This window comes from Cupressus sempervirens, chromosome 5 (assembly GCF_028749045.1).
Source record: "Cupressus sempervirens isolate cs-2001-9-10 chromosome 5, ASM2874904v1, whole genome shotgun sequence".
In the NCBI taxonomy this organism is placed as follows: domain Eukaryota; kingdom Viridiplantae; phylum Streptophyta; class Pinopsida; order Cupressales; family Cupressaceae; genus Cupressus; species Cupressus sempervirens.
Genome location: NC_143122.1, coordinates 219,211,024 through 219,283,112, shown reverse-complemented (window position 1 = coordinate 219,283,112; position 72,089 = coordinate 219,211,024). Strand labels below are relative to the sequence as shown.

Below are 72,089 nucleotides of genomic sequence, written 5' to 3'. Positions count from 1 at the left end.
TCTTTCTTCTCACCCTCCTCAACACCTTGTTCGGATCCACGTACCCCGTTACCGTCACTCTGTATTGCTTTCTATCCACCTCTGACGATGTTATGCCTACCATTTGCACTCATATCACGTCAATACTACTAATATTCTCACTCACACCCTTTGCAAGGAATTACATGTTTAATAAATGAAAAGTGTTTACGACCTACCTTTCATATTTTCAAGAGACTTCCTCACTTTCCTTTCGCACCCCTTGCAGTCCATACGAACTCTCAAGTCAACCGTCTGCAAGTGCATAACACCAATCCTTAATTAACATGCTACTTTATTGGCTTCATCACATCTAATGTTTAAGGAGAAAACAAGAGAGAACTGGTTACCTGAAATTGCTTAAGTTTCTTGGGCCGGCGAATAGATTCTATTGCCTCCATCAAGCTTTCTAAAATAGCTCTAAAACCCATGTTCGACCACGCCTCTCGAATAAAGAGCAATTCAGATGTTTCAGAAAAATAATGTAAAGAATCTTCTCTTGCAGACTCAGATACAAAGGAATAAGGAATATTGCGATCGGATTGACGACCGAAACTAAGGCGCGGTATGCAATTTTATAAGGAATGTTATGTGATCTGATGCAGTGATATTTAAGAAGACACGTGTCTTCCTAGGAAAGTACAGATCTAACAGTAGAAAAGCTACGTGGCATTGGCGGAGATGTATAAAGATATTCTCTGCTGCTTCGGAGAACTAACGAGATATTTTGCTGACGGGAGTGAATGATAGCATAGTTATAAATAAAATATGCTGCTGGGTGATTAGTTGAGAATGGCGGGATGATGTAACCGCTTAAGCAGGTCAAGTAAATATTGAATGGCTGTCGTGAGTTAATTCATGGCAATTTCTTCTCCGACATGAATAAGTGTCGCAGTGCGATTAGTCTACTTTTCTCTCAACTGACATTCATCGAAAACGGACGTGTTGTTCAAGTGAGTTTATCAATACAAAATGCCAAAAAGTTCCTGCTTGAAGCGAAGCTGGCTTACTGAAGAGAAGGACACTCCGTTGTCATTATGATTACGATTAAACGGACTGAAAAGGAAATATATTGTTTTCTCAAATGTTGCGTGTGAAAAATGATAATCTCAGATCCGTGTAATCGTGTGATGTATGAGGGAAATGAAACCCATCTTATCAAATTGTGGCACCTCCATCTCTTCTGCTCACAGTTTCGTAGCAGGAGAGAAAATGAGTGGAAGTGTGTAATGGCAGATGATTATATGGCTCTAATCGAGAATCCAATTCAGATGCGCCACAGCTTACAGACTTCGCTTTGCAATTAGCAGCTAAGAATGGACACGTGTCCTTCACTGGTTTCCCTTCATTATTATTATGAGTTGACCCATCGCTCAAAGATGCTGCTGCTGGAAAGTAATATTCGCATTACGAGCTTTGTCTGTCTCTATGTTGAAATCGTAACGGATTTGAATTGGGAGTCGTACGCTGTGGTCATCCAACGTCTAGATGTAGCACTCAAAACTCTCGCATTAGTTTTAACTAGCAATTGTATCGAATAAGGTGTAATATATCGATAGGTAGCTATGTCCGGTGTTAGATAGGTGTTAGATATGTCCTGTGCTGGTTAATCTCTAGACAAAATGTGCTAAAGATCAAAAAAGTCAAACATGATTCTTGTTCAGATTTATAAAAATACAGCGAATTTTTTTCAAAAATTTTGTTATTTCCTATCACAAAATATAGAGATCATAAAGATCAAATACTTAATTTCAAAAAAAATCATTGTGTTTTTGTTTTTTTAAATTTAGTCAGTGGTGCATTTTGTAGTATATGTCAAGTATGTATAGTAAAGGGAAGTTTTTTTTTTTTCCACCAATTCTATTTGAGTGCAAGAATATAATTAAATATATCAATAAACAGTAGGAAAACTTTGTTAAGTACAGTACACTTGTGTGCTTGGGGCATGCCTGTAACTGTATTTCTTCCTTAAGCCTTGATATTGTCTTGTAGACTCACTCTTCATTCACTCGAGACAGTTATGTGATATAGTTTGTTTTGCAATATTGCAAGGAGCATATAACCAATCTTTACTTATTTGTTCAAGTGTTTTATTTTCTTCGTCATCTGGGATGCTCCATTCCCCTCTTTAAATTTATTATCGAGCCTCATTTTACTAGTATCTTGTATTTGCAAACTTGTTATAGACATAGGGAAGAGTAAATAGAAAAATTGAAAGTCTTTTAAGAAAATATTTGGAATATAGTAGCAATGATTTTGAAGAATAGAAAGGAAGAAAAATTTGTTCGAAATTAAATTTGATGTATTGTTTTGTATAAAAAAATTTTGGAGAAAAGTCTTTGGAGATTGCACCTAATGTTTTGTGCAAAATGTTTCGAGAGGAAGATTTATGTTTATGAAATATTTAAGGGAAAGAGGTGACGATCAACACAACCACAATTCTTGCAAAAAAGTGTTAGAGGACCAACACATTTGTTGGAAAATGTGTACATCACTTCTTGGGATCTACCACATTTTATTTTCTTTCTATAAAAGATGTACTCATGGGAATTGATATCTACTGAACAAGATTTGTTAAAGATCAATGTTATGCATCAAGTAGCAGAAATACTAATGATGAAATGAATTCTATAAGGCAAAGTGAATGTGAAATGGAAATGTTGAAGATGTATAGTATAGAATCTATCACCCATTTTTTGGTAAAGAGATAGAGTTGTTGTAGGTGAATTGTGTATGAATTCCCTTGCATTTTGGCTTATCTTTTCTAGGGGAACTTTTTTTGATGTGGAGATCATATAAAGATTTGACTTTGGACACTGCAGTGAATGTTAGCCCATGTATTTCCATGCTACCAATATGAATAGTTGATTTATCCAATGTTAGGCCTTGGGACTATGTATGGTAATAACCCATGCCATTGTGAGCAATATTTGCCTCTGAGTCCTAGGATCTTCTTTATTCCAAGATGAGCCACTATAATTATTGAAATGTAGAACAATGTACATTGGAATAGTAGGTGGTTTTGAAGTAGAAGTGTATGTGATTCCAATAACCTCACCAAGAGCTCCATCGAAAAGTCTTTCTTATGTGCACATGCTTATTGTGAGCATGACACATTTTCCTTAACATAGTAGCACATGTTTTTCGAGTTGATCCTCAATGCCTGCTTTTTCTACTATATTTCTAGTGCTTTTTGTAGAGCTCAATGCAATTGTGTGGTTCAACATTTTTAGCATTTTTTAGTAGTGTAGTTTAACTAAATCATTTGTGAAAACAAATGCATTAACTTGTCAAATTTTTCATCTCCATCAATGTGAGGAGGTTATCTATGTGTGTCATTAGGACCAACCAATCGTCCAATTTTGGTTCAGCATTTCATATAATTTGCAACACATTGTGAAATAGTGCTTTCCTTGTAGACTCTCCTTCCTAACAAAAAAATGTCTGTAATGTGACCATTATTGTGAATTAATCTCGCAATATTGTAGTAGTTGAACATTATGCATAAATAGGCTTGTCAATAATTTAGGAGGAAATTGTGCAAGATCTTCCAACCAAAATATTAGTGGCACAACCATTCAAAGCATTGGTGTTTCTTGTGGTGGTATACTTCACGAAGTCTTCTATTTATTTTGAGAACCAACTTTGGGTCTATGAAACTCATTTTATCAATGAGAATATATTTGATCATCTTTAAAGTCTTCTTGGAATGTTGGCAATGTCTAGCTTTGCAAAGGTTACATCTCTTTAATAGGAAGCACTAAATGTATTGTTGATGCATTGATATTTAATGCTACAACTCTTGTAAGGGCTAGTGTTAGCAGTGGGTTATTTTGATGGTCTGATTTTTTTTTGAGTGCATGTTTTATGCAATCTATCAAGTTGGATTTTCCTTTACCTCTCAATTCTTGTATAATCATATACAATGGTTTAGAAGAGGGGCATACATTATAGTCTATAATAATCTTGAGATCCCATTTTTTCTCCTCAAATAATTTTTAGTTAGGATGTGGACAATTTGATGATATGCATTCAACTGTTTTTTCATGCTTATATATTGTGTTGCAATTTCATGCAACTATTGTGGCACTTGAATAGGATCCCATTTGTAAAAGGTATCAAACTCTTTCCTTCCAAGAAATTAAAGATCATCTATGGCTTTATTGTTTGTGGGGCCCATTTGAGAAAGTAAATGTTATTCCTTCATATCTATTGACTTTGTCATATCCATTTTATTATCACTTTGACAGTTCTTTAAACATATCTCAACATGGGTGTTGTGAATAACATGCAAAACATCATAATTGGTTGCTTTCATCTTCTTATAATTGCAAATGATTGATTCCTTGTTAAGCCTACTATTAGAACTTTCCATATGAGAAAAATGGTTGTATAGTAGTAGCTCACTCCAACAATAATGTTTCAAATTGTTCTAAATCCTCCTTTAAAATGGAATAGAACTTTGGGTACAAATTGAAAATGGCTTTTACATCTCTTTCTTTTCATTGACATTTTCTATGGCTTGGTGAGTAGGAGTAAGATGTTGCAGATTTCAATAGTGTTAGTGTTTCAATTTCAGGAGGTCACTTCATGTAGGCTTTCAAGTAGCTTTAATGCACCTGGATCCCATGAGATATTCTATTTATTCAATGGAAAACCTTTTATCCAACATTTAGAGATGTAAGTGGTCAATTGCAAACGACAAGTGATAATTTTTGAAGCATATGACATGTTCCTTATGCTCCTATGTCACATTTGGCAACAATTTAAGCCATGAATTTTCAAAATGAGAGGAGAGCTAGTTGTTTTTTATTAAAGTTACAACATTTTTTTCATCTAGGGGAACTGAAAACCCAATTGTTTTACAGAAATAAAAAGAGTGTTAAATCCCTTAAACAAAATAATGTATTGACCAATAAATACAGCCACTACAATTGCCAGCTACACCTAGATAAAGCCAGCACCAAAACCCAAAAACAAAAAGGAATGAAATAAGAGCCAACCAAAAGAAACCAAGACCTAAAGAGACCACAACAAGAAAAAACAACCTAAGACAACTCTTGGATTTTTTCCTTCAACTCCTATTGGATATCTTTAATCTACTCTATGAACTTCTTCATGTCACATTGTTAAATTTGAGCCTACCTCTTTTTTTTCTTTGTTGTATTAGAGCAAGCTCATATACCAAGTCTATTTTATTCCTCATCATTTTCTAGTTCCTCCAGGTCCAATACCAAATTGAACTCCTTGCCTCATTTCGTGACATTCAAAACCCTATTCAAATAGTCCACCGAAGAGTCCACCAATCTCTTGCATTTAGAAAACACCTCCTTAGTGCTTCTTTCTTTTTTGTCTATTTTCTTTCTCAACTCTTCAATAACCTCTTGATTCCCCTGCTATTTTGTAAGCCTATCCTTCTACCTACTCTTGGCCTCCATCTCATTGATTCTGCCCTCAAGAGTCCTACATTTCATATTAAGCAATTTGATAAGTGGAAGGTCCATTTTTTCAGCCTAAGGGAATACAATGATATTGCTTTCGTAGTTCCCAACACTCCATGAAGAGGATCTAGAGCCAGGTCTCTGATATCATCTTCAATTAATTAAGCTCTCATATAGCGATATGAGAGAAATTTGTTTTGATTAAGGAAAAATCAAGTTTTGAAAAGTACACAAAACCCTAAATAGTCTCATGACATAAAGATATACAATAAATCCCAATTAACAAAACAATTGCTCAACACGGGACATCAACATTGAGAAAAAATAGAGCAAACTAACTAAAATATAAAACCTTAAAACCTATTTCAAGAAAAAACACCATTGGGCAAAAAATACATGCCAACAAACGAAAAGACTAGTAAACTATCATGAACATAAATCCATTTTCTTGAGAAGATCATCTAAATCCCTTTCAATGCTCTCAATCTTATGAGGGCGACTTGTTCTACATGTCACATTGTTGTTATTATGTTCAACATTTCAAAGCAAGTCATGTATGTTCTTTCTTATTTTGATGCATACTTTGAAATTTATTTTAAAACAAGTTCTTGTGAAACAACATGTTGGCAATTTATGTTGGCTCTCAATATCAAAATCATTTTAGGGTTTTGTATGTTTAACTTTTCATCATTTCTAGAAAGTTCATATTTGTTCTACCCAACATCATCAAGTATAAGTGTAGAAATACTTTTTTTTCTATCCATGGAGCTCTATAGTGACATTCCATTTTCTTCCCTTTCTTGCAAAGACATGTTCTATGCATTTTGTGCATCATTGGAGACAATTCACTATCTCTTCATAATCATGTGAAGGATTTGTAAAGAAGATCTCATCTATGCTCAATGAGCATGAGTCATCAAGTGGAGAAAGGAAAAATGTATTAAATTTTTGTGGATATAGAACTAGGGTTCCAAGTAGTAACATATATGTCAAGATATTTCCTTAAGTTCTTAAATTGTTGAGCCCCTCTTCTATACAAACAAAGCACATATCATGGAAAACTAATAGGCAGTCATTCATTGTGATATGTTTGTAATATTCCACCAAATTAAATCCAAAGATAAATAGAAGCCATGTTTCATTAAAGAATCATTCATTTTAAAAATCTCCATAACTTTTGCCAAGGCTATCATATAGATTACAAAGGAAAATAAGGTTTTATGTCAAGAAAATAAGATGTAACTTATCTAATTACTTCACATCTTTTGAATTCTCTTTTAATTGAAGCCAAAAAATTTCATGCATCATCTCAACTTAGAGCTCTAATATTTCATATAACAATGAAAATATTTTCCTTGATTTTTGTGCTCTATGAAGCCAATTTTACATGTAGAAATTAATGGAATATATCCCTTTTCAACCACAACTATTTTAAATTACTCTGTTTAATTCTTCAGAGTCAAGTGTTGATGACATCCACTAGGAAGAGGAGTACATAAATCAAGTTTGCATGTAATTAAGAGAGATCCCACTTTAAAGGAAATGTCGACATCTAGTAATCTCCCCATTTTGGATTTGTCTCCGATCCTTTCACATTCATTGTTGAATAGAATCATGCCAATGTTCACCAAAAGTTTAGTTTATTATGAGCTAATTTAGAGCAAAATGTGTAACAATACAAATTTAAGATTTCTATCATATTGTTTATTCTTGTTCAAAATTTACAATCTACAACATGTTATAATGAACAAAGTAAGTCCTATTGCTATCCTTAGTTATGACTTTGTTGCAAGGTCTTGACCGAGAAATTAGACTAGGTCGCTTCTTGCCTTTAAGGTACTGTCTTTTACATCTACATTTGCTTAAGTCTTTTCTATCTCATCTATCCTATGTCCAAAATGGACTGTGCTTCAACAACTGCTTGTGTGATTTGATACTAGTGATGGGTGTTGCTAGACACACTATTAGGTACTCTAGAATAGAATACGATGTTAGAATTTGAAGGATACAAAATTCTTAATTTTTAACTTATTTATATTTAACCAAAAGATATCATAAATATATAAACATTACATTTATTAAAATACCATTTATAAAGTAAGCAAGAGCCTACAATACAATAGTAAATTGTGAACCTCTTATTTCTAAGTATTCCTTAGTTCTACTTCACTCAAACTTACATAATAATATTTAATCTTAACAAAATAATAATGATGAAATAATAAATTACCTTATTTAAAAGGAAAAACACCATTTCAAATTAAACAATAACATTCTATTATGAAAGAGTCAAATAGATTAAAATTTACCACGTAAATTCTTTTTCTAAGCCTTCCATAATCGAGTTACTATTTAGTAAATAATAAATAATAATAAAACATTATTATCTGACATGTAGATGCCCCAGTCGTCAATAAGTATTTTCTATTGTCTTATGAAGGAAAAGATCGTGCCTTTGCAGAATCTTTCCAAAGCTGAGAGTCTCTTATACAATTGAAAAACCATTCCTCGACTACAAAGTCGAGCAGAATCTTTTGCTAACCAATAATAAAAATTATTACATACGAGAGAAAATTTCTCGATAAAATTGTCTGAAATCTACAAAATTTCACAACTGTACATGTTGCGAAAGACATCACTTGCCACTTCCGTCTCTCTTTTCTCAGGGCTTAGCTTCTCCGCAAGGAGGAAACCCATCTCACTAATTCCCAATGAACTATTTACTTCATCATAACCAAATAGCGCATGTACACCAACTGCAGAACTATACTTTATAGCTTTCCCTTAAACAGAACGATCCCACTTTTTTTTTTAAAAATTATGTATAAGTGTGTACATCATCCCTACACTAACTGCTCTCTCCCCTGTTACCGTAAGTAGAGCAGAAACAGTGTGGCGAATTGAAAAGAATGAAATGAATCCGAGATATTTACAACAGTAATTATATACACAAAAGTTGACAAAACAAGAGAGCAGAGAAGAGCGTGAAAGTCTACATAATTGAACAGGCTTCTGGATTGTCGTCGCTGAAGAGAGATGTGTATCTTTCGTCAGTCTGCTGAGGATTTGGGAAGGTGGGGTCCACGTTCCTCACATAACCGGCGGGGGCCTTTTTATCATAGACCTGAGCAGCATATGGGTAGTACACCAGACTGTACGGCTTGTATGGCCAAAACTCCGCATTTTTCCCAGTCCTCCTTTTCACCCTCCTCAACACCTTGCTCGCCTCCACGTAACCAGTCACCGTCACTTTAAATTGCTTTCTATCCACCTCCAACGATCTCACGCCTGCAATATTTGCACTCGTATCATGTTAATTGATACTCATGACTCCCACTACCAATTTCCGAAACAGATTTGAATGGAAAATGTTCACAAGATCTCACCTTTCATATTTTCAAGCGATTTCCTCACTTTTCTCTCGCACCCCTCGCAATCCATACGAACTCTCAACTCGACCGTCTGCAATTGCATAACATGAATGATTAATTAACAAACCGCGCCCTTTGCTTCATGAGATCTGATGTATATCATGATGAGAAAAGAAGAGAAAATGGGGATACCTGAAACTGCTTAATCTTCTTTGGCCGGCGAATAGTTGCTGCCTCCATCATGCTTTCTATCAGAGCCATGGCACCCATCTTCTTCGGCGTTAAATAAAGAGCGAGCTCAAATGTTTCAAAACAAAATGTAAAGAATAGATCGTCTTGGAGACACAAGTAGAAAGGATTGTTAAAAAGATCGATTCGATTGATGAAGAAAAACGGATGCTTCGCTCTCAATTTATAAGGAAGACGATGGGTGGAGAGATCTAAATAAACAAATTATTCATGTTGAAGCTACGAGGACACGTGTCTGCATTCGGAAGTCTTAAAATCAGGTGAAAGCCTTCAAAAAGCAACGTGGCAGCAGAAGAGAAAATGCGTGGAGAAGGGTGAAGGTAATCTTGGTTTGCTTCTTCGGTGAAGTAACAGTGGGGCCCAAGGGGAGGGATGGGCCATAGTTTAGGGTTGTCAAAACATATATTATTTTAGATGAAGACCTTGATTGGTTTGTTGGGAATGGCAGAGAATAACCGTTTCAAAATTCAGGATAAATGAATAGCGGTCGTTCTACATGAAATTGCTTCTCCGAAATGCAGAATGCAAATGTAGGCGTTCAACCGAAAAGGTGAAAGAGAATTGCTTTTTCTCAACGGACATTCATCAGAAGTGCACGTGCTCCTCTCGTAAGCTTTGCCTCTTTATGGAAACGCGTACGCTTGGAAACCTCAAAGGAGAAGAAAATTTGACAGGAGTTGCAGTCTGTCACTTGTATCTCCATTTTGTCCGTTTGTAAGCGTGGCAGGCAGAGAAGAAATGGGCGAAGTTAAATGTTGGATAAACCGGATGATATGGGTCGAATCGAGGATCCAACCAACAGACGCCACCTCTTATAAAGCGTTTAAATTTGCAATCAACGGTCTAATCGTGATTGCGAATTGTTCCAATGGAAAAAGATAATGTCGGTGCATTTAGTCCAAACTTTCGGCATTTGTGGAAAGCTTATAGAAAGCACGCGTGTTCTTTGAAGTTGAGCCGGTTCATCTTTATCGTTTCAAGTTCCGGTACTTACCGGTCCTTTTTAAGTGAGTTTGTCGGTAGACGGTAGAATTAAAAGAACATTATGTGAGGAAACAAAGTTTTTTGCGAATAGTGGGATGCGTTTGAAGTGTAGATGACATTAGCAGACTGATGCATTATCAATCGAATGGGCTCTAACAGTGATTCATCGTGAAAAACATAATGTAATATATGGAAAAGTCACCATAAGTATAGCACATATATGACGTATATCAAGAGGGACTACTAAATCATACATGTATTGCATAGATGATACGTAAGATGTAATGAAGTGGTGAAGTAATTATATAGAAGAATGAGTGAGAAACAATGTAGACAAGGGCGCAAGTATCAAATTTCCTGTCTTTTAGTATGGTGGGTTTTGAAGTAAGAGTTGAGTGCAGTATAAAGACATGGAACTTGCATTGGTCTATGTTGTTCCTGTAGATTTTGCTCATTTAAGATTGATAACATTATTATTTAGAATTTTTAATAAATGGTTGTTTTTGTGAAAAATGAATGCTATCGTATTATAATATATTTGTTTAAAATATTTAATAAACATGTGGAAAGTTTTAAAAAATTCTTATGAAAGAATTCTTCAAAGAATGCATTGTCACATAATGTTTAAATTTAAACGTATCTAATATTAAGTAGAAACAATCTACCAATAATGAGTTTTTAAAATATTGAAAAATTCAAAGTTCAAACACTTTGAAGAGATTTTTCTTACTACTTAATTTGAAACAAAAATATTTTTTTCATATTTACTTTGAAATAAATATTTATTTTCTACTATTCACTTTGAAATAAATATATTAAAATTTAAACTTTAAAAAATAAAGTATCTTAAATAAATTATTATAAATATTAAAATATATTAAAAACATAATTATTAATTATCATTTTAATTAATAATAATAATAATTAAAATATAGTATAATAGATTCTACAATTCAAATTCAAAACCATTTTATCCTAAATGCATAGGTGAGATAATCAAGTGTCTTCATAACTTAAGTCTAATTAATGAAAATGTGTGTTTATCGTGCTAGACAAAAGTCTTCAAAAGCTATGTGACATGTTGACTATTCTTAAAACATGCAACAATTATAACTCTTAAAATATGCAAATAGGAAAATAATATGGCTATAGCATGCAACAATAATATTGACGGCAATGAGGCTAATAAATTCAAAGTTTTTAGTCTATACCATTTGTGATTCTGGAAAATCAATGTTTTAATGATCTCTGAAATGTCATAAATTTAAAAATAAACTTGCTTTGGTTTTGGGTTGAATTTTTTAATTGTAGAAATGAGTTCTAGGCTTAGTCCTATTTGAAAGTGGGGCATTGGGGCTTTTGAATATAGACCCTTGATTTCTACCTTGAATGTTTTGTTTGATGCATTGAATGTGTTATTTCTTATGCTTATGTACTGTAGTTTTCATTCCAATCAACTGCCATGCAAAAATTATGGCAAATGCTTCTCAATTGAAGTCCTTGTGATTCTAATCTACATATGATTCAAACCAGGTAGCTATGATTTTTTTTGATAAATAAATCTTATTTCTTGTTCAAAGACTACAATATTTGCTCCATTGTGCTATGAGTAGCTGATGTCACCATGCTTGCGAACAACATTCTTCCTAAATATAAAATCCGTTCAAGCTCTTAAGAACCTCTAAACCATAAAAATGCCTTGCCCAAAAACTTTACAAGCTTTGGGTAATAAATACTCTTAGCTTCTCTGCATACAAAACTAGTTTCGTAAACATATATTTATTTAGAAAATTAATTTGATTAGCTTAAAGAATATTTTTTAAATGATTTTGAAACCAAAGTAACAAGGAGCATTTGTTGTAACGTAGGCAACATCAAACAATTTCCCCAATTTCCCCATGAATAAAGTATGATGAAACATTTTTCCCCCAAATTACAACAAGAAGAAAACAACCCTAAATTACCTTGCTAAAATTTAAGCCAATCCATTTTCTACAAGAAATTGATGATGATTTTAGCTCACTGCAAATGCCAACATAGGTTGAGATTTCTAACTCTTGTCTGCAATAGTTTATCCATTCTCTCTGCAGAAATCTCTATATTTAATGTAAAAATGTAGCATTGTACAAAGAAATAAACTTTATCATGGTAGGAAGACCATTGCATTGATTTAATAATAATTAATGATATTAATTATAGTATTAAATGATGCAACAATGAGTGGAGGGAAAGGTTGATGGTAAATTTGATTTATTTTTTAATATCAATGCATTTTTTCATTTCCATTTTCCTCACTGACCAATAGAAGATGAAGAAAATTGTATTTTTTCATTTTGAAAATAAAATTAAATGAATAGAACTTTTGGAAACATGGGTAAATCTCTAAAATTTAAAATTTATATGAGCTCTCAAACTAATATGTGGCATCTAATGATTCCACTAATATGTGATATGTAATTAAGAGGGTAACTAAGCAATATATTGTATAAGGCATAGAGATGCTTTATGAGACTAACTATTGTGGATTATATAATGATATAATGAATATATCATGATTTTTTACATATGATATAGACATGAGATCAAATTTATGTACTCTATCAAATGAGTGTGTAATTTGTTACATTATTTTTTCTCATTTAATTGACCTTCATGCCAATGTATAAATAAAATGTAAATAAATATAGAGGAAGATCATTTCCTTATGCCACTATTTACTAATATTTTGGATTATTTAGTATAGCCTTGGTGAGTTAAAACAAAGGGATATGGTAATAAAGGATAAAAAATCAATAATTAGATATAGCAGGGGGGAACAAATGAAGTTTTCGGGTTACATTCACTAGGTCTTCAAAGATGAAATAGGTTTTATAGATACAAACAAAATTAGTGCTTGATGGACTTTGCTAGCTCAATGATTGTATGTATGAAGGATAAGTGTTCAATAGAATAATATTTTTGAGATACTCAAATTTAAATGTGTTGTCATCTTGCAGAAGAAGTAATCAAATATTAGTGCTTTAGATCACATGAACAAGCACATATGAGAATATGAGATTTAAGAAATTAAAAATTGTTCAAAAGAAAAATCATACATGGAATTTTGGATTTAGGAACAACTCAATCTATCAAATACTTTATAATAATATACATTTGAATAGTTTTAACAAGAAAATATCACTTCATTATTAAATCACAAAGAAACATTATCTATATTGCGAGACCCAAGTACATAGGGAAAAAATGTTTGTCAAATGTCCAAAGAGCAATCAAGCAATCAATTTCACATAACATTGAGCAGTCCAAAGAGATATCAACAATTAATTATCAAGGTTCATACATTCCATTGCGACTACCCTTCACCTTCTACAAGCTGGCAAGGAGGGAACTACTGATGAAAATGACACAAAGACTACTAAGTCTCTATATGGATTTCTGGCAGGAAACTAGTTGGGGCTGCTCTTAGAGAACCCCCTAACCAAAGCAAGGAGAGTTAGCTCCTTTTCAGTGTGCCTCTTTTTGGGTTTTTTTTTTGGTTAGTTAGCAGTCATTTAGCCCTGAAGGTTGTTTATGTTGATACTTTATGGATTGGTTTTATGCCCAGTAACTATTTTTGGGCTAGTTATATGTATAATGAAGACATTATTGTTGTTAGTAGTAGTAGTAGTAAAATTAGAAGAAGGTTGTTTACGTTGATACTTTATGGATTGGTTTTATGCCCAGTAACTATTTTTGGGCTAGTTATATGTATAATGAAGACATTATTGTTGTTAGTAGTAGTAGTAGTAAAATTAGAAACATCTTAATTTAGGGGATTTTGATATTAAGGAATGGGGATGGTTAATTTAATGGTATTGACTCTTAGCTAATTTTCATTTGTTTTTGTTGTTTTGGGACAACCCCCATTTTGGCTACATTTTAATATATAAAACAATCAATGGTCATGTGTAAAATGATTTTTTCATTGTACATAACATCAACTATGTAAACTCAAATTTCTAAAAATCAGTCAAACAATCAATTTCACATTAAAATTGATAATATTGACAAAGGATGAAACACAAGTCCCTCACTTAAGGTGAAGAAAGGAATAATACATCAACATAGATCATCAAAAGCCCACCAAAATTTATGATAAAAACATATTCTACATATGAAACCTATTTATATAGTTATACATAGGATATATGATTAGTAGTCTCAACTTTTGTGATGTGAAAAATATGGCTTACATTGTAGGATGACTCTCAATCATGCATGACAATTGGTTCTCCCTTGCAAATTTCACAACATTCAAACTCTATCATAACAAAGGCCATTTATATCACTACAAATCCCAACAAAAGTAAAAGAGAAAGTGACTCATTTGTCATCAAGAAAAAGGGGCCCAAAGAATTTTTAAAAATTAAATAGAAATAACTAGCTTTGATAAAAATTGATTGCTAAGTCGTTGGATATAGAAATAGTTCATAGTATGAAGATTGGTACCTTTTTAATCCTTAATCTTATGCAAAAAGTTTTAAACATTAAACTTAAAATAAGTACTTTTCTCTTCATAAATATGATATTGTTCCTTTGATTATTTTCAATGGCTCCTAAAAATATTCATATAATAATATTGGATTTGTTACTTGTTTAACATGACCTCTATGATACAACTAGGTTGCAATGTTTTTTATTAAGGCTAAAACAAGTTTTTTTATAGTGGACACGAAACACCATTTATTTTATAGAAAGATGTAACAATTAAAGTCTCAAAATGATATAGTGTTCTAACTAGCAAACACACCAACAACCACAACCAACAAAACCTAGAAAAAGTCAACACCAAAACCAACAACATTGAAAAAAACCTAACTAGAGCAATAAACCAAAAAGAGACAACAATAAGGTAGAAAAAGCTAGGCTAATTCTTCCACCTTTTCTTATAGCTCCTACTGAATGCTTTTGATATTCTTTGTGACCTCTTTAATATCTTTATGGTCAATCTGGATTAAAATCCTCTAACCAGGTCACATTAAAAAATTGTATGTAAACCTTTTACAAGGTTGGCTCATATCAGAGCTCACTTTAGAAGAGTGAATTATTTGAGTTTCTAGTCCCAGGTGGTTTTTCCCTTTAGAGGATTTCCACATTAAAATTATGTTTTCAATTATGTGATTGCTTATATGTTGCAAAGTTTATTTCATGTTGTATGTTTCACGTTACAACTCGATATAAACTAAATAGTTACTCTGATGCTTGGTACAGTCATAAATAATGAGATAACAATCTAAAGTAAAATGTTTATAAGTGAAACATGAAATGTTGAATGTGGTTGTCAAGCTTGAGATTAAAAAGTATATAAAGTTGAACTACTCCTGAATATTTTTTAAGGCTTGTGGGATAATTGGAGATAGTTGATTGACCCCATCTCCCTCTTAGTTATCTAACATGATTTTCCTCTAATCAAAATCTAAAATTTATATGTTTTTAGCACAACCACACATTGTGCTAAAAATTAATAATAGAATCCCTTTAAATGCAAAATTCCAAAAAAAACTTCAAGGAGAAAAAGAAACTTAGGATTGAAATGGATATACAAATTATGTGACCAAGAAACCAATGTGACATAATGTTCTTATAAAGATCCACCCTACTTTGGCATCAAGAGAATTCTTCTATAAAATTGAGGGATCTTTGAAATATTGGATATCAGAAACTGCCAATACCTACGCATGTGGTATGAGGACCAAAATTATTTTATAGTTGTAGATATGATTGATTTTTACTTAATTCATGCTTCGAGATGGCTAACAAACTCAAAAATGTATTGAAACCTTAAAGTTAATTCAAATTCATGCATGTTGGACTAAAAGGTATCTTTCCCTAGTCAATCCTAAGTGAGATAATAGGGAACATGAAAACTTGAAGGTAGCTTTGATTATTTCCTTAAGAAGTTGGGTGGATCTTGGGTATTATTATCGGTTACTTTAATATGGCACATCAAAATTAGTGATGATGGATTTGGATTATTTTTATTTTTTGTTTTTTGTTTTCTTCTCCCCATTGGCTAGAACATTATACAATAAAATTGTGTTATTTGGTTTTGATTTGAAAAACAAGAAATTCAACAACAAAATTTTGATATTTTGTTCTGATACCATAAATTGGGGTCTAAGGAAGAGATCAGCAAAGATGAAAATAATAAGTCTATGGGGAAAAACTAAGAGTCTAACTCTATAGATGAGAGGTCAAAATGCCTCTATATGAAGAAAGAAATGAGTATGAGGGAGGACATGAAGGATATAAAAATTAAAGAAGAGAAATTTAAGTACTTGGAAGCTTAAAATTATTGGATGATAGTGAGGACATTGACATAGAGGATGAGGAGTATGCAAAAGGATAGGACAAGAGTTATGACGAGGAGGAGGAAGATAGAAATGGAGGAATAGGAGGCACAAATTGAGGTGGACTTGGGCATGGTTAATCATAGCTAGAAGATTCCCACCAAGGATGAGACCCAGAAATAGGGGAGTCAAAATAACATTGTGGAAGAGCAGGATAAGGGAAGACTGAAATGGATTCTCTACAGGAAAGGATAAAGGAGATGGAATCTAGTTCAATCAACTAATTGGATAATACACAAAGAGATTTTGACTTCCTAGACAAAATGTTCAACGAGGTTATCACTAACATCAAGTTGGGAGTCATGGCTTCTACATTTTACAAAATTCAACGTGAGATGCAGGAAAGAATTGTTCTTGGATTTGTCACCGATAGGAGCAAGATGAAAAATGTAAGGGAAGCAAGTATAGGAAAAAAGGAGGAAAAGCAGGGAGCTAGAGACATCACCAATTGGCAGAATGAGCTCTACCAACTAGAGAAGGATTGGAATGCTATCAAGTAGGCTTGATAGTTATGTTGCTTTTTGGTTTCTACGCATTATGGCTATCTTTGGCTACAAAGATATTTATGTCTTTTAGAATAGTCTAAATGTTTTTATGTTTAAGTTTGATAATTGTTACAACAATGGTCTTTGTTGGCTTAACATTAGGAGACATATTTTTTGGTTTGATTTCAATTTAACTTTCTTAAATTAGGCTTAGTTCTATGATTTTCCTGAACAATACTCTCTTTTTTTATTCTATGAAGAATCATAGTGATGTTTGAGTAGTGTTGTTGTTATCTATTTTTGATAAATTTTCTGTAAGGTATAGGTTACATGGATGGTTTATGATGCTTTAGCCTAATGTTTGGTTGTAATAGCCCAGGGGAGTACTTACTCTCTATGATGGTTCTATGGGTTAAGGGCCCTTACCCTACCTCTTTTATCAAAAACATATCAAAGTAGACTATATATGTCATTTTAGAACATTATTACCCTGCCATGGGCTTATTTGCATAATTTGACCATATGGATCCATTTATGATCTCACTATGCAACTTTGATGCTATTTTTTGAAAAGCTTTATTTAGCCTTACATATTAACTCAAATTGATTTTAAATACATTTAAAAGATCTTAATAAATAAATAAATATCTTATATTCTCCTAGTGCATCTTGTTGTGGATTTTTTATAGGTTCTCCTACACCAGTTATGTTTTAAATTATTGAATGTTCTTATTATGTTTAGGATAGGGTTTAGCTTATAAATAAGTTTAGATCTATAATTATAGATATAATTACCATTTAGGGTAAAGATTGTGGTTGAAATTAAAATTCACATCATGGATAGGGATGAAGTGAGTATTTAGATTTGTCATAGTGTTAGGGTTTAGGTTTGGGTGTGAAATTATGGTTAGAGTTTTAGGGTATACATCATGATAATGGTTAGAGTTTGGGGTATGTTTAGTATAAGGCTTAGAATTATCAATAGGGTTATGGGTTTAGATAAAAGTACAATTAAAGTTAGATTTTGGATTAGGTTTTAGAGTCAAATAAAAACATATGAATCAAAGTTGTGGCTCTAGGGAGCAAACAAAATGCCATATTTTCTTTTTGTCTCCCTATGCATAAATACAAAATTGTTGAAAAGAACACACACACACACACACACACACACACACACACACACACACACACACACACACATATAGATGTGTGTACATACATACATACATACATACATACATACATACATACATACATATATATATATATATATATATATATATATATATATATATATAATTCAAATCCAGAAACTCTTACAGTTGATCTTTAATTGTCATTTGTATTTCTTCCACACAAGTGCATGTTAGTCACATGTAAAATATTGTTTCAACTTCTTCCTTTCCTTCTTCTTTCAATGAGGTCTAATCCTATTTGAAATATGAATCACTTTTTTTTGTTTGCACTACTAAATTTAATGACCTCATATAGATATTGGTGCCAGCTTAAGACTATGTCTATCAACATCCTTATATACATACATGCACATGCACATGCACATATACATACACATACAATTACAATTTAATATTGAAAATTAAAAAAATGTAAGATTTGATTTCTTTTAAAGTAATTTATATTCAAATAAAATAAATAATAAATATAATAAACATGTAAAACATATTTCTATTATGAATCGTATATAAATTATAAATAACTAAATACACAACAAACATTTAATTATTTTAAAAGATTCAAATATGACAAATACTTACTATTTAATTGTTTGGAATATACCACAACTTATGTTTTGATGCCACTAGATAGTCATTTCCCTTCAAATTGGTTTGATGCAACTAGATAACCATTTCCCTTCAATAAAGAATTACCTTTTAGTAAATAATAAAAGTATTTCCCTTTAACAGGGCTCTTACTAGACAGGCAAGTTTTGTTCTTATCTTCCTATAAAAGAAAACTATGTTTTGATGCAACTAGATAGCCATTTCCCTTCAGTAAAGAATTACCTCTTAGCAAATAATAAAAGTATTTCTCTTTAGCAGGGCTCCACTAGACGGACAACTTTTGTTCTTATCTTCCTACAAAAGAAAACGTCGTGTCTTCACACAGTCTCCAACATAACCATTCCAAACCTAATTGCAAATCCTACTAATCTCAACTAATCTGAAAGAGGAAAATGTCTTCACTCTTTCATTACAAAGTATAACAGAACCTGTTATTACAGAACGTTCCCAACAATCACAGAGCTGAGGAAATTTCCATAAAATTGCGGAAAATCTGCAATTTTTCAGATACAATAGAAAGCTCTAGCGCAACAAAAGACATTGGGCTTTATCAAGCTTGCCACTTCCATCTCTCTTTTCTTCTCACTATTCCTCTGCTTCATAGGGCTTTGCTTCTTACAAACAAACAAACCCATATGACATATCTTCAAAATAATTTATACTCGTTTGTAGAAACATACAGCATCCCTACAGTTACACTAACTGTTCTCTTCCCCCTGTTTTGGTAGAGCAGAAACAGAGTAGTGCATTGAAAACAATGAATTGAATTGGAGAAGTGAATAGTATAAAAAACTTGCTATGTACATAGTTGAAGAGAAGAGAGAGGAGCATCAAAGTCTACATGATTGAACAAGAGTTGGGGTTTTCGTCACTGAAGACAGATGTGTATTTTTCCTCTGGTTTCTCGGGGTTAGGAAATGTGGGGTCAGCGTTCCTCACATAACCAGCGGGGGCCTTTTTATCGTAGAAGCCAGCAGCATATGGAGACGATACAAGATTGTACGGTTTGTATGGCCAAAACTCCGCCTTTTTCCCCGTTTTTCTTCGGACTCTCTTCAACACCTTGTTCGGATCAACGTACCCCGTTACTGTCACTTTGTATTGCTTTCTATCCACTTCCAACGATGTTAGGCCTACGTTTGCACTCAAATCACGTTAATACTAATACTCACACACTCACTCCCGTGCAAGGATCAGATTTCAGTGAAAAACTTTTTATGAAACCCACCGCCTCACCTTTCATATTTTCAAGTGCCTTCCTCACTTTTCTTTCGCACCCCTCGCAGTCCATACGAACTCTCAACTCAACCGTCTGCAATTGCATAACGTGAGAGCTTAAATTAATTAATATGCCCACTTCGTTTGCTTAGGGAAATCTTTGGTATAAGGAAAAATGGGATACCTGAAATTGCTTAATCTTCTTGGGCCGGCGAATAGTTGCTGCTGCCTCCTTCAAGCTTTCTATAATAGCCATGGCACCCATCTTCTACGCCACTCCAATAAAGACCAGCCAGATGTTTCAAAAAAATGATGTAAAGAGTATTTTCTTACAGACACAAATGCAAAGGATTAACGTATATATCGATTAATTTGATGAGAAAAAAGAATGCTCCCCTCTCAATTTATAAGGGAAAAAATACAGTAATCATCTGTGTAAACACACAACTTCTCCTGGAGCTCCAACAAGACACGTGTCTAGCTACAAAAATTTCAAAATAAATAAATTCATATCGAGGCCTAGGAAAGTTATGTGGCAGACAAAAGTGAAGAACACATGGAAGGAGGAAGGGAGTCTTTGTTGATTTTTTTATTTCTTAGCGGAAGCAACGGGATTCTTCCACAAAGAGAAGGAATGATTACATACATTATTGTACATAGACTAGACTGGAACGCGTGATTGATGAGTTGGTTTGTTGGGATTAGCAGAACACAGCCGTTTCAAGAGGTCGAGGAAATGAATGGCGGTTGTTTTCAACGCATTTTCATGGCGATTTCTTCTCCGACATGATAATGTAACTGTCACTGTGCGAATCGGCTGCTTTTGCCTCAACTGACATTCTTCGCGTTGGGTTTTCCTTCGAATATGCCAGAATTTTCCTGCGATTCTGTACACTATAAGAGAACATACCCCCGTTTACATTATGTTAAAAGAGGCTGAACAGGAAAATATTGTTTTCTCACATGTTGCGTATTAAATAATGATAATAATAACACAGCCGTCTAAATTTGGGGTGGAGTCCAGTGAAATGAAAGCTGGCTTATCAAATCGGAGTGTGAGAGCAGGAGAGAAAATGAGTGAGGTTCAATGTAAATGCAGATGATATGGCTCGAACCGAGAATCCAATCCATGCGCGCCACGACTTGTAGACCGCGTTGAAATTAGTCTTTCACGATCCAATCGTGATATGGAAAGTATTGTTGGGATAAGATAATACTGATCGCTCCAAGATGCTTCCTTTAGAATATAAATTCATATCATGAGTTTTATCCGTCGCTAGGTTTTCAGTACAGGATTGAATTCGTCGCGCACTTCTATTAGGAATCTTGCTTGAGTGAGAAAGGGACCTCATTTCAACACTCGTATACGAAGGCCTTCAACTTCATAGATATTATTGTAACAAGAGCTCTGATAGAGCTAGAGTCCTGCCTATAGTTTAGTAAAAAGATAACTATCTATAATCTTTATAATAATTTGTATGAAGTTTGATCATAGTCTGGCAATAGATTTCAAGGATGACAATTATGAGCAAGATCAAGTCAACCAAAGCCAAGATTTAGTCAAACAAAATCAACTACTTCTTCAACCTAATATAGGTCACAAGAATATTCTAATCCTTATTCATATACCTGAAACTATGTTTAAAAAAGTAAATGAAGTATATAAGAAAATATCGAAACAATTTAGTTAGAAAATGAGGGTTAGACATTTAAGATAAATTAAAGAATGTAAGAGTATTCCAAAAAAATTTGAGAGATTGTTGTAAGTATTTGATAATTTAAAAATATTAGAATACATAAAATACAAAGACATATTTTGAGAAGAAATAATATGATTACATTTTACAATAATTGAATTAAATTATTAAGTTGTATCTTTTTAGAATTGTAATATAACAAATTAAAAAATAGATTTTAAATTTCAAAAAAGTCATTTAAAAAAATTAATTATATCATTTCTAAATAAAATGCATCCAACTAATTCTTGAATAATTTTAAATTTAAAAAATACCTTGAAAATATAAAATTAAATATAAGAAATTTTTTTTTTTTCAAATCTAACCAAAGTAAAACTTAACTTAAAAAATAGTATATATTTTTCAATTGAAATGTGACTCACTCTTATTTAATAGTCGGTGAGTAATAGATTTATGTTTTTAAAATATCATTGTTATCATGAAAATATTATATATGAACACTATAACTATTAGGAATATGTAAACATTATATAAATATTGTATTTTTATAATAATTTATTTTAATATATTTAAAGATCTAATTTAATGTGAAGAAGTATCTTTAGTGAATTTATTTGAACATATCAAGATTTAAGACTAATAAAATCAACAAAACTCTTAACATACATCTTTAATGCATTTAGAAGAGCCTTTGGTAATCCTACCTCCTTTGTTATGGTAGATCTATAGTGTACTCCAAGCTATCGAAACTGATAAACACATCCCCCTTTTTTACTCAACTCCCATATTTAATATTATCGCTAAGGGCCTGTTTGGCAACGAGAATACAAGCGGAATAGGCATATGTAAATTCTTAAAACTTTGAATTCCTCATTTGGATGCACCAAAATGGAATTGGAATACAAAGTAAAATAGGAATACGTATTCTAATTTTGGCCCAAAAATGGGGTTTTACAATTCCACCCAAATAGGTGTTATTGGAATATGTATTCCTATTCCACTTTTATTTATTTTAGAATACATAAATTTTGGGGTCCACAGATTTCCATCAAATATTGGCTAAACCAAACTAAAAACATGAATACGTAGCCCCATTTTCAATTCTAGAATATGTATTCCTATTCCCCTATTCCTATTCCCACAGTCAAACGGGCCCTAAGTGTGTCGCCATATGCCACACACATGGCAACATAAACATGCACGTGTGAATGAGCTAGAAAGGCATGATGATTATGGAGTTGTTACTTGTAGCACACGTTTCCTTTCTTTTTTATATTGAAAACATAGAAATTGATTGTGCCCGTGACAGAAATTGATTGTATATTTCTAGCTCTAAATATCTTTTTTGCCACTGCAATCAAAAATTTGGAAGAGGAAAAGAGATGGGTAAAAGTAAAATGAATCTTGCGAAACTTCCATGTGAACTAGTGTGTTCTTAGATTCTAACCAAAGTCCCTCAAAATGAAATAGTTCACTTCTCTGTGATTTCTCGAAAATGGTGTAAAGCCTAGACTCGATTACCCGATCTCAACTTTTGTGACAACTCTTTTGGCTCATTTCATAAAATTGATATGCATCTAGATATAATTAACAATATTATTTGTATGCAATCCTTTCATCTCGAGTCTTTTAAGTTTCATTATTTATGTGACAAGTATGAAGTTAGAATTGACAAATGGCTTTTAGGCCCCGTTTGGTTATGGGAAGACCGGGCGTGGAATAGGGTTTTTAGTGCCAAAACCAAGTTATGGAGGAAAACAGTGGTGTTTGGTTCATCAAACGCATAACCCAGTTTCGGGTTTCGTCTACCAATTTTGCTCAAAAATTGGAAGAAACTTCTTCCAGGAAATAGGTGGAAGTTGAAATGAAAACCAAGTTTTGGGTTTTTATGAATGCGTTTGAATAAATCGTTGGGTCCGTCGAATCCACCTTAGGTTTTTAGAAGAACAAATTGAGTTTTTTGGAAGATGACAGTTGTGTTGTTTTCATGCTCTGTTGTGCGAAGGCAAGGGTTTCTAGTTTGTTGTGTTTGTTGGGTTGTGGTGTGGCATTTGTTGGGCTATGGTCATTTGCTGGGTTTGTGGGTTTGTTGTGGCCGTGGCATTTTCTAGGTTCGTTGGGTTTCCTATGGCCGTGGCGTGTGGCCGTGGCATTTTCTGCGATTTCTCTGTGGCCATGGCTAGGGTTTCTCCACTTTGAACAGCAGTGACAACTTTAAACTGTTCTCTTCTCACACCCACCTTTGCATACTAGATTTTCTTAGATTTTTTTTGTTCATTCGAACATAATTGCATGTTGCAGGTCTGCTTAGAAAACTAGTTAAAATATATGCTCAGGAATGAGTCCCAGTATGTTTAACTGTGATTACTTGTATATATCATAGTTAAAGTTTTAATTTTTTGTACTCAGCAATGAAATTTACAAGTATATCAATAGCTTTTCTCTATACATAGCTGACCTATACATAGTTTATCATGGTTCTATTTCTATCTACTATCTGCTTAGCAATTTAGTCAATATATGTGGTAGTTGTTTGTTGCAAATCTATTTTTAAAATAGTCAATATGTGCTCACTAATAAATTCAAGTATAGTGCTATGAGAGATCAACACCAGTGAAATGAACAATTAAACTTTGTAACAATTTTTGGCTGTTTGTTTCAAATCTGTTTAGCAAAATATTCAATATGTGCTCACTAATAAATTCCACTATAGTGTTGTGAGAGATCAATACCAGTGAAATGAACAAACAAACTTTGTAACAGTTTCTTGCCAGTAATGAGTTCTAGTATGTTGTTGTGAGAGATGAATGCAATACCATTAAATAGAGCCAAGTCATAAACTTGTGCTCACTAATAAATTCCAGTATAGTGCTGTGAGAGATCAATATCAGTGAAATGAATAACTAAAATTTCTAACTATTTCTTGCCAATAATGAGTTCTAGTATACTGCTGTGAGAGATGAATGCAATACCATTAAATAGAGTCAAGTCATAAACTGTGTATGGATCAACTATGTATAGATCAATGGCAATTATGGCTTTTATCTATACATAATCAATATGTGCTTAATAATGAATTCCAGTATGTGCTCATGTGATTACCTGTATATATCATAGTGCCAATCAAGCAAAACATGGCAATCATGGCTTTTATCTATACATAGTTTATCATGGTTCAAATCTATTTAGCAAAATAGTCCAATATATGCTATAACAGTTTCTTTAGAATCTGTTTGACAAAATAGTCAATATATGCTCACTAATGACTTCCAGTATAGTGTTGTGAGAGATCAATACTAGTGAAATGAACAAGTAAACTTTGTAACAGTTTCTTGCCAGTAATGAGTTCTAGTATACTACCGTGAGAGATGAATGCAATACCATTAAATAGAGCCAAGTCACAAACTATGTATGGATCAACTATGTATAGATCAATGGCAATTATGGTTTTTATCTATACATAATCAATATGTGTTGAATAATGAATTCTAGTATGTGATCATGTGATTACCTGTATATATTATAGTGCCAATCATAATAGCAAAACATGGAAATCATGCTTTTATCTATACATAGTTTATCATGGTTCAAATCTATTTAGCAAAACAGTCCAATGAGTTCCAATATAGTGTTGTGAGAGATCAATGCAATACCATTAATCAAAGTGAATCATGCCAATGAAATGAACAACTAAACTATGGATATATCAAGTATGTATTGATCCATGCAAAATCATTCAATATACTTATGAGGTCATAAACTATGTATAGATAAAAGCCATGATTTCAAACTATGTATAGATCAATGCAGAAAGAAACTCTATTCCCATTGCCAACAATGCTACTTTTCATCTTCTAAAAGATGAGCCTCAGTTTTAGCGAACCCGACGGTTTATTAAAACACATTCATAAAAGCCCAAATTCAGGTTATAGTTTGTACATGTGTATGTGTACATACATACATGTGTATGTACATGTATACATGTTTGTACATGCATACATACATACCTACATACATGTGTGTGTACATACGTACACACATACATACATGTGTGTGTACGTACGTACACACATACATACATGTGTGTGTGTGTGTACATACATACATGCATACATTTGTGTGTGTACGTACATACATGCATACATGTGTGTGTACGTACATACATGCATGCATACATACATACATTCATGTGTGTGTATGTACATACATAGATACATACATGTGTGTGTACGTACGTACATGCATACATACATGTGTGTGTGTGTGTGTGTACATACACACATGCATACATGTGTGTGTGTGTGTGTGTGTAAGTACATGCATACATACATGTGTGTGCACATACATATATACATACATGTGTGTATACATATAGACAAATGGAATCAATATTATGCTTTCATTGGTATAGATAGATTACATGGAGTATAATGACACATTATTGTAATTTGTTCTTTATGGGCTTATGATCCTCAGTAGTTGGTATTCCTTGTTGTATTTGAATAAATAATTGACTTCTTAATGCAATGAGGCTAGCAAATAATCATGTTGTATCTCGATAGGTGATAGTTGATATCTCATAACTGATAGTGTTTAAATTGTCCACCTTTCAGGTCATTGATGGATCCTATGGAGAGTATAGAGGTCCAAGGAAGCATAGTTAGGAAGACCACATACACCCACATTCTCACAATTCCTTTTACTTTTATTGGCATAGCCAAAGTACTGGTAGCTCGAGAAGGTAGTCAAATGGGTAAACGAATAAGAAAAGGAAATTCCTTTTGTAGAGACATTATTCATTCGAATGAGGTGGATTGTCATGATCAGATTTAGATGTGCAGGGCAGCCTTCTTTTCTCTAGCTCATATTCTGAGGCTGAAAGGAAGCTTGAGAGATACGATCCACTTGAAGTTAGAGGAACAACTAGTGATGTTCCTCCACGCCCTTGGGCACAATCTAAGGAACCGCAAGATTGCCCATAACTTTGGGCACTCAGGAGAGACAGTCAGTCGGTACTTCCACAAGGTTTTGATGGCTATCTTAGCCCTTCACAAAGATTACTTCATACCACCTGGTCTAGGCACTCCTCCTGAAATTAGTGGGAAGGATCGTTTTGAACCATTCTTCAAGGTAAATCACACATTGTTACAAGTTTATTGTCTAGAATGTTGTCCTTATCTTATTATTACTTGAGCATACATTTGATTAGTGTATCATATCCTACAGGATTGCATTGGAGCCATCGACAGAACCCATATTCCAGTGCGAGTCAATGTAGACATACAGGGTAAATATCATGATAGAAAAGGGAACCTATCACAAAATGTTATGGGTGTCTACTCCTTTGATTGTAAGTTTCAGTATTGCCTTGCTGGTTGGGAAGGCTCTACTGCAGATAGCCATATTCTAGCCTTAGCTCTATCCAGATCAGATCCACTTGTAGTTCCCCCTAGTAAGCCAAATCACATTTTAATATACTCAAGGTTATGCTAAATGATTCCAGTATTAACAATATACTTTCTTTATGTAGGAAAATATTATCTCGTGGATTTTGGATATCCAAATGCACCTAGATTTCTCACTCCTTATCGGTGTACACGCTACCACTTGAAAGAGTGGTCAAGAGAAAACCCAATAAACTCTGCACATGAGTTGTTCAACCATCGACACTCCTCTCTTAGAAATGCAATAGAATGTACATTTGGTATTCTGAAGAAGCGTTTTCCAATCTTAAGACATACAACATCTTATGATATCATGACACAATCCTATATTGTTTTAGCATGTTGCATACTTCACAAATTCATTACGATAGAGGATGGCCTTCCATCAAAAGAAGCTATTGAAGAGGAAGATGATCGTGATGGGATAGAGGTACCACTGCTTGAGACATATGGGTTGTCTCAGGAGGATAGAAATGAGTGGGCCCAATTTTGAGAAGATACTGGTAGTTTTTTTGATGTTGATGTGTTATCATCAATTATTGCTTAAAATGTGTATCATCTTCAGTTAAATTCTTTCAAGTTTATTAAATGATAGCCTCATTGCATTAGGATGTATTAAAAAATAATATTTAAAGTTTATCGTCTTCAATTTTAAATGAAATACAGCAAGGAGTACCAAATGATGAAGATCATAAGCCCACTAGTAAGAAGAGAACAATGAATTCGTTGAAAATCCTATTTTTTTGATGTTACTGTTTGTTGCATTCCATTTAAATTTAAAGAGCAATAACTTTCAATTTCAGTCATATGATTACTTTAAATCGTAATATGTTTACCTATTCAATATGTTATCCTTGTTCCATTATGGTGTATTACAAATTGATAGTTAAAGATTTTCACCTTCAAATTTAAATGAAATATAGGAAGGAGTACACAATGGCATATATCGAGCTCATGATGAGCATGGATGGATCCGATCATGTGAACTAGATGTGTTCTCCCATTACTTTGAGTGATATAGATGGATCCCTCGCTATGAGCAACAAATCTTCTTCTTCAAAGAAGAAAATGTGGACAAAATCGATGGAACGCAAGTTTCTAGACTTGCTCCTCGAACAAGTCCATCTTGGATGGAAAGGTGAAGGTGGGTTTAAAAAAGAGGAGTGGACTGCAATAGAGAGGACATTCAATGTAGTGATGAACTTGAATATGTCACGAGATCATTTTAAGAATAAGCTGAAAACATGGAAAGTAGGATATAAAGTAATGAAGGACTTGAAAAATACAAGTGGGTTAGCTTGGAATGAAGAAACTCAAACTGTGGATGCTGAGGATTCAGTGTGGGATGAACTTTTGAAGGTAGGATGATCTTTGTACTCTTTTCATTGAAGAAATTTTCCCTTCTTATTTTAATAATGAAAAACTTACAACTTAATTTATCTATTAATGCTTACATGTAGAGGAGAGAATTCAAAAATGCAAAAATGTATAAGAGGTCACCTTTCCAATATTTCAATGAGTTGGCTGTAATTGTCGGTAATGACATTGCTGAAGGGTTCGCATCTACAACGCCCCTTGATGCTGAAGAAGGGAACCCTATGAACGATACATTTAATGTGCTTGATGAGGATGATACCAATTGTGGTACACCTCTTGACAACCAACCAGATATTGATGAAGAGTTATATCATTCCAATCAATCGAGTGCAAGTGCTAGAGGGACTCCTCCACCATCAACATCAAGGAGGGGAAAGAGGAAGAAGACATCTTTGGCTACATCATTGGATGTGATATGCAAAACTATGAAGGAACTGAAAGATGGCCTCGATAAGCCTCAGATTGTAAAAGTGGATAAATCTAAAGATGATAGTATTTTGACTGTTGCATATACTACTCTCAAAGCTATCCCTGAACTGAGTTGAGCAATTTTTGTGAAAGTACATGATACCTTCATGCTTCAATGTAAAAGAGCCAAAGGTTTCTTGATGATGGATGAGGTGGAGAGAGTGGAGTGGATTCCAATGACATTTGGTACCATTTAGCTATTTAAGCTACTGATTGGATTGCAATAACTTATGTTGCATGATTACTCTATTCAATGGTTTTGCATTAATCTCTAATAGCACTAAACTGAAACTATATTGATCTCACATCACTATATTGGAACTCATTATTGAGCACATTTTGAATATTTAATTAGTGATCTCTCACAAAACTATACTGGAAGTCATTAGTGAGCATATATTTACTATTTTGTTAAACAGATTCTAAACAAACTGTTACAGCATGTATTGGACTGTTTTGCTAAACAGATTTGAACCATGATAAATTATGTATATGTCAACTATGTATAGATAAAATCCATGATTTTCATTGATCTTCCATGTATCCATACATAGTTTATGAGTTGGCTGCGTTTAATGGTATTGCATTGATCTGTACATAGTTTATGACCTCATAAGTATGTTGAATGATTTTGCATGGATCTATACATACTTGATATATCCATAGTTTAGTTGTTCATTTCATTGGCATGATTCACTTTGATTAATGGTATTGGATTGATCTCTCACGGCACTATACTGGAAGTCATTAGTGAGCATATATTTACTATTTTGTTAAACAAATTCTAAACAAACTGTTACAACATGTATTGGACTATTTTGCTAAACAGATTTGAACCATGGTAAACTATGTATATGTCAACTATGTATAGATAAAAGCCATGATTTTCATTGATCTTCCGTGTATCCATGCATAGTTTATGAATTGGCTGCATTTAATGGTATTACATTGATCTGTACATAGTTTATGACGTCATAAGTATGTTGAATGATTTTGCATGGATCTATACATACTTGATATATCCATAGTTTAGTTGTTCATTTCATTGGCATGATTCACTTTGATTAATGGTATTGCATTGATCTCTCACAGCACTATACTAGAAGTCTTTAGTGAGCATATATTTACTATTTTGTTAAATAGATTCTAAACAAACTGTTACAGCATATATTGGACTATTTTGCTAAATAGATTTGAACCATGATAAACTATGTATAGGTCAACTATGTATAGATAAAAGCATGATTTCCATGTTTTTCTATTATGATTGGCATTATGATATATACAGATAATCACATGAGCACATACTAGAATTCATTATTGAGCACATATTGACTATTTTGCTAAATTGATTTGACACAAACAGCCAAACACTATTACAAAGTTTAGTTGTTCATTTCACTGGTATTGATCTCTCATAGCACTATACTGGAATTTGTTAGTGAGCACATATTGACTATTTTGCTAAATAAATTTGACTATGCTAAGCATATAGTAGATAGAAATAGAACCATGATAAAATATGTATAGGTCAGCTATGTATAGATAAAAGCTAGTGATATACTTGTAAATTTCATTATTGAGCACATATTGATTATGTCTAGATAAAAGCCATGATTGCCATTGATCTATACATAGTTTATGACTTGGCTCTATTTATATGGTATTGCATTCATCTCTCACGGCACTATACTAGAACTCATTACTGGCAAGAAATTGTTAAAAAGTTTAGTTGTCCATTTCACTGGTATTGATCTGTCACAACACTATACTAGAATTCATTAGTGAGCACATATTGATTATTTTGCTAAACAAATTTGAAACAAACAGTATGTATGTACACACATGTATGTACATACGTACGTACGTATGTATGTATGTGTGTATGTATGTACACACATGTATGTACGCATGCATACATACTTGATCTATGCATTGCATTGATCTCTCACAACACTATACTGGAACTCATTACTGAGCACATTTTTACTATTTTGCTAAGCATGTATGTATGTATATGCGTATGTATGTATGTGCATATGTATGTATGTATGTGCATATGTATGTACACACATGTATGTACGTATGTATACAAACTTGATCTACGCATAGTTTAGTCATCCATTTTATTGACATGATTGGCATTGGTCAATATGCAAGATAGTTGTTCATTTCATTGGCATTCACACGATTGGCATGTGAAGTCATTCCAGATGGTTAATTGGCTTTCTGTAATGGTATTGCATTGATCTGTCACAACACTATATTGGAAATCATTACTGAGCACATTTTTACTATTTTTCTAAGCATGTATATATGTATGTGTGTGTGTATGTTTGTATGTGCGTATGTATGTATGTATGTGTGTGTGTATGTACACATGTATGTATGTTTGTATGTATTTTTGTATGTGCATATGTATGTATGTCTGTGCATATGTATGTACACGCATGTATGTATGTATGTATACATACTTGATCTATGCATAGTTTAGTCATTCATTTCATTGACATGATTGGCAGTGGTCAATACATAGTTTAGTTGTTCATTTCATTAGCATTCACATGATGGGAATGTGAAATAATTCTAGATGCTTAGTTGGCTTTGTTTAATGGTATTGCATTAACGTTTGGTATAGTTGTTCATTGCATTGTTAATTAGAGTTATATTTGAACCATACATACATGGAATACACAAGGAGTGGCAAATGATGAATGCTCAATTGTAGAAATTGAAAGCATATAGAAATGTGATTTGCTAGATGATTGTATAGTTCATGATTCTGTCCTATGTTATATCTATAGTCCTAATTTGCTTGCATATGTTTTTATTTTTTGTCTTTTTGTCCCTATTTGATTTCCTATGTATGTTCTTGTTGACAAGATTATCAAAAGTATTGAGGATTTATGGTAGATGATTGTACAGTCATGATTCTATCCCATGTTATATATATATTCCTAATTTTCTTGGATATTTTTTTAATTTCTTGTTTTTTTTTTCCACAATTTGGTTTCCTATGTACGTGCTTCTTGACAAGATTGTCAACAGTATTGATAAAGTGTCTTTCTCTTGTATTTTTTATTGCTCTTGATTTGTTGATATTGCAAGACCACACATGCTAATAAAAAATGAGCTATCTGATGATTGTTTACTATGTTTGTAAATGATCAATATTTCTGATGCCACTCCTTGGTGTATTCTATTAAAAAAAAATCAGGTTTTAATTTTTCAAGCATGTTTAGTTCAAATATGCAGGATTGACCATCTAACAATACAGACAGTAATGGGAAGATTGAGCAGCATGAGAGCATTGTCGTCAAATGTGGGGCATAAGGGCATACACCGTGGATTTCTCAATGTTTTCATATTTAACGATGTGCCATCGAATGTGGGGCATAAGGGCATACATCATGGATTTCTTAGTGTTTTCGTATTTAACGATGTGTTTTCACACCACCATTCAAATCATGGATATTGTTCTATCAAGTTAGCAAGTTTTCATATTGTAGTAATTATGTGAAATTCATTATCAAAATTTCATGATGTTAAAAAATGATTTATATGATTAATGATTTTCATGATCTTTTTTTTTAAATTGCATGTAAAATCTATGTTGCCAAAATTCCACATTTTTTAAGAGCAATTATTGATAAAGCATCATTTTTCTTGTTAAAGTTATCATCAAATGTTTAATGTATGTGAATGTAAAATGGTATATTTTTTCCTATATAATATTTCACATAAAATTTTAGTTGCATATTTTGTTGAATAATTAACTAACTTAATAAATTTATTAAAAGGGAGAGATACATAGAGGGGCAAAGAGTGCAAGATAGGAAGGGGGGATGAAGGGATGGAGGGAGAGAGAGAGAGAGAGAGAGAGAGAGAGAGAGAGAGAGAGAGAGAGAGGAGCTTGTGTGTTCTTGCATCTATAGAAAGGTGTATGTTGATGTGTGTTTTATGACTCACCAAATAGTAGAACAAAATACCGAAATATCTTATCATCTCTTGAATATATATCTGTCTATGACCTCATCAAGATCTTTAAATGTCTCCTCCCTAATTGAAAGTATTTTCCAAGTCGAAGATAGCTAGCAAAATCCTTTTGGTCTTTTCCTCCCTCCATAATATCCTTGTGTGCATAAACTCCATTGAAAATGTTCAGTGTTAGAATCAAGTGAGTAGGCCCTTTCAAGCTTGGACGGATAATACTCTCCCCTGGCTCTTTATCTGCTAGGAACTTAATGGTTTCATTCTCTTGTTCACTTCGTGAAATGGAATCCTCTTCCGCAAAATATAGATCCTTAACCTCCTTATCCTTATCATGTTCACCCTGATAGTTATCATTCTTCAGTGAACTCTCTTTGCAAGTTAACTCAACCAGGTACTTCACTTTTGTCATAGTTTTCACCCAACAGGTAAGGATGTTGCATTCTGCAATTTTTTCTATAAGATCTATATCTAGATCATCAAAAAGCTCCTCTTTCAATATTATTCCTATCAAGCCTGATTCCAGATCACAAATTATACGATGATTTTGGACTCTGCAGGCTATTGCTTGGACAATTTTTCCCATTGACAGGGTCTCTTCATTTGCTCCAATCAGCAGATAAAATTCCTCATCCTGGGATGGCTCTTTATATGGCGATCTCAAATCCTTAAATCCATGTAACAATTCACTCTTTATGTTAGCAAGGGTTTCCTACTTTTTATTGGATTTTCGTTGCTCCACACTTCTAGCATATTCATCAATATCAAGGGCATTTAATAGATCAGGATTTTTTTGACATGCTAAATAGCCATTTCTTGTGTTTCCTCATCCATATCATCTATATCATGTCTAGCTTCTTCACAATATATGTCCTTAGCCATTTTCTTGGCAAGTTCATATGACTTTGGATGAATTCTAGTATCATCCAATGGATCCATAACATGGTTTCCGGACGCTACTTTTCCATTCCCTCTAACCCTTAAAAAAACCAATAGCATTTATAAAGATAAGTCACTTCATAGCCTCTACAATTGGTTGATGTAACCATTACCTGCTCAACAGCTTCATACTTTTCATCTGGAGTAAGGAAATGTTATAGTGAATGAAGCTTCAATGATAATATTTCTTTTCCAGGACTATATAATGTTGCAACCATGGCCAATGGATTCTGAAGATACCGACCAAGAGCCACAACACGCCTCACAATCCCTCTCTGTGTCGGCAACTGGTCCTAAGAGATGCAAGAATTCTCATAAACAACATTTATTGTGTCCAATCCTTCTGCCAAATCATGTGGATGAACACAAACATAGGGAGGGATAGAGGGAGGACACAAACACACACATATTTAGCAGCTAAGTCACAAGGTTCGAGTTTGAGTTCGAGTTCGACAATTATGAAATTTAGATGAACTTGACAATAAATTCAATTCAACGATAAATTTGTCTTACATAATTTTTCAAAAATTTATAATATATATGATCAAAATTTCCAACAATGGGACAAAAAATAACTTTGTACAAATGATTGCAAGTATGATTTTTTTTACTTTTCTTTGCTAATAAATAGAATTAAAATAAAAAATAATATTCATTTTATTTATTCTTGACTAACAAAATAAAACTGTGAATATTCAAGAATAAAAAATAATAATAATGTAGTCTAATTATAAATAAATTAAATCATAAATATTAATACTTTATTCATTATAATCCCTATGTTTCACTAATTAAATAAGATTAAAAAAATTTACATCAAATTCCAATTCCAATTTGAAAATGAACAACCAAACGCAAGAAAAAGATATTCCCAGTCATATTTCGTTCCAATTCCAATTTTTAAATTGGCAACCAAATGTAGAATATGGATTTGAAAATTCATCTTCCGTGTCAACCAAACGATCCAACTACCTTCCTAAAATACATAACCAGATTTTTGAAAACCTGGTTATCAGATAACCTAGTTATGAGAGAAATTCATCTTCCCCAACCAAACAGGGCCTTATGGACTTCTTTACTTGGTTGCAAATGCATAGATTTAGGAGGAAGTGAAAATGTAGATGTGGAGGTCTCGGAGTCTATCTTTTCATGTAAGATGCTTACATCTTTGTCTCTTTCATATTTTCTATTTAGAAAGATACCTTCCCATTTCAGCAATTTCTCTCAACTTGAATCCCTTTGCGTTAAACATTTTGAGCTAACTAAGTGGGCATTTGAAATGATCTTGAAATTATGTGGCCATCTACAAAGTTTGACAATATCCCATTGTGAGTTGCCTTCAAGATGGAGAATTATTTCCTCCTCTCTCAAGCATCTCTCTCTTCATGGTTGTTCACTGATGAATGATAAATTGCCCAAGATTAGAATGCATCAAATTTCACCTCAATGGCATGGTAATGGGAAGTTATATATATTTACTTGCTTGTGTCCATTTGGAGACTGGGTTTAAATTTATCCAGCATTTTGTAGTAATAACATCGTTGAGGAAAATAACGTACGTCTCTGGTCGAAGCTTTGGCAAGATTCTACAAATTTTTTCCTCATTACAAATGGTATGCATTTTGTTCCTACTGATTCTCATTCAAGAATAGGTAAGCATGGGATGATTCTATGAGAGGTTTGAATTTTTTCGACAACCGATAGAGTAACATCAGGTTTTCTTGTGGAAAAATCTCATTGATTCATGTTATGCACATGTTGCAAGACTTGGTAGTGGTAGTCTTGTTTTTCCACCAACCAGCTACAGTCCAGTGTTATACCCATGGGATCGACCTACAGGCGTTGTTAGCAACATGTAGTTAGAAACATCCAAAACTTTCATGAATTTAAGTCATGAATTTCTTTATTTTCTTTTCCTGAAGCAAAAAAAACAAATAACCCCTAGAAAAATAGCTACTGGCCAATTATAAAACAAGAATTATTGATTGAAATTTATTTTTTAAATAAAATGGTTTTTCAACTTTACAAGTTCATTAATTTTGGTTATAAATTTTAATTAGAAGAGGCCACTAGGAACATTAGTTCCCTACCTATAAATAGGCATAGGGACTAACAAGAATGGTAGGTGGAGAAATTGTGGAAGGTCAATTTTATACATAGTTCTTTTAAAATCTACATGTAACTTATGACATCAATCTATGTGTCATTTAGAAAACGATCTTGTATGGTTATCAATTTATACTAACATAATTAAAATATTTTAAAAAATATTCTATAAAATATGATATTCTTTAAATATGTTTTTTCTATTAGAGATAAAGAATCAACTCATTAAAGAAACAAGGAGATCAAAAATCTTGTATGGCTATCTATTTATACTAACATAATTAAAATATTAAAAAATATTCTATAAAATATGATATTCTTTAAATTTTTGTTTTTTCTATTAGAGATAGAGAATCAATTTATTAAAGAAACAAAGAGATCAAAAATTAGATGTCAACATCCTAACAAAATGCATCACTTTACAAATAAAAGGGACTATAGTTACAATATAATAGTTACAAGTATGATTGATTACACTATGACATACAAAAGACCATCTGTACATGTCTATAATAAAAGGGAAAAATAATTTCACAGAAAGCCCAACAATCAGTCACATCCATCATTAAAATTGTTCAAATTACAACCATCTCCATAGAAAGCACTTTCCATTGGATTACTATAACATCCTTGTGATCGTTGTTGTAATTAAAGTGAGTAGCCCCCTGCTGAGCATTGGCATGGTCCTCATGATAGGGCAAATCACCAAGTTGAGTACAACTAGTGGTAATATGAGAATCAACATCCTACTCTTGAGATACAAAATTGAACATCTGAATGTCTTCTTTGAATAATAGATCATGTTGTTTTCTCTTAGCATCTCCAAGACTCTTTCCCTTGGCAATTCTATTAAAGCAATGACCTGTGAGGTAATGAAAGTATTAGTGAGTTTCATTAAAAACTCAGTAAGGTCTCATTGCCTTCCTTGAAAGAGCTCTTCATTCCTTTGCTTCTAGATGAACCACATAATTTCATTAGTGAGAGAAAACCAAAAAGCATTTAACTTTAGATCAAACACCTCAACATAACTATTGGCCAAATTTGTCTTCTCACCAAATTGTCATTTTTTTAATTCAAGTGATAAACGGTCACTTCCCATTTTTTAATATTTTAATGCCAATGGAAATATGAAATAAATGGAATTAAAACCTTATGTATTTCCATATTTTCCTAAGTTATTTTTGGCCACACATGTTCCCTTTCTGGACCATCAAATCTTGTAAAGATCCATGGCGAGCACTTTCCCACTTTCTCAAAATGAATGACCTTTAAATAAAGCAAGTGAGTGCCTCACTACCATGTGGCATGTGGGTCCTATTTCCTTGTGGGCCACCTTTTTTACCATGCTAACACGCTACTATGAGTTGGGAGATGGCTAGAGTTGTACTGATAGTCACTTTCTCACATTTCGTACATTGTCAAACTTTCTGACAATGCGGGGAAGTGACATTGTGACATATGGACTGGCAGGTCCATCCTTCTATGTGGGCTGCTAGTGTTAAAGGGTAGTACCAGAAAGGATGTCAGGTCATGCTGAGGTGGATTTCATTCCAATTGCTTCATGTTGATTATCCAAAAGGAGTGATGTGTTGGTGTGTTGGATGCTGAGTAGTCTGTGGGCCTGAGAGTATTAATGGGCCAGGCACAACAATAATAAAGATTTCCAATGATCGTCAATCTTTTGTAGATCGATGATCAACGCTTTCCCACATTATGGAATTACAATGACTTTAAACATTGCAGGGAAGCAACAAATGGCCACGTGTCTTAGTTGGCCCAATTAAGGAAATAAACATTGTAGTTAACATTGGCAGTTAGGTTAACATTCTTTCATAACCGTCAGAGTTAAGTTTGAGGGTGGTGCGATTAGTTAAATATGATATATGAAGACCTTACAGGGTAGTGGAAAGATATAAGACTATTGGCCCACATGGCCCATCTTAGTTGCAGGACTCAGTTGACCTGTTGACCTTGCTGATTTGTAAGCTAGAAATAAAGAAAAATTTTCCTTTCTTGTTCCATCTAATCTTTTTGATCGATCCCAACCACTCCAAGTTAATGCTAGGTTCTAAATGATGCAATGGACACTCTTCCCACCATATGATCATCCATTTTGGGGAGTTTTGGCATTGATTGACACTGTTTAGATCACTTTAGGGTTTGTTCTAGTCAGGGTTTTCATGATTTTCATGCCTCTACAAGTTTACCAAATTAAATCTACTATTTGGATCATCTTGATTAGTCTATGAGCATTTAATGGTAGTGGTTGTGGAGTAACTTTAGTTAGAAATATCTTAGTTATGCCTGAGCTATAAAGGCACATTTTGTAATCTTCATAAGTGTGGATCTTTCTCTAATTCTCTAGTATTTCTTTATGCATATTACTATAATTTCTCATGTCTTTGAGCCAATTTTAATTCTCTTATGAGTCTCTTTTAACCATTAACATATTTTGTGAGATTTCTTTGCCTCTGGTTAATGTTCTTGCCTATATTCGGTAATTTGCATGATTGTATCTACTTTTGACATTTCAATGATATTAAGTGAAATTTCTTCCTATAACATTCTTTTGTTGTCTAATCTACATGCAATTGTTGAATTAAGTGAAGTCTAAATCTGTATTCCTTGAGGTTATAACTGATTAACTGTGCATTTATGGGTAGAGATAGGGTTGAACACTTTATTTTGGTGTATCACCCCTTAGGTTAAAGTAGGTAGATTTGCTTCCATGTATTCCTTCTCCCTTTTCCTCTCTAGGAATAGTTAGGTGTATCTTGATAGCAAAGGAAGTTAGCCTTCTCCAAAGACTCAACCTCATAGTTCAAGTCCCATAGCTTAGAAGTTGGTTCCATGTTTCACAAGGTTTTCCTTAGGTAAAAACTTTGGACAAGGGTGCAAACTTTTGTGACAACAATTTTTGGCACGCCTGGTGGGACAATATTTAGAAGATTTCAAAGCCTACTAGTGTTGAAAGAAAAGAATTTAAAGTTGATATTGAGAAGATAGTGTTGCTCTCAGTATTCCAAGCCTTCAAGAGGCTCATTCCACAAAACACTTGGTGAATCTACACCCTTCATATCTGATTCCAGACCAAACTTGTTGTGATTCATGGCCAAAGCTAAAACAAGGGCATCTTCTAGAGGTAAATTTTAGTATCAAGAGCTTTCATTTTCAAATCCTAGAAGAAGAAAGACCAGATTGTCTCTATCACCAGTTAGAGTATAGAAGAAATACATACCTCTATAAGATCAATCTCTACTCCTATTGTTAGATCTCAACCCACGAAGCCATTAGCCCATATTAATAGATCACTTGCTTATATGGCTAGAGCTCATGCTTTTTCCACCTTTAATGGTGGAAGTCCTCTTTTATTGGCCCAAAGACATGACATACTAGTAGCTGCACTTAAAAGTATACCTGAATTTATTGGTGAAACTTCTATCTCTCCCTTAGAACACATTCAAGAGGTTGCAAATATCTACAATATCCATGGTATTACAAAAGATGATGTGGCTATTAGACTCCTAACTTCATCTTTAGAAAGGAAAGTCTTACAATGGTACAAGGGTCTATCACATGGTTCTATAATGGATTGGGATGGATTAGGAGTAGGACTATGTAAACACTTTCAGGAGAAAAGTGACTATTTGTCACTTTTAGAACAACTATCTACCATAAAAAGAGCCCCTCGTGAATGTATGACTGATTTCAATTATAGATTTTAGAAGACATGGGACAAAATACCTACTTTAGTAAAGCCTACCCCTAGTAATGCCTTCTTGCATTACCTTAGAGCTTTTAATAGTGATAATATAAATAAAATCCAAACCATGGGAGGAGATACCTTACCTAATGCTTATGAAATAGCAATAAGGGCAGAAAACATATTGATACAAGGAGGAAAGTTAGCTCCAAGGCCCCCTATGTCCTTCTTCCCTAATATCCCAAATCATCAACCAGCAATGGCTCGTATCCCACAACTTCCACATCACAATCCCTTGCTTTAGTCCCTCAAGCTTCCACATCTTCAAATGGAATAGAAAAAATATTGCAAGGCCAAGAGAAGAAATTGGAAGATAGCTTCTCTATGATGCAAAAAGTGGGCAACAAAGTGGTGACGTTAGAAAGGTAGCAAGCTCAAGGTAATAAGGCTCATCAATTGCAATATAAAACTCCCAACATGGTAGGCCTTCAAATCATAATTATGGGAATAATTCTTTTGATCAGAGTAGGTAGGATAGTCATGCCTCTACCACAAATGTAAATCAAAGTAGGGCCATAGTCCCTCAAAACAATATGGCTCAAGATCAATATTTTTGTCCCTCTTGCAACTACTCCTATGCCTATTACATGTGTCAAAAGGTTGAATCCTATTTAGCTTTTTTAGCTTTGACCACCCAAGAACCTACAATAGGATAGTCATATAATGAGAACCAACCCAAAGATGCCTCACATATGCAAAGACAGGGTGATTGCTCCTTCATGAATCATCGGGTGGAGGAACATTGTAATATAAACAAGGATTTCATTGCTCATAACACTAGGAGAAAAAGGAGAGCTATTGAAGATGCTACCCCTCCTCCTAATCAAACTCCAACATCAAATTCAATGCCTTATGCACAAATGGTGAATGATCAAGCCAATACCCATCAACAATAAAGATAAAATAGTAACAGAGAAGATGTGAATAACTCCTAGGTTATTCCAACTCAAACCCCTACACATGTAGTTCCCAAGGCTTCTACCAAAGCATCTAATGCCTCATTTAGTGTGGTAGAGAAGATGGAAAAGACAAATGTGAATATTTCCATGTGGGATGTTGTTACTACTATACCCATGCAAAAGAGGCTGCTGTAGCAATAATTAGAAAATATTGAACCAAAGGATCAACCACCTAGCATGGAAAATGCCACAAGCCTAGTACAACCATCAAGGGAGGTAGAAATAAGTAAAAAGGTTAGACCTCCTCCATTTTATGTTTCTCTAATTGTAGGGGATTAAATAGTCCAAAATTGCATGATTGATTAAAGGGCTAATAGTTCAGTAATGCCTAAGTGTGTTGTTGATGCTTTAAAAATGAAATATGAGCCCATTGTCGGGGATGTATTATAGTTGGATGGTACTGTCAAGACTATAGGGATCCTTAAGAATGTTGAAATGGCCCTACATGCATGCCCTAGTTGTACTGTAACTCAAGATATATCAGTTGCTGAAATCAAGCCACATTTTGCCATTTGTCTGTCAAGAGACTTCAGTGCCCAAATAGGTGGTTATATATCTTTTGATTGGTCATATATTTTTTTTAGAACAAGATATGGGACCACTGCTTTAATTAGAGTAGAGCCTCTAGTCCTCCATCATACTGAGCCCTACACCCCTAATCTCATCAATATGAATTGCACTATCCTAGAAATGGATAAGAATGACATATTAAATAAGCCTGCCACTTCTCTAGCATAGATACCTAATTTTCTCTTAAATGAATGGGCTAATGCATATCAATTTGATTCACATCATAAGCCCTTGAGACAGGTCTTGGTACATATTGTGTTTCAAAAAAGGATGCTCTTGTCCGTAACCTTGTGAAAACCAAAGAAGACATGAGTGGGATATGGAGTATGTATTTTGATGGATCAAGGAATAAGAATGGATCAGGGGTGGGTGTGATGTTGATTTCTCCTGCACAAGTAAGGTACTACTTCTCCTTTAATTTGCAATTTAGTTGCACCAATAATGTGGCCGAATATGAGTCCTTGATTCAAGGTCTTCTACTTGCTCAAAAAAGAGGAGTTCAAGCATTGAGTGTATATGGAGATATTGAGTTAGTGATCAATCAGACAATAAACCAAAAAATCACTAAGAATGTCTTGCTCAAGTCTTATAAAAATTGAGTATGGGATTTTCTTGAAAGTTTCAAAGCATTTAATATTCAAAGCATCCCTAGAAAAGAGAATAGATATGCTGACGGACTTGTAGCAGTAGGTGCATCTCACAATGTTCTAGGGAATCTTGAGGAGGAGAAGGAGCAACAAATCAAAGTGGTAGTTAGATCTATTGTTCTTGACAATAATACCAATTGGCAAGTTTTTGAATCTAATGCACAAATTGTAAGTTTTTTTCATAATGAGGCAGGATTCTCAGAGAGAAACTAGACCATGTTGCATGACCAATATGGAGATCAAATCATGAATCTCAGTTCCAAAAAATTTCTTAAAGGTCTCATTACCTTAGAGAGTGTTTTCAATCTTGATGACCAAAGAAGAGACAGAGTGTGATGTCCCCACTCTAGCATATAATAAATAAGTACAACATATATAAAGAAATATTAATAATAATATTAAAATAATAATATTTTATTAAGTAATACTATATTATAATTGTTGGAATATTCAAATATGGAAAGAGTACTTATGAGAGGGGGCGCGGGGGGGTGGGGGGCGTGAATCATAAGTATCAAACTTCAGCCAATAAAATTTTAACTAAAAGTAAATTGCATGCATATCACATAAACATGTAACAAAACACATGCATCACTAACTCACAACATAGGAATTTTGGTAACCCACCTCCAGGAATAAGAAGCTAAAACTGGGGTGGGGATGATACCCACAAAAATTACTGCAGCAATATTGTTCGACCACTTCTGATGGTTTTCCCTGTTAAAGGCTTTACATTGTGTCAATAGTGACCTAATTAGAGGATTTCAAACACTTAACATGAAGTGTTACCCTGTGAAAGGATTTCATCACCTAGTTAAAGGATTTATCGAAATAGCTGTTAAGCTAACCTATCACCATAGGATTTTCATTCTAATACAATTGCTAGAGAGTATTAGGTACAATAAACCTAACTGATTACAATCCTTGATTGCTGATTGCAGGCACTTGTTATGCTTTCTCTGATCTGGATCCTTTTTGCGATCTGAATAATCCTCACTTCTGAAAATATAACTCCTTGTGAACCCTTGTATGTCTTCTCACACCTCTTATCTTATTCCTCATTTCTTTACAATGAAGTTTCGTATTCCTTATAAAGACATTTGAAAATTTAGGGTTAGGTATGGATCTACGATCCACATTCAATCTTCATTTTCCATTCAATACTTATCTTTTGCTGATTGGTTGCATGCCTTTAGCTTTTTTCTTATTGGCTACATGCAAATTGCATAGGAAAAATAAAATATTCGATCTCATCATTAAATCCTTTGAGATTTACCTTATGTCAGCTGTAAAAACTGTTTGCATCATAGTTTGTGCAATTACAAACTCTTATGTTGATATACTGAGTTACTCGGCTCCTGAAGTATTGCAAACACTCGGCACATGCTATTTCCTGGATAGCTCAGCATCTTAACAAAATTGTATTACTCGGCACCTTAAGTAGCTCAGCACTTTATGTTACTTGGCACTTGTAACCACTCAAAACTTGTTAACACTCAGCACTTGTTAACACTCGACACTTGTTAACACTCGGTAACTGATCTTTACTCGGTATTTGATTTTCACTCGGCAGCTGATCTTCACTCGGCATGCATGATGTACTTGGCTTCCAATGCGGAATATGTTTAAGTGTGTTGGCACTCAAGTGTCAAAAACCATTATGAGGTTAAAAATCTCCCCCTTTGACATGAGTGACAAAAACACTTAACTGATATTATAAGTACATTTACTAATCTGATTGGTATGTACATATTGAAAACTTTGATCAAAATTTGTAACTTACAGTTTTACAGTATATACCTCAAAAAATTTGTAACTCCCCCTGAGTTGATTGTGTCTTATCTGTATATCAGTGCTCCTCCTTTGTATCTATTCTCCTCATTAATCTGTATCTTCCCCTTTTTCTGTATAACTCCATTATAATCTATACTCCCCCTTTTTTTTTATCTCCCCCTTTTTGACACTTATGTCAAAGAGTTTTTAAGGGTTAAAACCATATTTGGCCAAGAATGTTCTATTTACCTCCATAATCATTCTGAGAGCTGCATCCCAATTGTTCAAAGCAATTTCTAGTGACTTATGCTGGATGGCAGTCTCAGCAGCAAGATGAATAATTCCATCTAGTGTACAAAGATTTGGATCTTTCTTGAGTACACTTTCAGCATTTACTTGCTCTTTATGCAGTATTTCTAAATGTGGGGTAATGGAGGACTAGAGTTGTATTACTTTGGCCTTGATATTAGCCTCATCTGCTATTAATATAGCTATTTCTTTGTTTGTGTGAAGCGATTGAGCAAAATGCTTCACACTTTGAGCTGGATCACTTGGTAGTTGCATGCTTGAAATGTTTAAGTTTCTTTCCAAGCTCAGTATCTTTTGGCTTGTTTCTTGTGTGAAGTATGAAAAATCACAGAACTTTTTGTACAGTAAGAATATATTCTCAAGTACCTTCTTCACCTTATCAATAAGCTTTGTCAATTCTACTTGTGAAAGTGTGATTTGTCTTGATATTTTCTCGTTCACTCTCCCTTGAAATTTCTTTTCTGACCATTCCATAAGTTTTGCATTGGTTTCTAGGTCTTCATTTGTCACCTAGTCAACAATATCTATTAATTGCTCTGTGATATGCTTTGACTCATCTGGTGATTGCAAACTGAAGGCATCCATAAAGATGTCCTTGATCTCATGAAGTGTGTGTTTATGTTTATACTCCTTCCTGAGTATTTCTTTTCTTTTCCTTCTATTTAGTGCATCTTGCACTTCATTTATTTGATCAATGGTTATTGATTTTGAGTCATAACTTGGTATGACTATCTCTTCATCTAATTCAGGGTCTCCATAGTGAAGTACCCTTGAAATTCTGGTAGTACTTGATGATGGTACAAAAATTTGTAATGGTTGGTGTGAAGGAGTCCCGAGGTAGGAAAATTTATTAGTGTTTGTATTGCCTCCTATTCCTTAGGAGTTTTTACTGTTTCCTCCTCCTCCTGTCTACCATAATCAATTATTGTTATTTGTGGAAGTGCACCTTGTGTTTTTTGCTGTAGGATCAGATGTAATAGTCTGTCTTGTTTGTTCTTTTCCTTGTTCTATAGTTGCACTTTGCTTTTGTCTTGCATCATCAATTATACTTGTTGGTATTTCAAATTGACTACTAGTAGTTGTGATGGAAGGTGGTTCTTGTGTATTCACCTTATCTTTAACTGTATTTTCTACTAGTTTCTGTAATTCATCTATACTGACCAATATTGGATCTGTACACAATATTGCTTGTTGTGTTGATTGGTCAAGAATTCTTTTTAGATCTTCTGCAATTAGTGGATTGATATTCTAACCAGAAGTGTCAGGAACATTACCAATTGTTATTGTATCTACAGGTGAGATGGATGCTTGTGGAGGGCTAGGGGGTGGCAATTGTGTGTCTTGCACACTTTGATCTAGTTGCTTCTCCTGTTCAACTGTTGTTATTGCATCCTATTTTTGTGTTTCTTCCTCCTTTCCATCTTTCTTTTCTTCTTCTCCTTTTCTCTTTTTCCTCTCTTCTATTGGTATGGCTGCCTCTTCCTTGTATTCTTCCTCAAGAAAATCTTCAATCCTTTTATACAAATTCTTCCATGATTTCATTGTTCTTTGAACAATCTCTTCCACTCTATTTTGAAGTATAAAGAATGCTCTGTATTTGGGTGTGAACTTATTGTTATGCCTTTTGACTACTTTGCTAACTTTTTCTCTAGTAAAATCTGGAAATACACTAGCTATGGTTGATTCCCTCATCTCCTTCTCCATTTTTAGACAAAAATGCCATCTGTCTTTTATGATTTTTGACAAGTCCTTCGGCAATTGGCCATCTAGTTCAAGTGGAGTGTACTTGAACTGTGCCATCATTCCATACACTGTTTCTTCTATCTTATTTTGTTCCTCTCTTGTAAATTTACTAAAATCAACTTTATTTAAGTTATTCAAGTCACCATTTTCAATCTTTTTGCATAAGGTATCAACTGATGAGGTGCTTACCTTTTTTGTTTGCTCTGCTGTTGTTTGCTCTTCTTCATCAGTGTTAGGTTGAGCCACATACCTTCTTCTTTTCCTTGGCTCTTCCTATGATTCCTTGACTTGTTTCTTCTTGGTAACTTCCTCTTTAGTCTTTTGAGTAGAGGCTCTTGTTGATGCTCTTGTTGTTGGCTTTTGAGGTGATGGAGCGACAGCTTTCTTCATTCTGGGTTTGGCTGAAGGCTATTCTATTGCCTTTCTCTTCTTTGGCTCAGCTTTAGTAGGTGCTTTCTTGGCTTCTCCTTCCTCTGCACCTTCCTCCTTTTCTTCTCTGAGACCTTGGGTTAGCTCCATTGGTCCTTGTTTCTGCTCATCTTCATCCTCACTATCATCTTCTTCTTCTTCTGCCTCAGCCTCAATTTCCTTGCCAAACTTCATCTTGATCTTCTTGATCAATTTGTCTTTCTTCTTCAGTGTGGAAGTAGTTTTTAATTCCATATTTATTTTAGATCTTACCACATCATAAGTGCCAAAATGTGGTGCATTTTTATCTGCTTCCTCTGTCAATAGTGCAATTATTGCTGCTGATGCTTCATCAATATTGATTTCATAACCAAATGGCCTTAGCCATCTTACCCTTGGTATTACTACTTGGATGTAAGTGAAATCAATGTCAACTAAGAAACATATATCATTAGTGTGCTTTTCTACTAAGGATGCTAGTATCCTTGACCTTTGCTTCATGGATTTCTTGAAATCCTCAAAATAGCTTGTCATCAGAGTATCAAAATCTTCTCCCATTTGCTCAACATATTCATTTATTTGTGCGATAATGGCTCTGTCATTCCTCCATGCTACTTTACCAAAAGAAGGAAATTCATTTTGTACATAAAAGAATATGCAAACTAGGATTGCTCCTAATTTGCATTGTGTGCCCTTTGTTCTTCTTATGGCAGCTAGATTTTCATTTATCTGTTGCAATTGCAGTTCTGCAAGATCATAAGTATGATCCTTCTTCACCAATTTGTAACCTACATCTACTGCAATGCATGGTACACTGTTGAGTCTACTAGATTGATAAAATTTTTGAGCAATGACTCTAACAGAAAATTCAACTAGAGGATCTTTTATAGTTTGAATTGTCATTCCTCTCTTGTTCCATTGAGCACCAGTATTCTTTTCAATGACTTCCTTTGATTCACTTCTTAGGGTCTTGTACCGGTCTAGGGTTGGGTAGCCTGTTACTCTATGCATAATTTCCTTTGTCAATTTGATGGGCATATCTTCTAACCATAAGTTTCCTCCATGGATTCTGCTCAATACAAATCTAACCCATTCATTTTTAAATACAGTAGGGAAACTTAAAACTCGGGTCAAACCCTTTCTTTCAATGATTTTAAATTTTTCTTTTAGTACTCCATCTACACACATTTTATCGTAAACTTGTCTAATTTCCATGTCTCCTAGGGCTCCTATCTTGCAATTGTAGCATTTCCTCACATCTTGAACCATTACAACCTTTGGGGGAATGTGGGAAAGAGCTCCGGCTGGATCATTTTTATAAGCAACTTTGGGGATAGGGCACAAATTTGGTTGCTTAACTTCATTTGAAACTAACTAAACTTCAAATGACTCTTTTCCTTCGACTTTCTTTGAACTTGATGCCATTTTTGTAAACTAGGGTTTATACAACAAATGGGTATGAAATTACGTAGCTCGACACAGACGAAAATACCTTTAGATCAATGAAAAATGTGTTGAATGAGGTTGCAATCTGCTTGAAATATTGGATTCTTGCTGTGAAGTTTCTCAGCTCTCTTCCTTCTCCTTTGCTTCTTAATCGCGATGCGAAAATATGATTAAAATTGCGATAATATACCCTAATTTCATTGCATTAAATGCTCAACTGCCAACTCGGCTTCTAAAGAAATTTTGACCTAACTCGGCTTCCACTATTCTTCACTTTACTTGACTTCTATTGGAGTTTTTCAACTCGGCATCGGTTATCAGCTCGGTCGTTGTTGGGAGCTCGGCATCTATTTTAACTCGACATCCAAAGTCAGCTCGGCATCAACATTTACTTTTGTCTTGACATCTTGTTTCATGTAGATTTATACCTTGCTTGGCTTCTTTGTCTTGGGACTGATGTATGATATAGCTTTGTATATTAGTCCTATGTACTTCTCATGCTTAGTTTGATGAAGTGTGATCACTTGACCCATTGGGTGAAGTTATCCCTCCATTTCATGTGTTGCACTCATCTTTCTTTATCCAAGTCTTGTTCATTTGCCCCCTTATCTTTTCAATGTCAATCTTTTGTTTTCCTTTGCTATCTTCAGTTTTGGGTGCCTTTGATCTTGTAAGACAGTTTCTGCTGATATGACCAGTTTTCAAACAACTGAAACATGTAGTTTGATTCAACCATTTTTTGTAGTTCCCTTTGAAATGTGTTCTTATACAGTTCTGTGGTATATGTCCATATTCTTGACAATAATGACAACTGTACCTGGTGTTGTAATCCCAATGATAATGACTTCCATTCCCTTTTGTTTTTGCTAGTTGATTTGATGTCCACATAGGTTTTGATCTGCATTCAAATGCCCTATGTCCATATTTTTTGCAATTATAACAATGTCCTTCAAATCTTTGTGTCCTTGAGACATTGGATCTGCAATTTTGTGTCATATGTCCTTGCATGTTGCACTTGTGACAGAAACTTTTGGGTATGTTTGATTGATTGAATTTTTTGCTCCTGCACACATTAGCTATATGTCCCTTCTTATTATAGAAATGACAAGTGAGTTTTGAATTCTTACCTTTATCACTTCTTTGTTAAGCACTCTTTGATGATTCCCCAACTTCAGTGCTATTGTATCCTAGTCCTGATGTATCATGAGAAGATTTTGGTGATTTCAGCAACTGTTCAAAATACTTGATTGCTTCACTTGATTTGTTGAGATTCTCTGCTACCTCTTTTTCTCTGTTCAATTCATTCTGCATCTATTCATTCTGCATCTTCAGAGTAGAGATCTCATATCCTTTACATTGAGTTCATGATGAAGGTTCATCATTTGGGCAAGTGTATCCATCTGCATGTTTGAGATCCTTGTCAGTTCAGTACATTTTTCTTCAAGTCTGTTTGCAAGATTCCTTTTTTCATTTTCCATCATGACCTTATCATTAACTGCTCTTTTCTTTTGTTCAATAATTTCACATATCATTATGGCCTGTGATTCATGTTCCATCTTGAGAGTTCTTATATCTTCTACTTGAATTTTATTTTCTCCATCAGTTCTTCTATTGCTGCATCAAACTCTTTTGTGTCTCCACTAGAAAATATGTTGGTGGTATCAATCTCCTTGTAGTGTATATCATTTTCAGCTATGGCTAGATCCTTCCTTTTTTTTAATGAGTTTCTCGACTTGTTTCTGAATTCCTCCAAGCTATGCAAAGCAAGTTGCACATCTATCACCTGATTTTCAATGATCATTTACAGATTTTAGAAGACATGGGGAAAAATACCTACTTTAGTAAAGCCTACCCCTAGTAATGCCTTCTTGAATTACCTTACAGCTTTCAATAGTGATATTATCAATAAAATCCAAACCATGGGAGGAGATACCTTACCTAATGCTTATGAAATAGCAATAAGGGCAGAAAACATATTGATACAAGGAGGAAAGTTAGCTCCAAGGCCCCCTATGTCCTTCTTCCCTAATATCCCAAATCATCAATTAGTAATGGCTCGTATCCCACAACTTCCACATCACAATCCCTTGCTCTAGTCCCTCAAGCTTCCACATCTTCAAATGGAATAGAAAAAATATTGCAAGGCCAAGAGAAGAAAACCGAAGATAGCTTCTCTATGATGCAAAAAGTGGGCAACAAAGTGGTGACGTTAGAAAGGTAGCAAGCTCAAGGTAATAAGGCTCATCAATTGCAATATCAAACTCTGAACAATGGTAGGCCTTCAAATCATAATTATGGGAATAATTCTTTTGATCAGAGTAGGTAGGATAGTCATGCCTCTACCACAAATGTAAATCAAAGTAGGGCCATAGTCCCTCAAAACAATATGATTCAAGATCAATATTTGTGTCCCTCTTGCAACTACTCCTATGCCTATTACATGTGTCAAAAGGTTGAATCCTATTTAGCTTTTTTAGCTTTGACCACCCAAGAACCTGCAATAGGATAGTCATATATTGAGAACCAACCCAAAGATGCCTCACATATGCAAAGACAGGGTGATTGCTTCTTCATGAATCATCGGGTGGAGGAACATTGTAATATAAACTAGGATTTCATTGCTCATAACACTAGGAGAAAAAGGAGAGCTATTGAAGATGCTACCCCTCCTCCTCCTAATCAAGCTCCAACATCAAATGCAATGCCTTATGCACAAATGGTGAATGATCAAGCCAATGCCCATCAACAATAAAGATAGAATAGTAACAGAGAAGATGTGAATAACCCCTAGGTTATTCCAACTCAAACCCCTACACATGTAGTTCCCAAGGCTTCTACCAAAGCATCTAATGCCTCATTTAGTGTGGTAGAGAAGATGGAAAAGACAAATGTGAATATTTCCATGTGGGATGTTGTTACTACTATACCCATGCAAAAGAGGTTGCTGCAGCAATAATTAGAAAATATTGAACCAAAGGATCAACCACCTAGCATGGAAAATGCCACAAGCCTAGTACAACCATCAAGGGAGGTATAAACAAGTAAAAAGGTTAGACCTCCTCCATTTTATGTTTCTCTAATTGTAGGGGATAAAATAGTCCACAATTGCATGATTGATTAAAGGGCTAGTAGTTCAGTAATGCCTAAGTGTGTTGTTGATGCTTTAAAAATGAAATATGAGCCCATTGTCGGGGATGTATTATAGTTGGATGGTAGTACTGTCAAGACTACAGGGATCCTTAAGAATGTTGAAATGGACCTACATGCATGCCCTAGTTGTACTATAACTCAAGATATATCAGTTGCTGAAGTCAAGCCACATTTTGCCATTTGTCTGTCAAGAGACTTCAGTGCCCAAATAGGTGGTTATATATCTTTTGATTGGTCATATATGTTTTTTAGAACAAGATATGGGACCACTGCTTTAATTAGAGTAAAGCCTCTAGCCCTCCATCATACTGAGCCCTACACCCCTAATCTCATCAATATGAATTGCATTATCCTAGAAATGGATAAGAATGACATAGTAAATAAGCCTACCACTTCTCTAGCATAGATACCTAATTTTCTCTTAAATGAATGGGCTAATGCATATCAATTTGATTCACATCAGAAGCCCTTGAGACAAGTCTTGGTACATATTGTGTTTCAAAAAAGGATGCTCTTGTCCATAACCTTGTGAAAACCAAAGAAGATATGAGTGGGATATGGAATATGTATTTTGATGGATCAAGGAATAAGGATGGATCAAGGGTGGGTGTGATATTGATTTCTCCTGCACAATTAAGGTACTACTTCTCCTTTAAGCTCCAATTTAGTTGTACCAATAATGTGGCCAAATATGAGTCCTTGATTCAAGGTCTTCTACTTGCTCAAAAAAGAGGAGTTCAAGCATTGAGTGTATATGGAGATATTGAGTTAGTGATCAATCAGACAAGAAACCAAAAAATCAATAAGAATGTCTTGCTCAAGTCTTATAAAAATTGAGTATGGGATTTTCTTGAAAGTTTCAAAGCATTTAATATTCAAAGCATCCCTAGAAAAGAGAATAGACATGTTGATGGACTTGTAGTAGTAGGTGCATCTCACGATGTTCCAGGGAATCTTGAGGAGGAGAAGGAGCAACAAATCAAAGTGGTAGTTAGATCTATTGTTCTTGACAATAATACCAATTGGCATGTTTTTGAATCTGATGCACAAATTGTAAGTTTTTTTCAGAATGAGGCAGGATTCTCAGAGAGAAACTAGACCACGTTGCATGACCAATATGGAGATCAAATCATCAATCTCAGTTCCAAAAAATTTCTTAAAGGTCTCATTACCTTAGAGAGTGTTTTCAACCTTGATGACCAAAGAAGAGATGGAGTGTGATGTCCCCACTCTAGCATATAATAAATAAGTACTACATATATAAAGAAATATTAATAATAATATTTTATTAAGTAATACTATATTATAATTGTTGGAATATTCAAATATGGAAAGAGTACTTATGAGGGGGGGGGGGGGGGGGGGGGGTGAATCATAAGTATCAAACTTTATTCAATAAAATTTTAACTGAAAGTAAATTGCATGCATATCAAATAAACATGTAACAAAGCACATGCATCACTAACTCACAACACAGGAATTTTGGTAACCCAGAAACCCTCCAAGAATAAGAAGGTAAAATTGGGGTGGGGATGATACCCACAAAAATTACTGCAGCAATATTGTTCAACCACTTCTAATGGTTTTCCCTGTTAAAGGCCTGCCCTATTAAAGGCTTTACACTGTGTCAATAGTGACCTGATTAGAGGATTTCAAACACTTAACATGAAGTGTTACCCTATTAAAGGATTTCATCACCTAGTTAAAGGATTTATCGAAATAGCTATTAAGCTAACTTATCACCATAGGATTTTCATTCTAATACAATTGCTAGAGAGTATTAGGTACAATAAACCTAACTGATTACAATCCTTGATTACTGATTGCAAGCACTTGTTATGCTTTCTCTGATCTGGATCCTTTTTGCGATCTGAATAATCCTCACTTTTGAAAATATAACTCCTTGTGAACCCTTGTATGTCTTCTCACACCTCTTATCTTATTCCTCAATTCTTTACAATGAAGTTTCATCTTCCTTATAAAGACATTTGAAAATTTAGGGTTAGGTATGGATCTACGATCCACATTCAATCTTCATTTTCCGTTCAATACTTATCTTTTCCTGATTGGTTGCATGCCTTTAGCTTTTTTCTTATTGGCTGCATGCAAATTGCATAGGAAAAATAAAAGATTTGATCTCATCATTAAATCCTTTGAGATTTACCTTATGTCGGTTGTAAAAATTGTTTGCATCATAGTTTGTGCAATTACAAACTCTTATGTTGATATACTAAGTTACTCGGCTCCTGAAGTATTTCAAACACTCGGCACATGCTATTTCCTAGATAGCTTAGCATCTTAACAAAATTGTATTACTCGGCACCTTAAGTAGCTCGGCACTTTATGTTACTTGGTACTTGTTAACACTCGGCACTTGTTAACACTCGACACTTGTTAACACTCGGCACTGATCTTTACTTGGTATCTAATTTTCACTCGGCAGCTGATCTTCACTTGCCATGCATGATGTACTTGGCTTCTAATGCAGAATATGTTTAAGTGTGTTGGCACTCAAGTGTCAAAAACCATTATGAGGTTAACAATAATATCATATATCATATTATAATAATAATAATCTTAATAATAAATCCTAATATTATGATTAAGATATATTAAAAAATGTATTAGAATATATATATACTTGATATATTAAAATAATATTCTTTATGACATTACTATAACTAACCTTATTAATTAATATAAGTATATTATTATTAATATAATAAAATATGTATAGTTGATATAACATAATTATTAATATAACATATCCTGTGATATTAATTAATACAATTAAGGTTATTAATATAAATATATAATTAATATAATTAACATTATTATTATTTAATTAATATTACGAAAGGACATGACCCTTTCAATATATATATATATATATATATATATATATATATATATATATATATGTATGTATGTATGTATGTATGTATGTATGTATGTATGTATGTATGTATGTATGTATGTATGTATGTATGTATGGATTTATAACCTTGGTAAGGGGAGATTGAAAAAAGGAGAATGAAATCTATACAAATTGGAGAAAATATAATGCAAAGGATACAAATAAGAGATCAAGTCGAAAATAAACAATGGACCCCCAAATCAGGTTTATTACAAATGGTATCAGAGCATCTTTCCTGCCATCCTATGGAAAGTAAAGGAAAGAGAGAGGAAGGGAATTATACAGAGTGATCAAATTGATATGTTTGCAATCTAAAGGATACAAGAGAGCATTCAAATGAAACAGGGGAGCGGAAATAGAAATAGACAGGAGTTTGATATTCTTTAAAATGAAATTTACATGTTATGAAACTGGACAAATGAGAGTAAATGGCGTTTTGGATCTTACTTCAAGCTCCGTTATCAGGAAGAATTAGAATAAGTGATCTATTTGGAATATATTATAATGAAATTGCTCTGTTACAAACGATTTTTCTTACCAAACTTATTGCAGTTCACCTCAAGCCGTATTTTCATTCAGCCTATGCAGGGTGTTCATTCTTTCCTTCAAGAGAAAAAGAGCCAATGTAAAACAAGAGACTGTAGATGATAACAAGAGCCAAGATTTGTTATAGAAGAAAGTTTCAATCTCTCAAGAAAGCTTCTTTCTGATAAGAGTTTGTACAAATTCTTCTTTGGACCTATGCTCAGTTTTTGTGATGCAGGAACATCTAGAGGTATAAGGGCAATCCTGTGTCACCCAAAAAAATGTACTTAGACTTAGTTTTTGTTTCGTGTCTTTACATTTTTGGATACCCATTTGGGTCAAATAAAGGTTTCAACTCTCACAATTCCACTATCAGTGTGTTTGAAAATCTTGAAAAAATAGGAGCATGCAATTTGGCCATCATTTTGGTGACCTAGAAGGTGTGAATTGGCCAGATGAATGTAATTGTGATTTAGAGCATTCCAAAAAAAGAATCAGGTAAAAGGCCCCATGGTTTGAAAGTTATTGTAGTTTTTTGGATTTTGGAGACCTCCTAAGAATGCTTCAAAGTCAGGTTAGGGGCATCAAATGACCTCATAAAGGGCCAAAAAATGGGGGATGAGCAAAGCTTGTCCATAGGGCTATAGAACACTTCGAGATCTTTTCAAAAATGTAAACGGTTCGTCAATCGGAGCTACGGTTCAAAAGTTATGCCTCCCGAAAGTTCGGTTATCATTTCTAGATTCTTCTAGATTTGCACTGACTTCTAACGCCACTTCTGGAACCTTCTATTTGGTCGGTGGATGCCTACTAGCACTTTCTAGAATGTACTCCTAGTCCTTAACCCTTCGGGGTCTATTTAAGGAGATTTTTGGCATTGTAAAAGGCAGTTCGGAGTGGAGTTTGAGAGGAGGTGCTAAAAGGAGAAATTATCTCCAGATTTATGCTATTGTAAGCCCTTAGGGCATGTTTTGAAGTTCATTTTTCCTGTACTATTTGTACTAGCTTATTTTCTCAGTTAATATAATTTCCCTTTTATGTTGTTTCCATTCTGCTCTTGGGTTGAGTCCCCATCATTTTGTCACAAGATAAGGATATTAAAACTCAAGAGAATTAAACATTATCCAGGTCGATGATTTGTGCAGCTCTCCATGAGCATTGAGAACATAAAGGAGTAATGCTTCTAGCGGCATGGACGTTGATGAAAAGCTGCCACTACATTGTGGGTAGTGAACAACAATTTGGAGAGTTGGAAACGTGTTTGGTGATAAAGTCAAGAGCATTTAAATATACCTACGAAAAGGTTTAATAAGATTGAAATTTGTTTGTGAATAAAGTTTAAATAAATTGGAAGTATAACCAATTGAGACATATTTATTGATATATATCTATATATACTATTAAAGAGAATACATGTGATGAACATGGCAAACAAAGATATCTATAAATCTAATTATCGATTACAGAAAAACTAAGGAGATAACCAATGATATGAGAACATTGAACAAAGATAAGGGTTATCATGAGAACCAACGATTACATTACATAGCATTGGAAATTGATAATAAGAATAGCATTGTCATGGATGATTACACCAGCAAGTACAAAGGATAGTGCATCAGCATTTAAGGTGGCATGAACACCAAAGTTTACATCAACAATTAAGGATGTGGAACGAAGACTAAAGGAGTGTCTTGAATAATATTCGTACCATCTATTACATAAAACTTGGAACAAGATAATGATGAAGTGTTAAACACTTTTGGAAAAAGAAAGCAACCCTAAACCTAAATACATTTTGCTAAAGTCGAGGAGATAAGTTAAGATGGCATTTGATGATGCGAAACATCACCGCATTGATAAGGAACTATTAATGAACGAAAGTTACAGCACGAGGAACATCATCAAATTTGATCAAGTTTCATATGGTGCTAGAATCAATAGTTTAACATTCATCAATTTTTATAACAAGATATCTTAGAAGGACACAACACAATAAAAGGAAGTTGTGCAAAATCCTATACATGTGAGAATCTATGTTGATTCTAGACTGCTATTGATGGCCAACACATGGAGGATGATTACCATTCAATGATGACATGGACTCAGGGAAAAAGATACACTTAAGTTTATTGAACAATATACATAGATAAGAATTGAGAAAATAATCTATGAATGACATAGCATAACTCATAATGGGAATTAAAGAAGACAAGAATATATTAAGAACAATCATATTGAACAGTGGACAGCATTGTCATAGCATAACTCATAATGGGAGTTAGAGAAGGCAATAATATATTAAGAATAAATCATACTGAATAGCGAGCAGCATGGTCATAGAACAACATATGATGAAGGCTTTTGGTGATAGCCCACTCATTGTTTGAAGATAAATTATAGATGGTATGTCCATAATAAAAGAAACACGATTCTCCATTGTTAACAATCACATTCATGAGAATCTAGATAGAGATGTAAATCCATTTGATGCACAGCAAAAAAATTCTAAGAACCATCTGTAAGTAACCATGGATGATATTGTCATTCAAAAGGATGATATTGTACATTTGGATTTCACATTTCAAGTACTACAGCTATTGATTGAAGGTCAAAATGATGAGACAATAGATAATTGGAAAATACCACATAATGGATAAGATGATGACTTCTAGAAATGAAGAAAATACAATATTATTGATATACCATTCATCTAGTTAAAACATAATTTCATACAAGGGTCTCTCTGTATCCCTTAAAAAAAAAACTAAACTTAAGAATCCAGTAACTTCATTTTTGAATTTGAGAAGGTGCTTCATATGAGTACAGAGGGACCCACATTTAAATTTGTGAAGGAAAGATATTAGAGGAATGACACGTAGTAGAAATATATCCAATGCATTTTAAATGCACTCCATGTGATGATGTCGGGACAACAAAGGATATGGCACTTTAATGTGAACCTAAATTACCTCCTCAACACATAATGGTAATAAGGTATGGTAATGAGGTAAGTTTATATCTTCTTCATATGTGTTATTAAGAGATAATTGTTAGTGTCTTTCTTATTACTGACACATTTGTTATTGTGAAGAATATTGAATAATCTATCAATGATTCTAGCTACAAAATAAAAAGAATATATGAAAATAAAATATAAATGGAAAAAATATATATATGAAAAAGGAAAAAAGGAAATATAAATATGTTGATTTAAGGAAAACATAGTAGTTAGAATACATTTCAATTATAGTATAGAGAGTCTATCTCTCGTCCAAATTACGTAATCTTAGATAGGGAGTTGGTGGGGGGAAAGGCAGAGTAATTTTGAGCACTTGTCGGATACGCTTAGAGTTTGTTTCACATGCCCTCTGCACCGTCATTCTACCATCAAGATGATCGTAACAAGGAGAGAGAAATTTGTTTGTGTAATATAAGAAGAAATCTTTCAAATGAACTAAGTAAATTAAATTTAATACTCATCTTCTCATCCACATTATGATATCCTAAGATAGGGAGTTGGTGGAGGGAGAGGCAGAGTAATTTTGAGCACTTGTCGGATACGCTTGGAGCTTTTTTCATGCGCCTTCTGCACCATAAATCTACCATCTTAAGATGATCGTAATAAGGAAAGGGAGAAAGATTCCTTCCAAAGGATTATGTAAATAAGAAAAGGGAACCCTACCACTTTCCTATGGAGTCTACAATCAGGAGAAAACACCCTATTGTAGTGCTAGTTAAGGGAAAGATAGTAATGGCTCCTTTTCACAAGAACCTTTCTAGCCAAACAAGCAATCCACTAAGTAGACCACCTCGTGTGGATGCCTAACATCTAACACCCACCACCGGGGCCAAGGGGGCCAAAGTTCCACTCTTGGGCTTAGTATGGAACTGGCTTGGATTAACTAATTATTATTCAAATTTCTTTGAAGCTTATATATATTTATATGCATGTACTGATGCTTATTTTGTGGTTGCAGGGTTCATAAGCCTAATGAAGAAGTATAGTCATTGTGCATTATTAATTTTTGGGATCTAATCAAGGTTATGTATGATGTGTTTGCATCGTGTTTGCTTCGTTTCTTTATCTTTCTACTTCGTGTTTTCATCTATCTACATTGTGTATGCCTTGTGTTTTTATTCATGTATATTTCATAAATCTCTCATCTTTTGAATGCAAATATGTTTCGTGTCTATGATAAAACCTGTGTATGAAAGATTTTGCTTGAGGGCAAGAAAATTCGAGAGGGGAGGACTATGATGTCCCCACTCTAGCATATAATAAATAAGTACTACATATATAAAGAAATATTAATAATAATATTAAAATAATAATATTTTATTAAGTAATACTATATTATAATATCATATATCATATTATAATAATAATAATCTAATATAATAAATCATAGTATTATGATTAAGATATATTTTAATATAAAAATACGATATTAAAAAATGTATTACAATATATACATATATATATACTTGATATATTAAAATAATATTCTTTATGACATTACTATAACTAACCTTATTAATTAATATAAGTATATTATTATTAATATAATAAAATGTGTATAGTTGATATAACATAATTATTAATATAACATATCCTGTGATATTAATTAATACAATTAAGGTTATTAATATAAATATATAATTAATATAATTAACATTATTATTATTTAGTTAATACTACGAAAGGACATGACCCTTTCAATTAATATATATATATGGATTTATAACCTTAGTAAGGGGAGATTGAAAAAAGGATAATGAAATCTATACAAATTGGAGAAAATATAATGCAAAGGATACAAATAAGAGATCAAGTCAAAAATAAACAATGGACCCCCAAATTGTGTTCATTACACAGAGTCATGAGCCTAGCTACTGACAAAGATGATTATACACTAGTTGTGGTTGTTGATGGAAAGTCCTTAAACATGGGGAAGGTATGCTCTAAAACTGAGCAAGAAAATTCCATTCATCTATGTCAAGAATTTAATGACATATTTGCTTGGACATATGATGATTTAAAGGATTTTGACCCAAGTTTGTTTTAACATACCATAGATTTAGTAGAAAATGCCAAACCAATAAGGCGGAAGCAAAGGCTATTGAATCCTAAAATTGAACCAGTAATAAGAAAAGAGTTATCCAAGTTAATTGAGGCTAATATAATTTTCCCTATCAAGTACTCATCATGGGTAGCAAACATTGTCCCTATTAGGAAGAAGAATAGAGAAATTAGATTATGTGTGGATTATAGGGATCTTAACCAAGCTTCCCTTAAAGATCACCTTCCCCTTCCTTCCATGGAGCAAATTTTGTCCAAGGTCAGTGGTTCAGAGAGGTTCTCATTTCTTGATGGATTCTCTAGCTACAATCAAGTGTTGGTCAAAGAGTCTGATAGATACAAGACTACATTCACCACCAAGTGGGGCACCTATGCTTATAGTAAAATTCCTTTTGGGCTAAAAAATGTAGGTGCCACATTTCAAAAAGAAATGGAGATGGACTTCAAAAATATGATTGAAAGGTTTGTATTGGTTTACCTTGATGATATCACAGTGTATTCAAAAGATGTAGCAGATCATTTTGGTCATCTCAGACAAGTGTTCATAAGGTGTAGAGAGTTTGGGGTATTCCTTAACCCAAGCAAGTGTGTCTTTTCCACCAATCAAGGAAAATTATTAGGACACATTGTATCAAAGGATGGTTTAACCATTGATCCAAAGAGAACAAAGGTGATACTTGATCTCTCTCTTCCTAGTCATAAGAGAGGTCTGCAAAGTTTTCTTGGTAGAATAAATTTTGTGAGGAGGTTTATCCCTAATTTAGCTACCATGGTGAAACCTCTTAAAGCCATGCTTAAGAAGAATATGGTCTTTTCATGGACCAAGGAAGGGAAGGTAAGTTTTGAAGAGATTAAAGCAGCCATAACCTCAACCCTTACTCTTATCAATATGAATTTTGAGAAGTTTTTCATCCTTTATGCCTTAGCTAGTGAATCAATTATTTATGCTATCTTGACTCAAGAAAATGATAAGAATGAGGAGAAACCCATTGCTTTCTTTAGTTAAGGACTTCTAGGGAATATGAAAATAAATACAGTTATTTAGAAAAGCAAGCCCTTACAGTCATAAGAGCCTTGAAGAAATATAGACACCTTCTGTCTCATAACAACATCCATTTGTTAGTACCTGAAGTTAGTGTGAAGGACTTTCTTTTGAGAAAAGATATTAGTGAGAAGAGAGTTGGTTGGATTACTAAGGTAATGGAGTATGATGTGGACATTTAGATTACCAAGTTGGTAAGAGGGAAGGGATTGTGAAAATAGATGATCTTGTCTCAAGAGTCAAATGAGGAAGTTGTCATGATATTGACAAAACAACAAGAAGAAAGAAATGTCCAAAGAATTATATGAATGAAAGGATGACCTTCTTGTTGGGAAATGGATATCCTTAAGGATTGGATAGGACTAAAAGGAGACAATATAGGCTATAGTCAATTCCTTATGACATAGTTGATGGTATCCTTTTCAGGAGGGATGTCAATGGAGCCCTATTGAGATGCATTGATATAGACCAAGCTAAAAGAATGACCAAAGAGCTTCATGATGGTCCTAATGGTGGCCACTTTTTAGCAAGGAAAACTACAATGAATATCATGAGAGCTAGCTACTACTAGCCATCCTTATTCCATTACTATCATAAGTATGTAAGGAAGTTTGAAAAATGTGCCTTCTTCTCTAGTAAGAAAAAACTTGCAGCTTTTCCTCTTCATCCCATTCAGGTGGACCAACCTTTTGCTCAATGGGGATTGGATTTCATAGGCCCTATCAATCCTCCTTCCAACTCTAGTCACAAATGGATTCTAGCCGCTATAGATTTTACCAGATGGATAGAGGTAATAACATTAAAGGATGCTATAGAATCTTCAGTTGTTGAATTCCTTGATGAAATTGTGACTAGGTTTGGTGCCCCTTCAAATATTATTTTAGATAATGAAAAATCTTTTGTAGGAGCTTATATTTGTGCATGGGGAGTTGATCATAATATCTACTTGAGAAAATCTTCAAACTACTATCCTCAAGGCAATGGATTGGCTAAGTCATCTAACAAAAACCTAATCATGGTTATGAAAAGGGCTATAGAGAACAATTAGAGGTGTTGGCATCAAAATTTGAAGACAACACTATGGGCTGATAGAATAATACCTAAGAGGGCAATAGGAAATTCACCTTTTGTGTTGGTCTATGGTAGGGAAGCAAGGCTTCCAATTTCATTAGAATTCCCATCTCTAGAATTAGCTCATCAGTTGGAGTTAATGGAAAGTGATTCCATGATAGTAAGAATGGAAAAGCTAATGGAGTTGGAAGAGAAAAGGAAACGGGCCATACAGACCCTAGAAACACATCAACAACAGGTGAAAAAGAGCTTTGATAGGAAGGCCAGGGTTAGAATCTTCAAAGAAGGTGATCTGGTATTAAAATGGGATGCAAATAGGGAAAAACCAAGGAGGCACTCAAAATTTGATACACTATAGAGTTTTTCTTATCTGGTTGTTAGTTGCAAGCAAACCAATGCTATTCAATTAAGCAGGCCTAATGATGAAATTCTCCCTATTCCAATTAATGGAATATATCTTAAGTCCTACTTCTGAAAAATATGAGTACTTCATGTATATAATTAGTTTAGTTTCCTTTCTTGTTTTCTATTTTCCAAGAAGTGCATGAGCACATGTTTTGTATAGATCACAGAGGGTTTTGATTCTTGGTTTCAGTTGTAGAGTTCTTGTTTTACAGTTAGAGGTAGGATTTTTAGCATTTTTCCATCACAGAGGTAGGGCTAGGATTTCATAATGCACAAGATTCACATTTTTTATGACTTTGTAGGCCAATGTATGCTTCAATCCAGTGATCTTATGCATAGTCGGCTTGCATCCCCCCTGAGTTGCCAGAATATTGTTGGCCAAATTTGCCTTCCCACCAAATTGCTATTTTTTGAATTCAAGTGATAAATGGTCACTTCCCATTTTTTAAAATTTAATTCTAATGGAAATACAAGATAAATGGAATTAAAACCTTATGTATTTCCATATTTTCCTAAGTTTTTTTTTGCCCCACATGTTCCCTTTCTAGACCATCGATCTTGCAAAGATCTACGGCAAGCACTTTTCCACTTTCTCAAAATGAATGACTTTAAATAAAGTGGGCAAGCACCTCACTACCATGTGGTGTGTTGGTCCTATTTCTTTGCGGGCCACCTTTTTGACCATGCTAACATGTCGATATGAGTTGGGATATGGCTAGAGTTTTATTGTTACTTACTTTTCCACATTCTATATGTTTTCAGAATTTCTGACAATGCAGGGAGTAATGTTGTGACATGTCAACTAGTTGGTCTGTCCTTTTGTGTGGCCGCCAAGGTTAAAGGGTAGTGCCAAAAAGGATGTTTGGTTATATTGAGGTAGATTTCATTCTAGTTGCTTCATATTGATTCACTAGAAGGAGTGACATGTTGACATGTTGGATGTTGAGTAGTCTGTGGGCTTGAAAGTATTAATGGGGTAGGCACAGTAATAAAAAATATTTTCAAAGATCGTCGATCTTTTTTAGATTGGCAATCAGTGCTTTCCCACATTATGGAATTATGAGGACTTTAAACATTGCAAGGAAGCAACAAATGGCCATGTGTCCTGGTGGGCCCAGTTAAGGAAATAAACACTTTAGTTAACATTGGCAATTAGGTTAATATTCTTTGATAACCACCATGGTTAATTTTAAGGGTGGTGTGGTTAGTTAAATATGATATTTCCAAAAATGTGAAGACCTTGTCGGGTGGTAGAAAGATATAAGACTATTGGCCCATCTTAGTTGTAGGACTCAGTTGACCTATTGACCTTACTAATTTGTAAGCTAGAAAAAAGGAAAAATTGGGTTTTCTCATGCCATATGATCTTTTTAATCGATCCAAACCACTCCAAGTTAATGTTGGGTTCTAAATAATGAAATGGACACTCTTCCCACCATCTGATCTTCTATTTTGAAGAGTTTTGGAATTGATTGATGTCATTTACATCACTTTAGGGTTTGTTCCAATCAATATTTTCATGGTTTTCATGCCTCTGCAAGTGTACCAAATCAAATCTGTTGTTTGGATCATCTTGATTATTTTATGAGCATTTAATGGCAGTGGTTGTTTAGTAATTCTAGTTAGAAATATCTTAGTTATGCCTGAGCTATAAAGGCAAATTTTGTAATCTTAATAAGTGTGGATCTTTCTCTGATTCTCTAGTATTGCTCTATGCATATTACTGTAATTTCTCATGCCTCTGAACCAATTGTATTCTCTTCTAAGTCTCTTTTAGCCATTAACATGTTGTGTGAGATTTCTTTGCCTTTGGTTAATGTTTTTTCCTATATTCTACAATTTTCATGATTGTATCTACTATTGACATTTGAATGATATTAAGTGAAATTTCTTCCTATAACATTTCTTTTTTGTTTGATCTACATGTGGTTGTTGAATTAATCGAAGTTTGAATCTGTATTCCTTGAGGTTATAACTGGTTAACTGTGCATTTATGGGTAGACATAAGGTCATTACACTCTATTTTGGTGCATCACCCTTTAGGTTAGAGTAGGTAGATTTTCTTTCATGCATTCCTTCTTCCTTTTCCTTTCTAAGAGTAGTTAGGTGCATCCTAATAGCAAATGAGCTGATGGATGGATCTAGACTAATTGCAGTATTGAATGCTTAAATAAAATCAAATTAGTGGAAGTCTTAATAAATTTATACATAAATGAAATTAAAACTTAAGATGAGAAATATAATTGAGAGAAAAGAAGATAGAAAGTGAAAACAAAGTTTGATTTCAGAGTTCGCCACAAATGTGACTACATCTCCGGGTCGGCTCCAATAGAGTACAATCGATCCGATTAATCTCCAAAAATCAATTATGATTATGTACCAAGACCATTTCTTCTAGCACTTCGACAGCATAGCAATTCTCCGAAGTACAAAAATGGCTCTAAAAAATCTCCTAAAAAAAAAAATTCTCCCTATTCCTTTGGAAAACTTCACCAAGAGAAATTTCTCTCCAAGTCACCCTTAATATCCCATTGCCTCCAAATGACATCCTACCCACCTTTTTATACAAAATAATTTGCTTACATTGGCTAAAAACCAATTAAGGGTATAAAACAGAACACCCCCTCTGAATAACCCACTTTGCCATTTTTACATTTTGGAATTTATACAATTTTGGGGTTTAGTTATTAATAAAATAACAAATAAGCCCTATTAGAAGAGTGGGCGATTTGTTTGTTTCAAAAGTTAAATAGAAACTTTGCCACATGCTCTTCAAGTCCAATGCATGGCGCAGTGGTAATCACAATTTTGCCATACCCACAAGGTCACGAGTTCAAACCTCATCAAGTGCTTTGGTGGCATCCATAGGTTAAATGAAAAATCCATTATAAATTTATTAAATGCTCCATGTTGTCTAGTGGTAAGGAGGGAAAGTAGGGAATGAGAGGTTGAAGGTTCAAACCTCTTCAACAAATTTTTAAACCACCAAATTTGAGCTTGAGATGCCATGTGGCACTATTTTATTTGCTCATTTTTTTGACATGTGTCATCACTTGAGCTGCTGATATCATGATGACATCATCACTATTACATTTTGCCTCCAAATTCAAACGGCCATAACTTTCATATATGAAGTCTGTTTTTGACGAAACAAACATCATTGGAAAGCTCTCATCAGGCTCTTCATTTTGAAATCCATTGTTGACCACTTTTGAGATGATTTGATTTTTTCCCTTATCTAGCCCTCTAGTCTACCTATTGACCAAAACTTTGACCGAGCATAACTTCTATATTCAGACTCCATTTTTGTCCATTCAAGTTGTGTTGGAATCAAGATGTTGAGATCTTTCTAATGGTGCCGATTCTAGAGAGAAATGAGACACTTCAATTTTCACTAAAAATATCCACCGAATCAAGCCTCCCCACTGAAGACCTTTTGGACGTCCAAAAGTGACATTTACTCTGACATAAAGTGAGGACTTGACCTCCCCACTTGTCTTGTATCATCTGTACATCTGAATACCTAGCTCACAAGAACAATGAAGACTGCAACAACATTGTTGATCATAAACATTATTCTATCACTTCCATAAGCATCTACATCAACTGTCATAGTCACTAACCAACAAACATTGACTAGCATCAAGCTGAACAATAATGCAGAAATGAAAGAGAATAAATCAACAACATATCGATCCTTCACAATAGGAATAATTTTATCCAAGGAACCATCAATTATTTCAATCATCATTCCCTCGTGATGTACTATGGGTGCATCCTGCAACACCTGATCCTGGTTAGCTATTCCAAGTTCAAGTGTAGAACCACTTGTACTGATAGACATAAGAGTTAACTCTTTACTTGCATTAATTACCCTCTTTAACTGCCCTATTTTTGCAAAAGAACGATCAGTCTTAATCCCATGAGAATGTACAACATACTGAATGCCATCTTTAAACAAGTGATAATGATTCTTCTCCCTATAGGGAATTTCTTTTCTATCATAAAGATAAGGGCTACCAAGCACTATCCCATAGATATCCAGTGGAACCACATCAAACTGTACTTCATCCACAAACTTACTAGTGATTGCGAATATTAAGGTGCATTGTCTTGTTACTTGCAACTTATCATTTTCACAAATCCAGCCTAGTGGATGAGGTTTCTTATGTAATGTAGTTTTCAATCCCAAGTTTCTTACAATACTTTCTAAAATCAAGTTCACTTGAGAACCACTATCTATGAGTGCATCAATTTTAGTGTTCTTAGCAACAACCCTTAAATGAAAAAGCTCATTCCTTTTCTTATCTTCAAACAAATCATTTACTATAGAAGTAGAAGCACAACTAGCAATAGAAACACTAGAAATAGGAGTTTTACCTTTCAAACCCATAGCTGTTGTCTTAGTCTCATCATCTAAATCTAAACCAAGATCCATAACAACATTTGCTGTATTCTCCTTACCTTTCTATTTCTGATCAAATTTCTTATCAAAGTTATCAATAAAAGATCCCTTACCCCTTAACTCTAAGTGTGTAGCTTGAATAGACACTTCATCCAAATTACAAGGGTTCAAGACCAAAATAGAATGCCGAAGGTAGGAATGAAGACTTCCTATGTACTTCAACAAAGTGTCCTGGGTGTACAAAGGAACATTCAAAGCAATAGCCCTTTTCCTAAATTCATGGGTGTACTCTTGGACAGTTTGACCTTTCCCTTGCCTAAACATTTGCCAGTCCATCATTAACTATTGCATATGTCCTAGGGGATAAAACTGCTTCTTAAGAGCATTAACAAACTTTGCCCAAGTTAAATTGACTCTACCATGTTGTGAAACTTCTACCTTAGTGTTACTCTCCCACCAGGTTAAAGCTGTACCTCCTAATCGAAGAGTAGCTAATTGAATCCTATCAACATCATCTAATAGGTTCTGGACTCTATAGTAGACTTCTACTTACTGAATCCTATCATCCAATTTTTCAGCATTAAGTTCACCACAATACTTAGGCAAGTCAAATTTTACATCCAGTTTAATCTTAGGCTTATATCCACTATTGAAAGGATTGAAAGAAGTAGAATGAGGAGAAGATGGAGAAGAAGGAGAAGATGATGAAGATGGAGACAGAGGTTCAGGAGGGTCACTACCACCTCCTACTCCTTTGGCTTTGTCATCCTTTAATGAGGATTTTGCTTCCTCCTTCTTAGTCTTATTTGCCTTTCTCAATTTTTGTTTGTGTCTCTCTTGGAGATAATGTCCACCTTAGCCTTCATCTCGAGGAATGCTCTTTGAAATTCATGCTCATTGATCTCATTAGGAACCTCCATTCCATAAATAGACATCTTTGGAAATGTTCTATGCTTCCCGATCTCAGGATTAAATTCTTCAAGCTTGCCTTTGCCCTTTTGAATCCTAGATCTTGTTAGCATTCAAGAAAACAACTGCAATAATAGTCAACTAAGCTCTGATACCACTTGATTTGATGGACGGATCTAGGCTAATTGTAGTATTGAATGCTTAAATAAAATCAAATTAGTAGAAGTCTTAATACATTTATACATAAATGAAATTAAAACTTAAGATGAGAAATAGAATTGAGAGAAAAGAAGATAGAAAGTGCAAACAAAGTTTGATTTTGGAGTTCGCCACAAACATGGCTACATCTCTGGGTCGGCTCCAATAGAGTACAACCGATCCGATTAATCTCTAGAAATCAATTACAATTATGCACCAAGACCATTTCTTCTAGCACTTCGAAAGCATAGCAATTCTCTGAAGTACAAAAATGGCTCTAAAAAATCTCCTTAAAAAAAAATTCTCCCTATTCCTTTGTAAAACTTCACCAAGAGAAATTTCTCTCCAAGTCTCCCTTAATTTCCCATTGCCTCCATATGACATCCTACCCCCCTTTTTATACAAAATAATTTTCTTAAATTGACTCAAAACCAATTAAGGGTATAAAACAAAACACCCCCTTCGAATAACCCCCTTTGCCATTTTTACATTTTGGCATTTATACAATTTTGGGGTTTAGTTATTAATAAAATAACAAATAAGCCCTATTTGAAGAGTGGGCGGTTTGTTTGTTTCAAAAGTTAAATAGAAACTTTGCCACATGCTCTTCAAGTCCAACGCATGGCACAGTGGTAATCACAATTTTGCCATACCCGCAAGGTCATGGGTTCAAACCTCATCAAGTGCTTTGGTGGCATCCATAGGTTAAATGACAAATCAATTATAAAGTTGTTAAATTCTCCATGTGGTCTAGTGACAAGGAGGGAAAGTAGGGAATGAGAGGTTGAAGGTTCAAACCTCTTCAACAAATTTTTAAACCACCAAATTTGAGCTTGAGGTGCCATGTGGCACTATTTTATTTGCTCATATTTTTGACATGTGTTATCACCTGAGCTACTGATATCATGATGACATCATCACTATTGCATTTTGCCTCCAAAATTCAAACGGCCATAATTTTCACATATGAAGTCTGTTTTTGACGAAACAAACACCATTAGAAAGCTCTCATCGGGCTCTTCATTTTGAAATCCATTGTTGACCACTTTTGAGATGGTTTGTTTTCACCCCTTATCTAGCCCTTTGGTCTACCCATTGACTAGAACTTTGAATAAGCATAACTTCTATATTCAGACTCCATTTTTGTCCATTCAAGTTGTGTTGGAATCAGGATGTTGAGATCTTTCTAATGGTGTAGATTGTAGAGACAAATGAGACACTTCAATTTTCACTAAAAATATCCACTAGATCAGCAAAGGAAGTTGACCTTCTCCGAAGACTCAATCTCACAGTTCAAGTCCCACATCTTGGAGGTTGTTTCCATGTCACATAGGGTTTTTCTTAGGTAAAAACTTTGGACAAGGGTGCAAAATTTTGTGACAACAATAACCAAAAAGGATTTCATGCCAAGAAAGACTTGGCTTATCATTCCAAATTAGAGATTTTCCAAAAAACAGAGACCACAATTTACTAGCAAACTTGCACTCAAAAAATGGTGCTCAAAAGATTTAGTACAATGACATATGGAACAAACAATGGACTACTTACTAGTATTAGAAAGGAAATATCCCATAGGAAGTTTTTTAAGAATTAGAAGCCATCTAGAACATACTTTTTTAGATTCAACATGTGAGTGCCAAAAAAGTTCAAAAACAAATTGCCACCTAAAATATGACCAATCAAAACTGTTAACCTAATTGGTTCTATCAATGATATCCAAACTATGATTTAGAAGCTTCTAGATCTACTTACTAGAAAATTCACCAAGAAGCTTACCATCTTGCCAACAAACCCATTCCAAAAATTTATGAGTATTGAAGCTTTTACCAAGAAGAAGAGAACCAGGAGCTTTACTAACTAAAGTATAGATCTTCTTTTTAGAGTTAGGAATATTGATTTTTCTCTTAATCTCCTCCCAATATGCTATTTGATTGTTAATAATAACATTCTGATGCAAAGAAATCCCTTTTAAGTTCCAAATTTTAGCTAAACAACATTGTGTTAAAGTTAAGCCAAAGGCTTATCATTAAGATAAACACCCCACCAAATAGATATGTACTTGATAGAATAGTAGTATGGATTCTTGCCTACAACATACCTTGGATAAATCAAATGTCTCACTTGGGTCCAAGCTTTTCGAGTAGATTGGAAAAAAATTTAGTCAGCCACTTTACCCTCAAAATCCCCAAGATCAAAGTCAATTGAGGGAACATTTCCCCAATGTTTATCTTTTAAAATAATAGATTTGACCAAATTGTTTCTAACCAAGAATTTCCAAGGCTCATTGCCAACAAGATAATTAAGAATCCATTTGGAAGCAAGAGCAATACATTATTTCTTAATATCTCTCATGCCAAAACCCCCTAGATCCTTAGGGTAACAAAACCACTCCTATTTCACACTATGTATCTTTTTATTCCCCAAGCCATCTGACCAAAGAAAATATCTCAAAGCCTTTTCAAAATTTTGTCTCTAATATTTAGCAAACAACCAAGCAGAAGCATAGTTGACAGTATGAGAAGAAAGGACTTTTTGGACAACTTGTGCTCTCCTAGAAATTGACAACATATGAGTCTGCCACTTCAAATATTTACCTTCAATTTTACTATAAACCTAGTTCCACATATTCTTCAGAGAGGGTTGAATAGAGAAGGAAATACCAAGGTATCTCACAATGTGGTTGGGACCAACCCATTTCCATACTTTCTAATCCATTTTGGGGGAGAACTACGCCACCCAATGATAGAATATTTCACTGGGGAAACCTAAGCCCCAAAGGCTTTACAAAAAAATAATTCAACCTATTCAACATATTACCAAAATTTTCTTCTAAAATATCCACAAAGAGAGTTGTATCATTTGCAAACTACTCAAGAATGAGCTCATTGCAATTAGGAAGAGAAATACCTCTATCAGGTGGGCTCAGTTCATTAGCATTAAGAATATAAGTTAATGCTTCTACAAAAATTACAAAAAGAGAAGGACCTAAAGGGAATCCTTGGCTAATTGATCTTCCCATAGAGATAGGTTCAAAAATCTCCCCATTAACATCAATAGCTATGGTAGAATCCACTGGCCATAGAGGAGATAGTGGCATCAATTTTTTGAATACTAATGGGGAGATTTATACTCTTGGCTTTCTCTACAGACACTTTCTTTGGGATAAGACTAACACATTTATTCATTACTTCAACATTACTAGCCTCTTGTTCTAAACTGTATAAATTTTTATAGAACTAATAGAAAGCCTCAAGAATGTCCTTATTATATCATTAGATATGCCCTTGTTAGTAAGAATACCCTCTATGTTTTCTTCTTTTTTTTTAGCTGTAATAATATTGAAAAATTATTTATAACCCCTATCACCATCCTTGAGCCAATTAGCCTTAGCCCTAACTTTATGACCCTGAATCTTAATATTTTGAATATTTCTCAACTACATTTTAGTAATGATAAGCTCCTTTTCCAAGTTCAAGTCTCTCTCTTTTTCTTGCAACTCTTTTGATATTCTATTAAGCTTCTTTTGATATTCATTTTCACTTCTACTTCTATCCTTGGCTTCCTTACACCCCATAATTTGGAAAACCTTTCTCCAGTTATCCACCTTAAGCATCTATCTAGATCAAGTTGAGGTATCTCTATTAAAAAGGTTGGTCATCATGGATACCTTATACATTTTGTTCTCAATATCCTCCTCCTAAAGAAGGGAGACATTAGTCTTAAACAATACTTTTCTAATTGGGGTATCAACTTTAACAATCTTTATATTTTTAGTGCAAGCATAGATGGGAGAATGATTAGACATACTAGCTAGGGTAACCACCACAATGAAACATTATTCTGATGCTTCAACTTAAATAAAAGAGGTTCCACATAAACTCTATCAATTCTGCAATAAATTTTCTTGTACATTGTTCTGTTATTGCACCAAGTAAACCAAATGCCTTCAAAATCATTCTTCCTTTTATCTAGAGGGTCTTTGATTTTAAATCTTCTTTTTAACTTAGAGAAAAATAATTTCATTTCCTTTCCAAACATGTCTATAGTGCCCCCCCCCATTTATCTTAAATATTCTCAATCATGTTAAAGTCTACTAGAAGGTTATCTACTAACTAGTCCCAAAGTAAAGATCTTTCTCTATAGTCATTTGAGGCATAAATAATGTAGATTCCTAAAAAGGTATTATTGATATTAAATATTTACCAAATATCCCTATGGCAAGGAGAATAGAAATGAAAGACAAGGTTCTCTACCCATTTTGGGTTGATGAGTAGAGTGACCCCACCTTTCCCTCTTTGGTGACCCAAATATAAGCATTTGGCCTTATCCTAAACAAACTTGAGGGTGTTAAAGGCATGATACCCATTAACATTGATCACTTGGAGGCATATGACATCTTTATTATGGATTTTATTGCATCAAATTCTAACCATGTACTTTATATTAGGCATTTAAATTCCTCTGATGTTCCAGCTATATATGTGCAAATTCATGATTGACAATTAGGTATATTAGAGCTCTTGAAAATTCTATTAAAACAATCTGGGGTCTCACTATTTTTGGCTTTATTATTCCTTTTGTTGGTTTTAGCAGTATTGTTTCTTTCACTGGTTTTAGTACTAATCACATTCTTTAAATATTAAAAAATTAATATACAATTATATTGTACAAAAATATCCATTTTCTTTGTGCATCTCTTTTTCTCATCTTCTATAAAACTCTCTACCTCCTTTCATATTGTTATATCTTACATTCACAATGTGTAGATCATTTGATTGTACCTTGACT

At 33.9% G+C, this 72,089-nt stretch overlaps 4 protein-coding genes across 6 annotated transcripts in view; 1 reads left to right on the top strand and 3 right to left on the bottom strand.

Annotated features, from left to right (window-relative positions):
- The window catches only part of LOC149555217 (heavy metal-associated isoprenylated plant protein 20-like), a 1,365-nt gene extending 792 nt beyond the window's left edge, over positions 1-573 (bottom strand). The window contains exons 1-3 of the mRNA XM_089833603.1: positions 369-573; positions 198-273; positions 1-96 (exon numbers count right to left, since the gene is read on the bottom strand). The exon at positions 1-96 is cut by the window's left edge and continues 792 nt beyond it. Of these exons, the coding sequence (XP_089689729.1) occupies positions 1-96; positions 198-273; positions 369-449 (253 nt within the window). The 5' untranslated portion in view covers positions 450-573. The remainder of the gene's footprint in view (positions 97-197; positions 274-368) is intronic.
- The window catches only part of LOC149555216 (heavy metal-associated isoprenylated plant protein 23-like), a 263,404-nt gene extending 254,204 nt beyond the window's left edge, over positions 1-9,200 (bottom strand). Inside the window, exons 1-3 of one of the 2 annotated variants that reach the window (XM_089829298.1) lie at positions 9,023-9,200; positions 8,846-8,921; positions 8,100-8,747 (exon numbers count right to left, since the gene is read on the bottom strand). In XM_089829298.1, coding sequence (XP_089685424.1) covers positions 8,452-8,747; positions 8,846-8,921; positions 9,023-9,100 — 450 coding nt within the window. In that variant the 5' untranslated portion in view covers positions 9,101-9,200 and the 3' untranslated portion in view covers positions 8,100-8,451. Of the gene's footprint in view, positions 1-8,099; positions 8,748-8,845; positions 8,922-9,022 lie in introns of those variants that run through there. The other variant, XM_089829299.1, reaches the window with a different exon arrangement.
- Positions 9,201-19,183: 9,983 nt separating this feature from the next.
- Positions 19,184-20,636, bottom strand: LOC149555215 (heavy metal-associated isoprenylated plant protein 20-like). 2 transcript variants are annotated; one of them, XM_089829293.1, is made up of 4 exons: positions 20,295-20,344; positions 20,142-20,246; positions 19,976-20,051; positions 19,184-19,872 (listed from the first exon to the last, which is right to left on the bottom strand). In XM_089829293.1, the coding sequence occupies exons 2-4, from the start codon at positions 20,220-20,222 to the stop codon at positions 19,577-19,579; spliced, it is 453 nt and encodes a 150-aa protein (XP_089685419.1). In that variant the 5' UTR covers positions 20,223-20,246; positions 20,295-20,344; the 3' UTR covers positions 19,184-19,576. The 2 variants fall into 2 exon arrangements, with proteins under 2 accessions (XP_089685419.1, XP_089685418.1); XM_089829292.1 differs by having other exon boundaries at positions 20,142-20,636.
- A 7,545-nt stretch (positions 20,637-28,181) lies between these two features.
- Positions 28,182-62,636, top strand: LOC149555214 (L10-interacting MYB domain-containing protein-like). Its single transcript, XM_089829265.1, has 3 exons — positions 28,182-28,457; positions 28,559-28,742; positions 62,569-62,636. The coding sequence occupies exons 1-3, from the start codon at positions 28,182-28,184 to the stop codon at positions 62,634-62,636; spliced, it is 528 nt and encodes a 175-aa protein (XP_089685391.1).
- The last annotated feature ends 9,453 nt before the right edge of the window (positions 62,637-72,089 follow it).

Excerpts from the sequence above, each read along its gene's own strand:
- LOC149555215 (XM_089829292.1), bottom strand. The coding sequence starts at position 20,222 with ATGGGTGCCATGGCTATTATAGAAAGCTTGAAGGAGGCAGCAGCAACT. Across the intron at positions 20,052-20,141 it reads AGAAGATTAAGCAATTTCAG|ACGGTTGAGTTGAGAGTTCG; the intron begins GTATCCCATTTT and ends ATGCAATTGCAG. Across the intron at positions 19,873-19,975 it reads GGCACTTGAAAATATGAAAG|GCCTAACATCGTTGGAAGTG; the intron begins GTGAGGCGGTGG and ends GTGCAAACGTAG.
- LOC149555214 (XM_089829265.1), top strand. The coding sequence starts at position 28,182 with ATGGAACGCAAGTTTCTAGACTTGCTCCTCGAACAAGTCCATCTTGGA. Across the intron at positions 28,458-28,558 it reads TGTGGGATGAACTTTTGAAG|AGGAGAGAATTCAAAAATGC; the intron begins GTAGGATGATCT and ends GCTTACATGTAG. Across the intron at positions 28,743-62,568 it reads TGAGGATGATACCAATTGTG|GGAGTAATGTTGTGACATGT; the intron begins GTACACCTCTTG and ends CTGACAATGCAG.